This window comes from Musa acuminata, chromosome BXJ2-9 (assembly GCF_036884655.1).
Source record: "Musa acuminata AAA Group cultivar baxijiao chromosome BXJ2-9, Cavendish_Baxijiao_AAA, whole genome shotgun sequence".
In the NCBI taxonomy this organism is placed as follows: domain Eukaryota; kingdom Viridiplantae; phylum Streptophyta; class Magnoliopsida; order Zingiberales; family Musaceae; genus Musa; species Musa acuminata.
The window spans coordinates 22,164,247-22,236,335 of NC_088346.1; positions in this window are offsets into that span (position 1 = coordinate 22,164,247).

Sequence of the window (72,089 nt, forward strand, 5' to 3'; positions counted from 1 at the left end):
ACCCTTAGATTTCTTCCGATGGACTCCTAGTAGGCTCCCAGTCTTGTGGCGTGTTCAGCGAGTCTTTGGCATGTAGCCGAACCTTCTCAGTGATCTCCACGAACCCCCGACGATCTCTCCGACGGACTTCCGAAAACTTCGGTAAGTCCCCGATTTCTTCTAGGTTGGTTCCGACAGCACTTCCGATGAATCTTCGGACTCTCGGTGGACTCTTGACCACCCATCAAACTTGACTCCGGTAGACTTGCTTTATGTCTTCAAGCTATCGTAGTTAATCCTGCACACTTAACTCAATAATATAGATTAGATCAATTAACCCATCAATTGATTTCATCATCAAAATCCGAGATTCAACACAGCCTTCTAGGGTTTGTCCATAGATTGGAATAACATTTCATTAATTGATTGATTGATTTAAAAGAAAGGGTTACATTACTATTTATAGAGTTCCACTAGGACTTGGACTCTTAATAATAATTAAATATTAAATAAATCTCTACGTGACTTTAACTGAACTAAATAGAATCAATAAACAACTAAACTAAACAGACTCAATAAACATTATTCAAAAGCTCAGAAAAAGGGTCCTAACAAAGCACCTCTAGACTATTGTAATTGATCTATATGGACTTGTTCGGACCAATTACTACATCAAGCCTAGGAGGTAACAAATACACCTTTTTTATCGTGAATGATTATAGTATATATACATGGACTTACTTTTTGGCACACAAAAGTGATTGCTTTAGGTATTTCTCTAAGTTTTGTAAACTTGTTCAAAACGAAAAGACTTTTATAATTTCATCAATTCAAAGTGATCACGGTGGTAAATTACAAAACTATGATATCCATGACTTTTGTGAATCTAATGGATACAACCATAATTTCTCTACTTTGAGGAATCTTCAACAAAATGGGGTAGTAGAAAGAAAAAACAAAAACTTACAAGAAATAACAAGAACCATGTTAAACGAATATAGCCTACCCAAATATTTCTGGGCCGAAGCCGTAAATACGACATGCTATGTTATAAATAGGGTTCTAGTAAGACTATTACTTTTCAAAACTCCTTATGAGTTGTGGAACATCAAAAAACCCAATGTTTCATACTTTAAATTTTTCGGGTGTAAATGTTTTATTTTGAATGAAAAAGATACCTTAGAAAAGTTTGATGCAAAATCTAATGAAGGAATTTTTCTTAGTTATTCTTCTATTTCTAAGGCTTTTTGTATCTTTAACTAAAGAACTTTGGTTATAGAAGAATCTATTCATGTAGTTTTTAATGAAGTTTTCGAAGTTAAGAAAAATGACTTTGATGATGATATTAATTTTGATGCTTTAAATTTAAATGAATCCCTTTCTCCATCTAGCAACTTGGATGCATTTCTTTCGAAACATCCTTACCTAAGGAATGGAAGTATCTAGATGCTCATCCCAAGGAGCTAATCATAGGAGACACATTTAAAGGGGTTCAAACTCACTCTTCTCTTAAGAGTTTTTGTGCCAATGCCACTTTTCTCTCCCAAATTGAACCTAAATGCATTGACGAGGCCTTGAAAGATGATTCATAGGTTATCGCAATGCAAGGAGAGTTAAATCAACTTAAGATAAATGAGGTGTGGAACCTTGTTCCAAGGCCAAATGACCATTTAGTTATTGGTACTAAATGAGTCTTTAGAAAAAAGTAAGATAAATTTGGTATCATCATTAGAAAAAAGGCTAGATTAGTAGCCAATGGTTTCAACTAAGAAGAATGTATCGATTATGAAGAAATCTTCACTCCCGTGGCACGATTAGATGCCATAAGGATGCTCCTTACCTGTGCTAGTAGTAATAATTTTAAGTTATTTCAAATGGATGTTAAAAGTACTTTTCTTACTGGCTTTATTTCTAAAGAAGTTTATATTGAACAACCTCTTAGATTTGAGAATGATAATCTCCCTAATCATGTGTTTAAATTGACTAAAACTATATATGGATTAAAATAAGCCCCAAGGGCTTAGTATAAGAGACTTAGCTCCTTTCTTATTCAAAGTAATATCTCTAAAGGCAAGGTCGATACTACATTGTTTATTAAAAATTTTAAAAATAATTTTCTTATTATTCAAATTTACGTCGATGATATTATTTTTGGTTCTATAAATGAATTTCTATGTGAATCATTTGCTAAATGTATGAGCCTAGAATTTGAAATGAGTCTAATGGGGGAACTAACATTCTTTTTAGACTTGCAAATCAAACAACTTAATGATGATATTTTTATTAGCCAAATAAAATATGCATTAGACTTGCTAAAATGATTTAATATGAATAGTTCAAAAGCTTTCAACACTCCTATAAGTATCTCCACTAAATTAGACATTGACAAAAGTGGAGAAAGCTTTGATAAAAAAGTTTATAGGAGTATGATAGGTAATTTCTTATACCTCACCACAACTAGATCGGACATCATATTTAGTGTAGGACTTTATGCTAGGTTTCAATCTAATCCTAAGATATCTCATCTTAAAGTAGTTAAAAGAATTCTTAGATATCTTAAAGGAACCACTAATCTAGGATTATGGTATCCAAAATATGAGAACTTTGAACTAATTGCTTATGCTAGTGCAGATTTTACTAGATGTAGAATAGATAGAAAAAGCACATTTAGAACTTGTCAATTCTTAGGTCATGCACTTGTTTCTTGGTCTTTCAAGAAGCAAAACTCGGTTGCACTATCTACAACTGAAACTGAATGCATATCTGCGAGTGCATATTGTGCATAAGTTATATGGATGAAAAATACATTAGAAGATTATAAGATACACCTTAAGAACATTCCCATTAAATGTGATAACACAAGTGCAATATGTTTAATAAAAAATCCTATTCAACACTCTATTACTAAATATATTGACATTAACCATCACTTTATATGAGATCATGTCAATAATCATGATGTAATCCTATAGTTTATTGATACAAAACATCAATTAGCTGACATCTTTATAAAACCTTTAAGTGAAGAACAATTTGATTTTATTAGAAGGGAGTTACGAATATTAAATTATCTAAATGTATTAATTTGTTGTATTTCTTTTCTGGACTATCCTTCTCTTAATGTATTTCATGAATGGGGCTTTCATGACTCTATTTCGTTTTTATCTTCCTTGGTATCAAGTTTACTCCATACCCTTTCTCCATCACTTAATGATTTTTGATACACTTAATCACTTCATGGATTTCATTGATAAATACATCTCTCATGGGTTTATCTCTTGTGAATTTTTAATGAGAAATGGATTTGACTTGTGAATTTCTTTTTCATATGATGCTCCTCCTTATTCTTCTCATGAAAGATGAATTTTATAAATTCCAATGGATATCTTGATCCTTGAAAGATAAATTTTAGTATGTAATAATCACTTGCAAGAATGGGGATATGATTTCATATGATCCTTTTCATGAATCCCTTCCCTTTGATTAAAGCATGTTTTAACGAAAACTTATTTAGTATTTTTTACTTTACAAATTTGGTTCTTAATGGATTTCTTCCTTACTTTCCTTCTTCATGCAAAGTTTTGATGACAAAGGGGGAGAAGTTGATGGAATCTCTCTCTTTAATGTTAATAATTTTTTATGTTGAGAACTTTTGAATGTTACCAAACAATGAAGCAATATCGATTAGATAAACTAGTATAAAACTTGCTTGAATTTTTACCACACTTGCATTGTTGAATTGTTCTCCTTTTTGTTGATGACAAAGGGGGAGAAATGATACCAAAATATGGTAAATTGATGACATATTAGCATTGTAAATATATGTAATATATCTTTTTGTAAATGGTTATATGCTAACCATTTGAAACATATCAAAATGAAAATTGTAACACATCACAAATGCTTGAAATGTTTCATGAATACTTGATAAATGTCTTTAATTATGATAAGATATCGTGAGCTTAACTTGCTATTTTACAATCGATAACTTGCCATCTTATCATGGAATGATGACTTGCTATCTTACTAAATTTCATATTTGAAATTCGTATCCATGATGATTATCATTGGATTTGAAAATTGATGTCATGCCTTGACATCATTTTGACAAATACATGGTATCATATTTAGAATTGGTAAATCATGATAAGTATCATGATGTGCATATTTGATAAGTTTAACATAACCTATCAATTTGATACATGAATTCAAGAATGTCTTTTCTTAAGTATGTTATATAGATAGGGGGAGTTAAGGTTAACTCCATCATCAATTGATTGTCATCATAAAAAAAGGAGAGATTGTTGAATCTCAGATTTCAATAATGAAATCAATTGTAAATTGTTTGATCTAATCTATATGTTGAGAAAAGTGTGCAGGATTAACTATGACAGCAGTAAGACATAAAGCATGTGTTGTGTCCGAGTCAAGATCAAGATATCGTTGGGAGTTCAAGAGTTCGCTAGAAGTCTAAACGTTCGTCAGAAGTTCTGCCGGAAACAACCGAGAAGACCAAGAGCTTGCCCAAGAAGCTCATCGGAACTCGCCAAGAAGATTATCGTAAAGTCTAGGAGCTTGCCGGGAGTCCGTCGGAACATTGCTGAGAGTTGGTCGGAAGTTCGTTGGAAGCTTACCTGAAGAGCAATTGGCGTACTAGAATAAGAATGCTTTGATATTGTCTTAGTTATTATAGTTAGATAAAAAATTAAGTTAGGATTGTGAGGTAGTCCTAGTAACTTAGTTTGGGGCCAACTGGGCCCTTAATAGGGCTGGTTTGGGCCGAATTGAACAACACATTCAGCACCTGAAATCATGGTCGGTGGTGGCACCACCTAGAAGACCCAGTCTCCCAAGTGGTCTAGGCAGTGGTACCGTCGGTAGTTAATGCTGCTAGTGGTGGTATCACCCTTGTTAAGCGATGGTACTGCTAGAACTCAGTCTCCAAGCTCTGTTAGGCGATAGTACTACCAAGATTTAGTGGTTGTACTGCCCAGTGTTAGATTAGATGTGATAGTACTGCCTAGTAATGGCGGTGGTACCGCTAGTATCTCGAAAATCAGAGATGAGATACTTTTTGGCTCCATTTTTGAAGCCATTGGGGCCTATAAACACCCCACCCTTTTCTACATGAAAGGGTAACAAAGTGTTATTTTATGTGTGAAAAATTCTAAGTATTTGGGGTGTGAAAAGTGTTGTAAAAGTGAGAAGGGTTCTCCTCCTCCCTCTCTTAGCCTTGTAACTATCCAAGAAAGAGTAGTGAGACTTGTAAGGGTTGTCTCCTAAACCCGTCAAAAGGAGAAAGAGCTATAAAAGGTGGTTGGTCTTCGCCTATTGAAGGAAGGCCTTTAGTGGACGCTGATGACCTTAACGGAGGAAGAATCCAAAGTGGATGTAAGTCTTATTGACCGAATAACTCTTAATCCTGGTTTACTTTTCCTTTTGTGTAATTTACTTTCCTGCAAACCTCCTTAAGCTTCTCCTTACATTCTTAAGAAAGTTTTAAGTTTAACATCTTTCCGAAATGATTTGAATTGAGATAAACTTTATACGAAATCAAAGAATTTATCGCTACACTAATTCACCCCCCCCCTCTTAGTGCTACTCTTGATCCAAACAGTGGTTGGGCTTGAATATCTCCATCATCAATGGTGTTGGGCAGTTGGATCTACTAGTCATAGGTGCCCAACAAGCCAATCACGTGAGTGATGACACGTGTGATTGATATGGAATCTTTTTGCTTATTATATTTTAGCATTTATCACTTTATATTGACTATTGTATATATGCATGTATATATTATGATGTCCTTGGATCTCTACAATGGGAATCGGATCGTGATGAGACCACGATAATGAGACCGATTCACCTTTAAACACAGATCCTAAATAATCTCGATTATAGGTTACTAGAGAGGAACATTGAGATAACCGGACAAACTGGTATACTATATACCCGTCCATATGATAGATGCAGTTAGTCTCATAGCTACTCGTGTGGGGACACTAGGGATACAATATAAGTGCTCATTGAAGAATGAGTTTACTAATTGATCCGCTTATGGAATGCTAGATGGTTGATGATGCCTTATTGTCAAACAGCGATTCTATAGTCCTAGTGGTGTATCTGGTCCTTAAACTTGAGACACTAAGGATGTCCTGTATGAGTGCTCCACTCTTTGATACCAGACTTATAGGTTTGGATGTCCCAGATTTAGTACAGTTGGTCATTGGGAGTGACAGTCGACCTTACGAGGGCTATTGAGTATCGATAGAGAATTATCCACTCTCGGTGTCATGAGAGGAATATCCCATGTGTTCTTGCTCAAACAAATCCCTAGCTAGGGTCATTTGGATTGAGAGAGAAAGAGTTCTCCAAGAGAATCCGATTAGAGTAAGACTCGAGCAGAAACCATATGGGTCTGACAACACCATGCCCGATATACGCTCTCTAGGATATTAGATGGATAAGGAACTATAGGTAAACGGTAACTGAGGTCAAGGACAGATAGGTCCGATGGATTGGATTCCCCATGTATCGTCTAGGGACTTTGGCATAGTAGCCTAGTACGTTCATAGTTGATGAGTCAAGTGAATTATTATTGAGATAATAATTCACTGAGCTAGAAAGAGTTCTGACAGGTATGACTCACGGCCAGCTCAATATTGGGCATAGAGGGTCACACACATATGGTAGGCATTGCGATGAGTAGAGGTTCAGATATGAGATATCCACCGGAGCCCCTATCTTATTGGATATCCAATAAGCTCCTGAATTATTGGATCCCATGAATGAGATCTAATAAGAGCCCATGAGAGATTATTAGATAGAGATCCACTAATCTAAAAGCTTGGGTAATTGGATGCAGATCCAATACCCAATAGGGGAGGATCTATTAGGGTTTGACAGGGGACCTCTATAAATAAGAGGGATTTTGTTGGTGGGTTCGCCCATTGTATTAGCACTTCAGTAATGGGTCATCGTCATCGAGTCATGATTCGTCGATCAATAATGGCATTCGATTGGGTCTAGAGTTCTCCTTGGGTAGTTATATTTGGTAGATGGCTTTGGGTTATCTCGTTTTGTCTCAACTTGAGCTTTAAATACGACATATAGAAGACTGGATGTATTCAGGAGCTGGCGAGTAAGTCCAATATGTATGCTACTACTCCAATGTGCTCCAAAATTTGATAGGGTCTATAGAACTGAGGTGAAAGCTTCATAGATGCTCTAGTCTGGATTGATGTTTACATGTATGGCTGAAGTCATACGAAGACACAACCTCTTACTGAAAATTCTCTTTCACCTCTGTGTTGATCATATTATTGTTTCATTCTTGCTTAAGCTGTAGTGAGATTATCTTTTAGCAACTTTAGCATTTTGTCTCTATCCTATAGTTCTCCTTCTACTTGTTCTACTTTAGAGGTGCCCAACATATATTTTGGGATCACAAGGGGAGGTCGGCTATACATAGCCTCAAAGGGAGTACATTTTGTGGATGAATGATAAGTTATATTATACCACCACTAGGCCTAGGGAAGCCACTTTGTCCACTCTTTTGGCTAGTCATTAGTGAAGCATCTGAGGTATGTCTCCAAGCACCTGTTCACCACTTTAGTCTAGCCGTCGATTTGTGGGTGATACGTCATACTCATTTTCAATTTAGTGCCTTGTATATGGAATAACTCTGTCCAAAATCTGCTCATGAAGACCATATCATGATTAGTTACAATACATCTCGGTATCCCATGCAATTTTATAATATTCTCCATAAAGATTCGAGCAATATTAGAAGTAGTGTCGGGATTACGAATAGCGCAAAAGTGAGCATACTTTGTAAGGTGATCCACCACGACAAAAATTATTCCTTTTCCTTGTGATGAGGGAAGACCTTTGATGAAGTCCATTCATATATCAGTCCATATTGAGTTCGGGATGGGTAAAGGTTGCAGCTTTCTGGGATTTGCCATTGTCTCGCCTTTATGTCGCTGACATACATCACATTGTGCTACAAATTTATCAATAATATTTTTCATCCCTACCCAATAAAAAATTTGCTTAATTCTCTTATAGGTTCTAAGGAACCCAGAGTGCCTGGTTGCAGGTGTGGAATGCATCTTTTGAAGGATTGTCTTTATGCAAGTAGAATTAGGCACAAGCACAATGCATCCTTTATAGTGCAATTCTTTTGAGTCCCAATTGTAATGAGCCAAGGAGCTTGTGTTTCCTTCAGTGTTTTTATAACCTTACTAGTCTCCGGAACTTCTTGCCATTCCATGTCACGCCCCTCAAAAAAATATCCATGATATTAAAATTTTTATCACAAACTAATCCAGGATCCAAACTAACATTTGAGGACACTAAAAACCATTCTATCAAATTCACATCTATAAAACCTGTGCAGTTTATAATCATATATCACATCACTAGATAATTCATATTTATGGCAACCCATGCCAACTTAACAAACATGAACAATATTTATAAATCCACAAGCTATGTAATTTATACAATCATAACTCCAACCATTTACCACAAGTTCATATCATCGTAAACTAGATTTCACATTCCAAAATTCCAAATAAGAGAGATCTTCCAACACTTTTACATAGTATATCCATTTCGATTCATCAACAACATTTCATTATATACAAAATATACTTATACAATAATAACATAATAACCAACAAGACTTGCCCATAATTCTGAATAGCTCTCCACTGCCTCAACCCAATTCAAAACATCTCAAAGAGTGACAACTTGACCTGAAAGATTTATATAACAATGGAGTGAGCTAAAAATAGCTCAGCAAGTGACAAAGCATATTCAGAACAAAAGAAATAGATTCAAACAAGATATCATAATGCAAGGCAGAATACAAGAATTCTTGAGGATACCACCTCATTAGATACAATATCATAAGTGTCATGTCATTCGAAACATATTTGGTTCATAACAGATGGAGCATAGAGTAATTGGAGCATATCAATAGAGTATGAGATGTTCAAGAGCATATCAATAGCAAATAGGATATTTCCGAACATATCAGTTCTTAGCAAATGGAGCACAAAGTAATTGGAGCATATCAATAGCGTACGAGATATTTCGGAGCATATCAATGGTATGCGAAGCATTTTGATATATATCAATGGCATAGAAACATTTTGGAGCATATCAATACAAAATATGAAACAGAAGCTCAGACGTCGTACCCTAGCATAGTGCATGTGATGTTTAACTCAGTGGTGGCTCCACGCCATGATGAGTTCTCGACTCCATCCACGGGTAGCCCTTTCCTACTCGAGCCCTCTCATCCTACCCAAGTGCTAGGTCGGCTCTGAATTTTATATCAAACAGATAGAAGGCGAAGTAGGATTCCATATATAATATGGTCTATCCATTTCTGAATGACCACCAAACATAATCTAGAGCATCGCGGGCTCTAAGCACATACTCTTTACCATTTCTAGCAAAGGTCTAAATAATCTCACAAACACCAGAGTACAAAAGGGTATTTTGAACAATAAATTGTGACATATCGGAAGCACATGCGGAACAATGAAATTTACATGTGCCTTTATGAAACATTATGATACAAACATGAAGTTTACATAACAGATTTAGGTATCCAAATACATGTAGGACAAGAGCATACAAGAATTCAAAGCAGTAATATAAAGCTCAATTGAATAAAAAAGCTAAAGGATATTAATTTTCAAAGGAATGAAACCACAATATAAGAAATCGACGAAAGCTCGATTTCTAGCAAAATACAAGAGGCACATTGAACAAATGATATCAAACTATCAATCGTGCTCCAATTTTACTCATAAAATATATCATTGGAAAGATATTTCAATCTAGTTTCTGATGAAATAAATTTTGTACGAATTAAGGTTTCCAACAAGGAGTTACCATAGATTTAGTAACCCAAGATCAAAGAACAAATCTTAATTTTTACAGAATTCACAGGGTCGGTTTCAACAGAAAACTGGGCAGGCAAACTTACTCTGAATTCCTAAAATAAGCTATATAAAAAAAAGTTTCTGAGTCTATATTTTGATCAAATAAGTTTTGTCTAAATTAGAGATCAATACATGAAGTTATAACTATAAAAAGGTAGAAAGGTCAGAATCTCAGAAGTTACACAGATTCGAATCGTTACGTCTAAATAGGAGATATATCAAATGCAAGGCTAGAACAATTCAAAGTTCCTCATATTCAAAGCAAATGTAGAGATAAAATTACAGTAAGGAAAGATCAGGACACTTGCAATAGGAAAGAATTGAAAGCTTGCAATAGGAAGGATCGGAACACTTGCAATAGGAAGGATCGGAACATTTGCAAGAGAAAAGATTTAGGACACTTGAAAGAGAAAAGATCGGGACACTTGCAATAAAAAGGATCGAAACATTTGCAATAGAAAGGATTGAAACACTTGTATTAGAAAGGATCAAAACACTTGCAATAAGAAAAAATAGAACAATTACAGGAGAAACGATCGGGAAACTTGCCTTTCAAAGATTTTGATCTAAAGATCTAAAGAAGGTGTCAGCCCAAATCTTTCTACTTTTCCTTCGTGTCCTCTCCTTGTTTCATTTTCTACATGTCTTCTTTGTTTCCTCCACAATACAGCTCATGCAGAATATAGAGACATAGTCACCTGCTCTCTCTTACTCTCATTCCTTCGTTTTCTTTTTCGAACGCAGTTATCATAGCCATTGCCACTGCCACAACCACAGTCGTAGCCACGACCGCAGTTGTTGTCACAACCGCAGCCCTTTCCCCTACACTACTTCCTTCCTCTCTTCTCTCATTCCTACTTTTTCTTTCCCAAACATAGCTGCCGCAGACGCAGCCGCCACCACCGCAGTCGCAATCACGGCCACAGCCCCCTTTTTTTTGCCTTTCCTTTCTTTCTCTTCCCAAAAGTAGCTACTGCAGCCAACACCGCTGCCGCAGCTACCGTAGCGAACGTCGCAGCCGCAGCCACGACCGCAACCACCACACCCGCAGCCTCTTCTTCCTCCCCTGCTTATCTTCCTCTCCTTCTTCTCTTCCAACTGCAGCTGCCATCGCCGTAGCCGCAGCTCCTTCTTCCCCTTCTCTTCTTCCTCTCCTTCCCTTCTTCCTTCCTCTTCCTCTTTCCCTGCCACAGCTGTAGCTGCCACAGCCGTAGCCGCAGCCGCAACTGCTTCTTTTCCTTCTCCTCTTCCTTCTCCCTCCTTTCTTCTTCTTCCCTCTTTTTTTTCTATTCTTCTTTCTTTTTTTCTCTGTTCTTCCATGCAGCTGCCTTCTATGGTTCCTTAAGAACGAAGGCAGAGAGGCTCAAACGGTAGAATTTTTAATTTTATGTATTTTATAGTTTAGTCCTTGTATTATTATATTTACGATTAGGTCCTCAGGGTTTACAAATAGGTCCTCAGATTTTTTTTTTTTTAACAAATCCCCCAAATCTTATAAATAAGTTCTCAAATTCATAGACTCCTTTATCAAATTTTAAATAGATACTTACATTACAAGTAGAAACTTATACGAAAATTTAGAAATGAGGGATGTTACATTCCATCTTAATATCCTCAAGGAAGTTGCTAGTCGAAAATGAAACGGTCGAAAATTCAGCTTGCTCGGGTAGCCACGAAAGCGCATCTGTAATAATAATATCTTTCCCCTTTTTGTAAGTTATTTCATAATCATATCCAAGAAGCTTTGTTACCCATTTTTGTTATTCAAGGGAAGATATCTTCTGCACCAAGAAATATTTTAGGCTTTTATGGTCGATCTTGATTTGAAAGCGTCGCTCGATCAAGTATGGTTTCCATTTAGCCATCGCATACATAATCGCGAACATTTCCTTGTCGTAAATAGTCATCCTGAGATGAGAAGGAGATAATATCTTATACCAATAAGGTATAAGCGAGGGGGTGGCCATCTTGCTTTAGTATAGCACCAATTCTGACTCCGGAGGCATCGACTTCAATAACAAAAGTCTTGTTGAAGTCGGGTAGCGCTAGTATAACCGTTGTCATCATTGCGGCTTTAAGTTCGTCGAAGGCAATGGTGGCTTTGTCCGACTATTGGAACATATCTTTTTTCAACAAGGTAGTAAGGGGTGCACTGATCTTTCCATAGTTTTTCACGAACTTGCAGTAGTAGCCTATTAAACCGGAAAAATCACGTAGCGATTTTATGTTCCTCGGGGTCCGCTAGTTTTGCGTTGCTTCAATTTTGGAGGGGTCCACCGCCCACCTTCCTCTGATATGATATGCCCAAGATATTCTACCTTCTATTAAAGAAAGCTGCACTTTGATTTTTTGACAAAATAACATGTTCTCATAAAATCGTCAAAACAAGTCGTAAGCATTCAAAATGACTTTCAATAGAAGGGTTGTAAATAAGGATATCGTCGAAGAAACCTAGCACAAACTTATAAAGACAATTCTAGAAAATATAATTCATAAGGCTCTGGATGGTGAAGGGAGCATTGGTGAGACCAAAGGGCATTACCAAAAACTCGTAGTGGTCGTTGTGTGTTCGAAAGATAGTTTTCAATATGTCTTCTTCGCACACTCGTATTTGATGATACTCAGATCGAAGGTCCAGCTTTATGAAGACTTGTGTACCTTTAATTCATCCATCAATTCATCTGCTATTGGAATAGGGTATTTTTTCTTGATAGTTATGCCGTTGAGAGCTCGATAATCAATGCACATTCACCATGTTCCGTCCTTCTTTTGTACGAGAAGCACTAGTGAAGAGTAGGGGCAACTTGGCTGAATAACTCTTGTTTTGAGCATCTCTTTTACAATTCTTTCTATTTCATTCTTCTAGATATGTGGATACCGATATGACCGAGTATTTGCTGGAGGTTTGCCCAAAAGAATTGGTATACAATGATCATGTTGACGGGTAGGCGATAGGTTGCGCGGCTCATCAAATATATCTAAAAATTCAACAAGCAAAGGAATTAGGTTTAGATCTTCAAATTCAATTGGCTCTCCCTTAGTTTGCTGCTCAAGTTGTACCAAAAGGCTGCTGCATGCTTTGTGTAAAACCTTCTCCATTCGTTGTATGCAAATCGTTGTTACGTCACCCTCACATTTCCCATGTAGTATCACATATTTCCCCTTACTATAAATTTTCATAATTACTTTCACAAAGTTCTAGGAAATATCACCTAATGTCATCAGCTATTCGATGCTGATCACAGCCTCATAATCATCAAGAGGGAGGAGGAAGAAATCTATAATTATCTCTTGGTCCTACAGTAACAGTTTCACCCACGGGTACCTGTGGTCACACTTCAAAATTCATCCATCGGCGACCTTAACGTCAAACCTGCTGCAATTCTCGATAGGTAAGGCTATCTAGGCAGATACCTTGCTATTCATAAAATTATTAGTGCTCCCAGTGTCAATAAGAATGGTGATAGGTTGTTACTTCAGAATTCCTCCCACTTTTTATCATTTGCAAGTTCGTGTAACCGGCAAGGGCGTGCATCGTAATATCAACCGGTTGCTGTTATTCATCCATGACCTCTTCCTCATGCTCTTGGACCTCTTACTCCATGTCTTCAAGAGGTTCAATCACTAAGAGGCGACCCCTTTTGCGGTGATGATCGCGGTTCCACGGCTCGTCGCAATGCCAACAAAGACCCTTTACTGATTGGTCATCCTCCGAGCATCTTTTTTAAGCTATTCTTCTTGTATTCGGGCGAAAGAAATCAGAACTGTCATGGTACGGGGCTGCCGCGCCTTAACCTCCCCTTTTATCTTTGGCTTGAGTCCTTTGATGAATGTTCTTAACAATTGATGGTCAGTCTAATCGTAAGCAAGGTAGAAAAGATTCTCAAACTTGGTTTGGTACTCTTGAATCGTAGAGGTTTGTCGAATCTTTGCGAGTTGGCCATTGATATTTTTATACTCCGTAGGTCCGAAATGATTCAGCAGTGCATTCTAAAATTGATTCCACATATGAGCCCCATGATTGTATTCTTTCCAATTATATCATTGAATAGCATCTCCTTCAACGTGGATGATAACAATTTCCACCATAGCATTATCGAATTCTTTCAAGTAAAATTTGGCACAAGCACAATGCGTCCCTTATAGCACAATTCATTTGAGTCCCAACTATAATGAGCTATGGAGCTTGGTGCTTCCCCCAATTATTTTATAATCTTATTGGTCTCTGGATCTTCTACTAATCTCTCTTGATATCCTCAAGGAAGTCGCTGGTTAGAAGTGAAATAACCGAAAATTCAGCTTGCTCATGTAGTTGCAAAAGCGCATCTACAACAACATTCTCTTTCCCCTTTTGTAAGTTATTTCATAATCATATCCAAGAAGCTTTGTTACCCATTTTTGCTACTTGAGGGAAGATATCTTCTGCTTTAAGAAATATTTTAGGCTTTTATGGTCGGCCTTGATTTGAAAACGTTGCCCGATCAAGTACGGTATCTATTTGGCCATCGCATACACAATCGCGAGCATCTCCTTGTCATAAATAGTCATCTTGAGATGGGAAGGAGATAATGCCTTACTGGTATAAGTGAGAGGGTGCCATCTTATATTAGTATAGCACCAATTTCGACTCAGGAAGCATCGGCTTCAATAACAAAAGTCTTGCCGAAGTCGAGTAGCGCTAGTACGAGCGTTGTCATCATTATGGCTTTAAGTTCGTCGAAGGTGGTGGTAGCTTTGTTTGACCATTGGAAAGCATCTTTTTTCAGCAAGGAAGTAAAGGGTGCATTGATCTTTCCATAGGTTTTCATAAACTTGCGGTAGTAGCCTGTTAAACCGAGAAAGCTACGTAGTGATTTTATTATCCTCGGGGTCGGACAGTTCGATATTGCTTCAATTTTGGAAGGGTCCACCACTACAACTTCCTCTGATATGATATGCCCCAGATATTTCACCTTTTATTGAAGAAAGCTGCACTTCGATTTTTTGACAAAAAGAACATGTTCTCACAAGATCATCAAAACAAGTTGTTAGTACTGAAAATGACTTTTAAGAGAAGGGCAGTAAATAAGGATATCGTTGAAGAAAATTAGCACAAACTTATGAAGATAATTCCAAAAAATATCATTCATAAGGCTCTAGAAGGTGTAGGGAGCATTAGTGAGACAAAGGGCATTACCAAAAATTCGTAATGGCCGTTGTATGTTCGAAAGGTGATTTTCAGTATGTCTTCTTCGCACACTCGTATTTGATGATACTCAGATCGAATATCTAGCTTTGTGAAGACTCATGCTCCCTTTAATTCATCAATCAATTCATCTACTACTAGAATAGTTTATTTGTCCTTGACATTTATGTTGCTGAGATCTCAGTAATTAACACATATTCGCCATGTTCCATCCTTCTTTCGTACGAGTACCAGTGAAGAGCAAGGGCTGCAACTTGGCTGAATAACTCATATTTTAAGCATTTCTTTTATAATTTTTTCAATTTCATCTTTTTAGAGATGTGGATACCAGTATGGCCAAGTATTTACTGGAGGTTTGTCTGGAAGAATCCGTATACAATAATCATACCGACGGGTAGTAGGTAGGTTGCACGGTTCGTCAAATATATCTGAAAATTCAGCAAGCAAAGGAAGTAGGTTTGAATCTTCAAATTATATTGGCTCTCCCTTAGTTTACTACTCAAGTTGTACTAAAAAGCCACTACATACTTTGTGTAAAACCTTCTTCATTCATTGTTTGCAAATTATCGTTACATTGTCCCCACGTTTCCCGTTCAGTATCACCTGTTTACCCCTATTGTAAAATTTAATAATTAGTTTCACAAACTTTCAAGAAACATCACATAAGGTCTTTAGCCATTCGATGCTGAGCATGGCATCATAATCATCAAGAGGGAGGAAGAAATATGCAATTATCTATTGGTCCTATAGCAATAGTTTCACCTGCGGGCACCTATGATCACACTTCAAAATTCGTTCGTCGGTGACCTTAATGTCAAACCTACTCTAATTCTCGATAGGTAAGGACATCCAAATAGCAACCTTGCTATTCATAAAATTATTAGTGCTCTCGGTATCAATAAGAACGATGATAGGTTGTTGCTTTAGAAGTCCTCCCAGTTTCATCATTTGTGAGTTCGCATAATCGACAAGGGCATGCATTGTAATATCAACCGGATGCTGTTCTTCATCCGTGACCACTTCTCCCTACTCCTGGATCTCCTCCTCCATGTCTTCAAGATGTTTAATCAAAAGGAGATGGCCCCTTTTGCAGCGATAATTATGGTTCCACAGCTCGTCGCAATGCCAACAAAGACCCTTTACTGATCGGTCACGTAGTTCTTCTCTTGTCAATTTTTTTAGCAGTGAAGGACGGTTGGGAGCAAAAGGAGGTTTATATGCCATAGGCCTAAGAGAGGTTCTCATCCTCTGAGCATCTTGGTTGAGCCGTTCTTCTTATTCGGGTGAAAGAAATTGTAGCAATCATAGTACGGGGCTGCCGTGCCTTAACCTTGTTAGGAACGAGTTGGCACTAAGAGGGGGGGGAGGGGGTGAATTAGTACAACGGTAAAAATATCAATTTTGAAAAATATTTATTCATTGAAAATCGATCAGAAAGATGTTAACTTGAAAGCATATGAGAACATAGTGAGAGTAAGAAATCAGTTTAGAATGTAAAGTAGATTGCAGTAAAGGAAAATTACAAAACAGAAATGCAAACCAATTTATAGTGGTTCAGTCGTTGTGACCTACATCCACTTCACCGATTCCTCTTCTATCGAGGCCACCGGCATCCACTAATGATATTCCTTCAATGGGCGAAGATCAACAACCCTTACAATTCGATTCTCCTTTTAATAGGTTTAAGAGAGAACCTTTATGTAACATCCCCCATTTTTTTAAAAAAATTTAGTAAAAGGTTTGTTTGTAAAAATAAGGATTATTTAATAATTATTTTATATTCAATGATATTATATTAAAAGTTTATGGCTAGGGACCTAAGAGTAAATATTAGAAGTTTCATATAATTTATAAAAGATTCAGATTTAAGTTTAAAAAAAAAATATATATATATAGTGGACATGTCTCACTAGCTAACCTAAGGTTGGTGCCACTTATCTTTGCTCTAAAGATGACACCTAGCCCCTTTCATGCATGCATGACACCTTGCAACTTTTGCATTAGCCAAAACCCAAATAATTATATGAAAGGTTAAAGAAAACAAACCTGAAGAGTTGCAGCCAATGTGAGTTTGAGAAAAGAAGAAGAAGAAGAAGAAGAAGAAGAAGAGCTTGAGGTTTTTCATCAATTTTCTCACATTTGGGATTTAAATAGTTTTAAGGCAAGTGTTCTAACCCCATCCCACAGTAACCTTAATCTCTGTTTCCATTTTTATTCTGCAAAATTTGAATGATTTCAACTGAGAACCAGACCTTCTTTCGTTTTGATATAAAGCTATAAATCTATAATTTCTCGATAATCTGACCTCTATTCAATATTTCAGTCATAACATTTTGTAATAAATTCTGATTTAGAAAAGACTTATACCATTTGAAATTAGACAAAAAAATCTTTATTTTGATACAAAGATCGAATGATTTGGAGTTTAAATGCCTACTAAGACTTCTGTTTAAATTAACCCTATAGATTCTACAAAATAGCGATTGAAATTTCTGACCTATTGTTGCTTAACTACTTATAACTTTCTGCTGTGAACTCAGATTCATACAAATTATGATTTATTCGAAGCTAGACTCAAAATGCTTTCTGTATATACCTGATTTGAAATTTTTGGAGTACAATTGCTAACTGAAAAATCTGCTTTCATCGACCCTATGGATTCACTAAAATAGAGCTAATATTTTTATACCTTTCGCTACAAAATTATCTGTAACTCCCTGTTGTAAATTCCAATTCTTGTTAAACTTGATTTTGCCTAAAACTAGATTGACAAAGCTTTCTAATGACACCTATTTTGTATAAATTTGAGTATAATTGGTTATCCAAATAGTTCATATAATGTTCCTATCAAATTCTGCCAGAATCGAGCTTTGGTCGATTTCGGCTTTCCTTGTTTCTTCTCTTTGGAAATCGATTTCGGCATATGTACATTTTGTTGTTCCGCATGTGCTTCCAATATATGCTAATTTTATTATTGATACTTTCCCTTTGTACTCCGGTGTTTGTGGGATAAATGTGAACCTTTGCCAGAAATGGTAAAGGGAGTTATGCTTAGTGCCCGTGATGCTCTGCCGGCCTCCTATTACTTCACTCATACATGGGTGGATGGAGCTCCCAAACATGGGAGACTTATGTTTATTGGTCTTTCAGAAATGAATGGACCATATTATGTTATTATCCCACTTCATCTTCTATGTGTTTGATATGATATCCAAAGCTTTGGCTATGTTTCTATGCATGCGTTGGATAAGAATGAAATGAATACATCGACATATGATATTTGAGCTTCTATTTATGTTTTATTCTTTGATATATTCCTGAAATGTTATAAGTCTTTGTTATACCTTGAAAACTACCATATGTTATCTATATGCACCTTATGCCAATGATATGCTCCAATTACCTTTTATCGATTGTATGAATAAAACGTGCTTCGAACGATATGATATCGTAATTCTGCATTCAAACAAAACATGCTACTATTTCATCCTGTATCTCTATTTTGTATTTTGATACCTCATTTGTTTGAAAACTATCCTCTTTGCTATAGATATGTTAGTGATTTGTTGAGCTTTATATGCTCACCCCATTGCTATATAAATTTTTTAGGATAGCTTATCGCTCACTAAAATGTGTAAATTGGATTGAGGCAATGGAAGACTAAAAACATTTGGGTCAAATATTTTGTACTTGATAGGTTGATGTTGTATAAGTTCTTTTTGGGTGTAATAAAATATCAATGACCAATCTAGATTGATGTATCTTGTAAATATTTGAAAAGTACCTCTTACATCAGGATTTTTGAAATGTTAAGTCTAAACTGTATACTGATATAAACATGTAGTACATGTTGGTTTTGTCATTCCATTAATTATTGTGCTTATGGATTTATGATATAGTTATGGTTTAGTTAAGTTGCTTTTGGATTTTAAGAATCATCTAGTGACATGATGTATGATTATAGACTGCACAGGTTTTGTGAATTGTGGATTGTAGGGGTGAATGACCTGAATGTTTTTTTTAGTGACCTCAAAGGTGTGATTTGATCTTGGATTGTTTGTTGAATTGAATATTATAAATCTTGAATTAGGTTCACACCTCCTAAATGAGAATTAAATTCGGGGGGCGTGACATAGTGGTATCAGAGCATGATTTGAGGATCACTAAGATTATTATTATTATTATTATTATTATTATTATTATTTTGATATGCTAGATAGATAAAAAGAATTTGGTGGTTTAGTGAATTTTATTAAGATATTGATAAAAAAAAATTCTCTTTTGTTGTTTTTAGGAAGCGAGGATGACGAGGACATCTGGTTCTCCTATTGCATCTACTGTTGATCAATTAAGTGGAATTATGAGAACTTTGGAGACTATGACACAAGTGATGCAACAACAAGTCCAACAAGAAGGAAATAATAGAACGGCAGCATCAAACCTTACTGGGTTGAGAATTGAACAGTTTAAGAAGCTTAATCCTCCTAGTTTTAGTGGTGAGCCTAATCCAATGACAGTAGAACGATGGATGATGCAAATAGAAAAATTATTTGATGTCTTAAATTGCCCTGAAGAACAAAAGGTTTCTCTTGCAGCATTTATGTTGGAAGGAAATTCATGACATCAGGGACAAGAAAGATAAGAAGTTTATCAGCAAAAGTAAGAGAGGGAATGAATCTGAAACAAGTTATAAGAGGGTCAAGATGTCCAGATTTAAGAAAGAAAAACCACCATAGAGGACTCATTCATGTGCTAAATGTGTATTAAATCTTGAAACAAGTCAATGTTTTCGGACGACTAGAGCTTATTTTGCTTGCGGGAAATTAGATCATAAAGTAAGAGATTGCCCACTGAACAAGAAGAAAGAGCCACTGCCTCCTAAGTCAACAGCCCATGCTAGAGTATATGCTATTACTGAACAAGATTCCAGAGCCTTTAGATTAGTGGTTGAAGGTATTCTTCATATTTCTAAAAGAAATGCAAAAGTTTTGTTTGATCCTGGTTCCAACTTATCTTTTGTTTCACAACACTTTACTTGTTTCTTGGGCATTGAACCTAGACCCTTGGATTATATGTTATATGTAACTACTGCTGTTGGGGATTCTTTGACAACAAACTTGGTTTATCCATCTTGTTTGATTTCTATCGGAGAATGTGAACTTCTTGCTGATTTAATTCTCCTATAGATCCAGGGTTTTGATATTATACTTGGCATAGATTGGCTATCTTCCTATCATGCTAGTGTTGATTGCTATACAAAAATAATTACTTTCTGCACACCAAATCAGCCTATATTTTACTTTGAGGGTATTAGGCATGATTTGCCTCCTTGCTTGATATCAGCACTTCAAGCTTATCGTTTTATGCAGAAGGGTTGTTTTTGTTATATGGTGTGTGTAAATGAGCATTTAAATCAAGAAACTCACCTAAATGAAATTATAGTGGTTAAAGAGTTCCCTGATGTATTTCCATATGACTTGCCTGGTTTATCTCCAGATAAAGAGGGTGAATTTACTATTGATTTGGTCCCTAGGACAACCCCAATATCTAAGCCTCCTTATAGAATGGCACCACTTGAGCTAGAGGAATTGAAAAAGCAATTACAATAACTATTAGATAAGGGTTTCATTCGACCCAGTGTTTCACCATGGGGTGCTCCTGTGCTATTAGTTAAGAAGAAGGATAAAACGTTAAGGCTTTGTATTGATTATAGACAATTGAATCGGGTGACCATAAAAAACAAGTATCCCCTACCCAGAATTAATGGTTTGTTTGATCAATTACAGGGTGCACAAGTATTCTCCAAGATTGATTTAAGGTCAGGTTACTATTAGTTGAAAATCATGAAGGAGGATATTCCAAAAACAGCTTTTAGAACTCGATATGGTCACTATGAATTCTTAGTGATGCCTTTTGGTTTAACTAATGCCCCTGCAGCTTTTATGGAACTGGTGAATATGATATTTCAGCCATTCTTGGATGATTATGTGATTGTATTCATGGATGACATATTAGTATATTCAAGGAGTAATCAGGAGCATGAGAAACACTTGAGAAATGTATTATCCATACTAAGAGAAAAGAAGTTTTATGAAAAGTTCAGCAAATGTGATTTTTGGTTGAATGAAATTGCTTTCTTAGGACATGTGATTTTAGGGAAGGGTATATCTGTTGATCAAAAGAAAGTGGAAGCTGTTGTTAAGTGGGAAGTACCAACAAACTTGACAGAAGTTAGAAGCTTCCTAGGCATAGCAGGTTATTATAGGAGATTTATGGAGGGATTTTCTCGAATCGCTCAACCTCTCACCAAACTCACTCAAAAGAATGTGAAATTTGTATGGGGTGATGATTGTGAGCAAAGTTTTCAAGAGTTAAAAAGTAGATTGACTAGTGCCCCTATTCTCACTATTCCAAGTGGTGATGAAGGATTTATGGTTTACACTGATGCCTCAAGAAAGGGCCTTGGATGTGTTTTGATGCAAGAAGGGAAAGTGATTGCTTATGCTTCTATACAACTAAAGAGTTATGAACTGAATTATCCAACTTATAATTTGGAATTTGTAGCAATTGCTTTTGCTCTAAAGATTTGGAGGAATTACTTGTATGGACAAACAGTTGAAATCTTTACTGATCATAAGAGTTTAAAGTATATTTTTCCTCAAAAAGAGTTAAACATGAGACAACGGAGATGGATAGAACTTCTAAAGGATTATGATTGTACCATTCGTTATCACCCGGGTAAAGCTAATGTTGTAGCAGATGCCCTTAGTAGAAAATCTACAAGTTTTCTAGCGACTTTGGTTGTGAAGCAATTGAAGTTATTAGAAGAGAATTATGATTCGAATGTTATGAGAAAAGGGCAAGACTCAATGATATTAATGGCCTCCATCCAAGTGCAATCTGATCTCATTCAACAAATTAAAGGAGGACAACTACGAGATCGACGCTTGATCTGCTTAAGGAATGAAGTTAAAAATGGATTGAAAGTGAATTTTCGAGTTTCAGAGGATGGCCTATTGAGATTTAGGGATAGAATATGTGTTCTAAATGACTTAGATATCAAAAACCAAATCCTGAGGGATAGTCATAATTCAAAGTACACCATGCATCCTGGTAGCACTAAGATGTATAGAGATCTCCAAAGTCATTATTGGTGGGAATGTATAAAGAAGGAGATTGCAATATATGTTTCAAAGTGTTTGATATGTCAGCAAATTAAAGCAGAACACCAAAGACCTGGAGGTTTGTTGCAACCTTTAGATATTCCTGAATGGAAATGGAAATGTATTACCATGGACTTTATTTCAGGACTACCCCAAACTTCTAGAAAGCATGATGCTATTTGGGTTATCATTGATAGGTTAACGAAACCGGCACATTTTCTACCGATCAATATGACTTATTCTCTTGATAGGCTTGCAGATTTATATATAAATAAAATGGTAAGACTTCATGATGTTCCAAAGGAGATAATCTTTGATAGAGACTCCATATTTCTATCTAGATTTTGGAGAAGGTTATAGGAATCTATTGGCACTAAAGTCAAGTTTAGCACTACTTATCGCCCTCAAACCGATGGTCAATCAGAAAGAACCATTCAAACACTTGAGGATTTGCTTCGAGCCTATGTTATGGATTGGATAGGTGAATGGGATAAAGATATCTCTCTTATTGAGTTCACTTACAATAATAGTTATCATTCAAGTATTCAGATGGCTCCTTATGAAGCGTTATATGGGCGAAAGTGCAGGACGCCTATATGTTGGGAAGAAATTGGCGATAAAAAGTTACTAGCACCAGAAAAAGTTCAAGAGACTACTGGGAAAATTCAACTTATAAGAAAAAGGTTAAAGACTGCTCAGAGTCGTCAAAAGAGTTATGCTGATAACAGAAGACAAGATATTGAGTTTCAAATCGGGGATTTTGTATTCCTGAAGGTCTCCCCTTCTAAAGGCATCGTAAGATTTGGGATGAAAGGAAAGTTAAGCCCAAGATTTATTGGACCTTTTGAGATTCTTGAGAGGGTTGGTTATGTCACTTATAGGATTGCCTTGCCACCATCATTGTGTCATATCCATGATATATTTCATATTTCAATGATCAGAAAGTATATACCTGATCCCTCTCATATCATTAAGTATGAGCCAATGGTGATTGATAAAGACTTGTCTTATATGGAAGAGCCCACACAGATTGTTGATAAAAAAGAAAATATCTTAAGAAATCGGGTTATCCCTCTAATTAAAGTGATCTAGAGATATCATTTTGGAGAGGAACCAACTTGGGAGCTTGAGGAAGAAATGATGAAAGCTTATCCTCATCATTTCATCGAATGAGGTAGATAAATTTAGGGGACTAAATTTTTCTTTACGGAGGGGAGAGTGTAACATCCCCCATTTTTTTAAAAAAAATTTGTAAAAGGTTTGTTTGTAAAAATAAGTATTATTTAATAATTATTTTATATTCAATGATATTATATTAAAAGTTTATGGCTAGGGACCTAAGAGTAAATATTTGAAGTTTGATATAATTTATGAAAGATTCAGATTTAAGTTAAAAATAAAAAATATATATATATAGTGGACATGTGTCACTAGCTAACCTAAGGTTGGTGCCACTTATCTTAGCCCTAAAGATACCACCTAGCCCCTTTCATGCATGCATGACACCTTGCAACTTTTGCATTAGCCAAAACCCAAATAATTAGATGAAAGGTTAAAGAAAACAAACCTGAAGAGTTGCAGCCAACGTGAGTTTGAGAAAAGAAGAAGAAGAAGAGCATGAGGTTTGTCATCAATTTTCTCACATTTGGGATTCAAATAGTTTTAAGGCAAGTGTTCTAACCCCTTCCCACAGTAACCTTAATCTCTGTTTCCATTTTTATTCTGTAAAATTTGAAATATTTCAACTTAGAACCAGACCTTCTTTCGTTTTGATATAAAGCTATGAATTTATAATTTTTCGGTAATCTGACCTCTATGCAATATTTCGATCATAACATTTTATAATAAATTCTGATTTAGAAAAGACCTATTCCATTTGAAATTAGACAAAAAAATCTTTATTTTGATAATATGAACGAATGATTTGGAGTTTAAATGACTACTACGATTTCTATTTAAATTAACCCTACAGATTCTACAAAATAGGGACTAAAATTTCTGACCTCTTGTTGCTTAACTACTTATAACTTTCTGCTGTGAACTTAGATTCATTCAAATTATGATTTATTCGAAGCTAGACTCAAAATGCTTTCTGCGCATACCTGATTTGAAATTTTTGGAGTACAATTGCTGACTGAAAAATCTGCTTTTATCGACCCTATAGATTCACTAAAACAGAGCTAATATTTTCAGACCTTTCACTACGAAATTATCTGTAACTCCCTATTGTAAATTCCAATTCTTGTTAAACTTGATTTTGCCTAAAACTAGATTGACAAAGCTTTCTAATGACGCCTATTTTGTATAAATTTGAGCATAATTGGTTATCCAAATAATTCATACAATGTTCCTATCAAATTCTGTCAGAATCGAGATTTTGTCGATTTCGGCTTTCCTTGTTTCTTCTCTTTGGAAATCGATTTCGGCAAAAACTCTTACTTCATTTAAGCTTTACATTATTACCTTAAATTCTCGTATACTTTTGTCCTCTATTTATTTGTACATCTGCAGCCATCATCTAATGATCATGTTTGCATCGTAATGATTCGGTACATGCATCCCATTGTTTCGCATTTGCTTTCGATATGTGCCTCTTCCAGTTTCATTTCTTTGGACATTGAACCTATCTAACTTTCTTATTTCAATTGAGCTATATATGGTTTCTTGGAATCCTTGTATGCTTTTGCTTATGTTTCCTTTCAAATCTGAATACATTGTGAAAGATTATGTTTGTATCGTATTGACTCGAAAGGCATATGGACATTTCGTTGTTCCGCATGTGCTTCCAATATATGCTAATTTCATTATTCATACTGTCCCTGTGTACTCCGGTGTTTGTGGGATAAATGTGAACCTTTGCTAGAAATGGTAAAGGGAGTTATGCTTAGCGCCCGCGATGCTCTGCCGGCCTCCTATTACTTCACTCATACGTGGGTGATTGGAGCTCCCAAACGTGGGAGACTTATGTTTGTTGGTCATTCAGAAATGAATGGACCATATTATGTTATGATCCCACTTCACCTTCTATGTGTTTGATATGATATCAAAAGCTTTGGCTATGTTTCTATGCATGCTTTGGATAAGAATGAAATGAATACATCGTCATGTGACATTTGAGCTTCTATTCATGTTTTGTTCTTTGATATATTCTTGAAATGTTATAAATCTTTGTTATAACTTGAAAACTACCATATGTTATCTATATGTTCTAGATGCCAATGATATGCTCAAATTATCTTTCCTCGATTGTTTGAATAAAACGTGCTTCAAACGATATGATATTGTAATTCTGCATCCAATCAAAACATGCTACTGTTTCATCCTGTATCTCTGCTTTGTATTTTGATACCTCATTTGTTTGAAAAATGTCCTCTTTGCTATAGATATGTTAGTCATTTGCCGAGCTTTATATGCTCACCCCGTTGCTATATTAATTTTTTAGAATAGCTTATCTCTCACTAAAATGTGTAAATTGGGTTGAGGTAGTGGAAGACTAAAAGATTTGGGGCAAATATTTTGTACTTGATAGGTTGATGTGTATAAGTTCTTTTTGGGTGTAATGAAATATCAATGACAAATCTAGATTGATGTATCTTGTAAATATTTGAAAAGTACCTCTTACGTCAGGATTTTGGAAATGTTAAGTCTAAACCGTGTACTGATATAAACATGTAGTACATGTTGATTTTGTGATTGCATTAATTACCGTGCTTATGGATTTATGATATAGTTATGATTTAATTAAGTTTCTTTTGGATTTTAAGAATCATCTAGTGACATGATGTATGATTATAGATTGCACAGGTTTTGTGAATTGTGGATTGTAGGGGTGAATGACTTGAATGATTTTTTTAGTGACCTCAAAGGTGTGATTAGATCCTGGATTGTTTGTTGAATTAAATATTATCAATCTTGAATTAGGTTCACACCTCCTAAATGAGAATTAAATTCGGGGGGCGTGACATAGTGGTATCATAGCATGATTTGAGGATCACTAAAATTATTATTATTATTATTATTATTATTATTATTATTATTTTGATTTGCTAGATACACAAAAAGAATTTGGTGATTTAGTGAATTTTATTCAGATATTGATTTAAAAAAAAAATTCTCTTTTGTTGTTTTTAGGAAGCGAGGATGACGAGGACATCTGGTTCTCCTATTGCATCTACTGTTGATCAATTAAGTGGAATTATGAGAACTCTGGAGACTATGATAGAAGTGATGCAACAACAAGTCCAACAAGGAGGAAATAATAGAACGGGAGCATCAAACCATACTGGGTTGGGAATTGAACAGTTTAAGAAGCTTGGTCCTCCTAGTTTTAGTGGTGAGCTTGATCCAATGACAGCAGAATGATGGATGATGCAAATAGAAAAAATATTTGATGTCTTTAATTGCCCTGAAGACCAAAAGGTTTCTCTTGCAGCCTTTATGTTGGAAGGAGAGGCCGAGCACTAGTGGAGAATGATTAAAAGGATTTCTGAAATCAAACATGAGCCAATCACATAGAAGGCATTCATAGAAAAGTTCAAAGATAAATATTTTCTAGATTGTATTAGAGAGCAGAAAGAATTGGAGTTCTTGGATCTCATCTTGGGAAATTTGATAGTTATAAAGTATGAATCTAAATTCATTGAGCTCTACAGATTTGCCACTCATATAACTGATATTGAAATTAGAAAAGCAAAGAAATTTGAAAGGGGTCTAAGGCCAGCTATAAGAAGTCGAATATCAGCATTAAAACTCTAAGCTTATGCCGATGTGGTCGAAAGAGCTTTGATAATTGAAATAGACTTGGAGGAAATTCAAGAAATCAGGGACAAGAAAGATAAGAAGTTTATCAGCAAAAGTAAGCGCGGGAATGAATATGAAACAAGTTATAAGAGGGTCAAGATGTCCAGATTTGAGAAAGAAAAACCACCACAGAGGACTCATTCATTTGCTAAATGTGGATTAAATCATGAAACAAGTCAATGTTTTCGGACGATTGGAGCTTATTTTGCTTGCGGGAAATTAGATCATAAAGTAATAGATTGCCCACTGAACAAGAAGAAAGAGCCACTGCCTCCTAAGTCAACAGCCCATGCTAGAGTATATGCTATTACTGAACAAGATTCCAGAGCCTCTAGATCAGTGGTTGAAGGTATTCATCATGTTTCTAAAAGAAATGCAAAAGTTTTGTTTGATCCTGGTTCCAACTTATCTTTTGTTTCACAACACTTTGCTTATTTCTTGGGCATTGAACCTAGACCCTTGGATTATATGTTATATGTAACTTCTGCTGTTGGGGATTCTTTGACAACAAACTTGGTTTATCCATCTTATTTGATTTCTATCGGTAAATGTGAACTTCTTGCTGATTTGATTCTCCTATAGACCCAGGGTTTTGATATTATACTTGGCATAGATTGGCTATCCTCCTATCATGCTAGTGTTGATTGCTATACAAAAATAATTATTTTCTGCATATCAGATCAGCCTATATTTTACTTTGAGGGTATTAGGCATGATTTACCTCTTTGCTTGATATCAGCACTTCAAGCTTATCGTTTTATGCAGAAGGTTTGTATTTGTTATATGGTGTGTGTAAAGGAGCATTTAAATTAAGAAACTCACCTAAATGAAATTAAAGTAGTTAAAGAGTTCCCTGATGTATTTCCAGATGACTTGCCTGGTTTATCTCCAGATAGAGAGGGTGAATTTACTATTGATTTGGTCCCTCGGACAACCCCAATATCTAAGCCTCCTTACAGAATGGCACCACTTGAGCTAGAGGAATTGAAAAAGCAACTACAAGAACTATTAGATAAGAGTTTCATTCGACCTAGTGTTTCACCATGGGGTGCTCCGGTGCTATTAGTTAAGAAGAAGAATGGAACGTTAAGGCTTTGTATTGATTATAGACAATTGAATCAGGTGACCATCAAAAACACTTATCCCCTAACTAGAATTGATGATTTGTTTGATCAATTGCAGGGTGCACAAGTATTCTCCAAGATTGATTTAAGGTCATGTTACTATCAGTTAAAGATCATGAAGGAGGATATTCCAAAAACAACTTTTAGAACTCGATATGGTCACTATGAATTCTTAGTGATGCCTTTTGGTTTAACTAATGCCCCTGCAGCTTTTATGGAACTGATGAATAGGATATTTCATAAATTCTTGGATGATTGTGTGATTGTATTCATTGATGACATATTAGTATATTCAAGGAGTAATCAGGAGCATGAGAAACACTTGAGAAATGTATTATCCATACTAAGAGAAAAGAAATTGTATGCAAAGTTCAGCAAATGTGAATTTTGGTTGAATGAAATTACTTTCTTAGGCCATGTGATATCAGGGAAGGGTATATCTGTTGATCAAAAGAAAGTGGAAGCTGTTGTTAAGTGGGAAGTACCAACAAACGTGACAGAAGTTAGAAGTTTCTTGGGCATGACAGGTTATTATAGGAGATTTGTGGAGGGATTTTCTCGAATCGCTCAACATCTCACCATTCCAAGTGGTGATGAGGGATTTATGGTTTACACTGATGCCTCAAGAAAGGACCTTGGATGTGTTTTGATGCAAGAAGGGAAAGTGATTGCTTATGCTTGAAGACAACTAAAGAGTTATGAACTGAATTTTCCAACTCATAATTTGGAATTGGCAGCAATTGTTTTTGCTCTAAAGATTTGGAGGCATTACTTGTATGGACAAACATTTGCAATCTTTATTGATCAGAAGAGTTTAAAGTATATTTTTACTCAAAAAGAGTTAAACATGAGACAACGGGGATGGATAGAACTTCTAAAGGATTATGATTGTACCATTCGTTATCACCTGGGTAAAGCTAATGTTGTAGCAGAAGCCCTTAGTAGAAAATCTACAAGCTTTATGACGACTTTGGTTGTGAAGCAATTGAAGTTATTAGAAGAGAATTATGATTCAAATATTATGAGAAAAGGGCAAGACTCAATGATATTAATGGCCTCCATCCAAGAGCAATCTGATCTCATTCAACAAATTAAAGGAGGACAACTACGAGATCGACGCTTGATCTACTTAAGGAATGAAGTAGAAAAGGGATTGAAAGTGAATTTTCGAGTTTCAAAGGATGGCCTATTGAGATTTAGGGATAGAATATGTGTTCCAAATGACTCAGATATTAAAAATCAAATCCTGAGGGATGGTCATAATTCAAAGTACACCATGCATCCTGGTAACACTAAGATGTATAGAGATCTCCAAAGTCATTATTGGTGGAAGGCATGAAGAAGGAGATTGCAATATTTGTTTCAAAGTGTTTGACTTGTCAGCAAATCAGCAACCTTTAGATATTCCTGAATGGAAATGGGAATGTATTACCATGGACTTTATTTCAGGACTACCCCAAACTTCTAGAAAGCATGATGCTATTTGGGTTATCATTGATAGGTTAACGAAACCTACACATTTTCTACCGATCAATATGACTTATTCTCTTGATAGGCTTGCAGATTTATATATAAATAAAATAGTAAGACTTCATGGTGTTCCAAAGGAGATAATCTCTGATAGAGACTCCATATTTCTATCTCGATTTTGGAGAAGGTTACAGGAATCTATTGGCACTAAAGTCAAGTTTATCACTACTTATCACCCTCAAACTGATGGTCAATCAGAAAGAACCATTCAAACACTTGAGGATTTGCTTCGAGCCTATGTTATGGATTGGAAAGGTAAATGGGATAAAGATATCTCTCTTATTGAGTTCACTTACAATAATAGTTATCATTCAAGTATTCAGATGGCTCCTTATGAAGCTTTATAAGGGCGAAAGTGCAGGACGCCTATATGTTGGGAAGAAATTGGCGACAGAAAGTTATTAGCACCAGAAAAAGTACAAGAGACTACTGAGAAAATTCAACTTATAAGAAAAAGGTTAAAGATGGCCCAGAGTCGTCAATAGAGTTATGCTGATAATAGAAGACGAAATATTGATTTTCAAATCGGGGATTTTGTATTCCTGAAGGTCTCCCCTTCTAAAGGCATCGTAAGATTTGGGAAGAAAGGAAAGTTAAGACCAAGATTTATTGGACCTTTTGAGATTCTTGAGAGGGTTGGTTATGTCGCTTATAAGATTGCCTTGCCACCATCATTATGCTATATCCATGATATATTTCATGTTTCAATGATCAGAAAGTATATACCTGATCCCACTCATATCATTAAGTATGAGCCAATGGTGATTGATAAAGACTTGTCTTATATGGAAGAGCCCACTCAGATTGTTGATAAAAAAGAAAAGATTTTGAGGAATCAGGTTATCCCTCTAGTTAAAGTGATCTGGAGATATCATTCTGGAGAGGAAATAATTTGCGAGCTTGAGGAAGAAATGATGAAAGCATATACTCATCTTTTCGTCGAATGAGGTATGATAAATTTAGAGGACTAAATTTTTCTTTATGGAGGGGAGAGTTTAACATCCCCCATTTAAAAAAAAAAATATAGTAAAAGGTTTGTTTGTAAAAATAAGGATTATTTAATAATTATTTTATATTCAATGATATTATATTAAAAGTTTATGGCTAGGGACCTAAGAGTAAATATTAGAAGTTTGATATAATTTATGAAAGATTCAGATTTAAGTTAAAAATAAAAATAAAAAATACATATAGTGGACATGTGTCACTAGCTAACCTAAGGTTGGTGCCACTTATCTTTGCTCTAAAGATAACACCTAGTCATTTCATGCATGCATGACACCTTGCAACTTTTGCATTAGCCAAAACCCAAATAATTAGATGAAATGTTAAAGAAAAGAAACCTGAAGAGTTGCAGCCAACGTGAGTTTGAGAAAAGAAGAAGAAGAAGAAGAAGAGCGTGAGGTTTTTCATCAATTTTCTCACATTTGGGATTCAAATAGTTTTAAGGCAAGTATTCTAACCCCTTCCAACAGTAACCTTAATCTCTGTTTCCATTTTTATTCTGTAAAATTTGAAAGATTTCAACTAAGAACCAGACCTTCTTTCGTTTTGATATAAAGCTATGAATTTGTAATTTTTCGGTAATCTGACCTCTATGCAATATTTCAGTCATAACATTTTATAATAAATTCTGATTTATAAACGACCTATTCCATTTGAAATTAGACAAAAAAATCTTTATTTTGATACTAAGATCGAATGATTTGGAGTTTAAATGCCTACTAAGACTTCTATTTAAATTAAACATACATATTCTACAAAATAGGGACTGAAATTTCTGACCTCTTGTTGCTTAACTACTTATAACTTTCTACTGTGAACTCAGATTTATACAAATTATGATTTATTCGAAGCTAGACTCAAAATTCTTTCTGTCTATACCTGATTTGAAATTTTTGGATTACAATTTCTAACTGAAAAATCTGCTTTCATCGACCCTATGGATTCACTAGAACAGAGCTAATATTTTCAGACCTTTCGCTACGAAATTATCTCTAACTCCTAGTTGGAAATTCCAATTCTTGTTAAACTTGATTTTGCCGAAAACTAGATTGATAAAGCTTTCTAATGACACCTATTTTGTATAAATTTGAGCATAATTGGTTGTCCAAATAGTTCATACAATGTTCTTATCAAATTCTGCCAGAATCGAGCTTTGGTCGATTTCGGCTTTCCTTGTTTCTTCTCTTTGGAAATCGATTTCGGCAAAAAATCTTACTTAATTTAAGCTTTACATTATTTATTTGCTTTTGATATGTGCCTCTTCCAGTTTCATTTCTTTGGACAATGAACTTATCTAACTTTCTTATTTCAATTGAGCTATATATGGTTTCTTGAAATCCTTGTATGCTCTTGCTTTTGTTTCCTTTCAAATCTGAACACATTGTGAAAGATTATGTTTGTATCTTATTGACTCGAAAGGCATATATACATTTTGTTGTTCCACATGTGCTTCCAATATATGCTAATTTCATTATTCATACTGTCCCTTTGTACTCTGGTGTTTGTGGAGTAAATGTAAAACTTTGCCAGAAATGGTAAAGGGAGTTATGCTTAGAGCCCTCGATGCTCTGCCGGCCCCCTATTACTTCACTCAGACGTGAGTGGATGGAGCTCCCAGACGTGGGAGACTTATGTTTGTTGGTCATTCAGAAATGAATGGACCATATTATGTTATGATCCCACTTCACCTTCTATGTGTTTGATATGATATCCAAAGCTTTGGCTATGTTTCTATGCATTCTTTGGATAAGAATGAAATGAATACATCGTCATGTGACATTTAAGCTTCTACTCATGTTTTGTTCTTTGATATATTCCCGAAATGTTACAAGTCTTTGTTATACCTTGAAAACTACCATATATCATCTATATGCTTCTTATGCGAATGATATGCTCCAATTACCTTTCCTCGATTGTATGAATAAAACATACTTCGAACGATATGATATTGTAATTCTGCATTCAAACAAAACATGCTACTGTTTCATCCTGTATCTATGCATTGTATTTTGATACCTCATTTGTTTGAAAAATATCATCTTTTCTATAGATATGTTAGTCATTTGTTGCGCTTTATATGCTCACCCCATTGCTATATACATTTTTTAGGATAGCTTATCGCTCACTAAAATGTGTAAATTGGGTTGAGGCAGTGGAAGACTAAAAGATTTGGGGCAAATATTTTGTACTTAATAGGTTGATGTTGTATAAGTTCTTCTTGGGTGTAATGAAATATCAATGACAAATCGAGATTGATGTATCTTGTAAATATTTGAAAAGTACCTCTTACATCTGGATTTTGGAAATGGTAAGTCTAAACTGTGTACTGATATAAACATGTAGTACATGCTGGTTTTGTGATTGCATTAATTATCGTGCTTATGGATTTATGATATAGTTATGGTTTAGTTAAGTTTCTTTTGGATTTTAAGACTTATCTAGTGACATGATGTATGATTATAAACTGCATAAGTTTTGTGAATTATGGATTGTAGGGGTGAATGACTTGAATGTTTTTTTTAGTGACCTCAAAGGTGTGATTGGATCCTGGATTGTTTGTTGAATTAAATATTATCAATCTTGAATTTGGTTCACACCTCCTAAATGAGAATTAAATTCGGGGGGCGTGACATAGTGGTATCAGAGCATGATTTGAGGATCACTAAGATTATTATTATTATTATTATTATTATTATTATTATTATTATTATTATTATTTTGATATGCTAGATACACAAAAAGAATTTGGTGGTTTAGTGAATTTTATTCAGATATTGATCAAAAAAAAATTCTCTTTTGTTGTTTTTAGGAAGTGAGGATGACGAGGACATCTGGTTCTCCTATTGCATCTAGTGCTGATCAATTAAGTGGAATTATGAGAACTCTGGAGACTATGACACAAGTGATGCAACAACAAGTCCAACAAAGAGGAAATAATAGAACGGGAGCATCAAACCATACTGGGTTGGGAATTGAACAGTTTAAGAAGCTTAGTCCTCCTAGTTTTAGTGGTGAGCCTGATCCAATGATAGCAGAATGATGGATGATGCAGATAGAAAAAATATTTGATGTCTTAAATTGCCCTGAAGACCAAAAGGTTTCTCTTGCAGCCTCTATGTTGGAAGGAGAGACCGAGAATTGGTGGAGAATGATTAAAAGGATTTAGGAAATCAAACATGAGCCAATCACATGGAAGGCATTCATAGAAAAGTTCAACGATAAATATTTTCCAGATTGTATTAGAGAGCAAAGAGAATTGGAGTTCTTGGATCTCATCTAGGGAAATTTGACAGTTGTAAAGTATGAATCCAAATTCACTGAGCTCTCCAGATTTGCCACTCATATAACTGATGATGAAATTAAAAAAGCAAAGAAATTTGAAAGGGGTCTAAGGCCAGCTATAAGAAGTCAAATATCAGCATTAAAACTCCAAACTTATGCCGATGTGATCGAAAGGGCTTTGATAATTGAATGAGACTTGGAGGAAATTCAAGAAATCAGTGACAAGAAAGATAAGAAGTTTATCAGAAAAAGTAAGAGAGGGAATGAATCTGAAACAAGTTATAAGAGGGTCAAGATGTCCAGATTTAAGAAAGAAAAACCACCATAGAGGACTCATTCATGTGCTAAATGTGGATTATATCATGAAACAAGTCAATGTTTTCGGACGATTGGAGCTTATTTTGCTTGCGGGAAATTAGATCATAAAGTAAGAGATTGCTCACTGAACAAGAAGAAAGAGCTAATGCCTCCTAAGTCAATAGCCCATGCTAGAGTATATGCTATTACTGAACAAGATTCCAGAGCCTTTAAATCAGTGGTTGAAGGTATTCTTCATGTTTCTAAAAGAAATGCAAAAGTTTTGTTTGATCCTAGTTCCAACTTATCTTTTGTTTCACAACACTTTGCTTGTTTCTTGGGCATTGAACCTATACCCTTGGATTATATGTTATATGTAACTACTGTTATTGGGGATTCTTTGACAACAAACTTGGTTTATCCATCTTGTTTGATTTCTATCAGAGAATGAGAACTTCTTGCTGATTTGATTCTCCTAGAGATCCAGGGTTTTGATATTATATATGGCATGGATTGGCTATCTTCCTATCATGCTAGTGTTGATTGCTATACAAAAATAATTACTTTCTGCATAACATATCAGCCTATATTTTACTTTGAGGGTATTAGGCATGATTTGCCTCCTTGCTTGATATCAGCACTTCAAGCTTATCGTTTTATGCAGAAGGGTTGTTTTTGTTATATGGTATGTGTAAAGGAGAATTCAAATCAAGAAACTCACCTAAATGAAATTATAGTGGTCAAAGAGTTCCCTAATGTATTTCCAAATGACTTGCTTGGTTTATCTCCAGATAGAGAGGATGAATTTACTATTGATTTGGTCCCTAGGACAACCCTAATATCTAAGCGTCTTTACAGAATGGTACCACTTGAGCTAGAGGAATTGCAAAAAGCAACTATAAGAACTATTAGTTAAGGGTTTCATTCGACTGAGTGTTTCACCATGGGGTGCTCCGTTGCTATTAGTTAAGAAGAATGATGGAACGTTAAGGCTTTGTATTGATTATAAACAATTGAATCAGGTGACCATAAAAAACAAGTATCCCCTACCCAGAATTGATGATTTGTTTGATCAATTGCAGGGTGCACAAGTATTCTCCAAGATTGATTTAAGGTCAGGTTACTATCAGTTGAAGATCATGAAGGAATATATTCCAAAAACAACTTTTAGAACTCGATATGGTCACTATGAATTCTTAGTGATGCCTTTTGGTTTAACTAATGCCCCTGCAGCTTTTATGGAACTGATGAATAGGATATTTCAGCCATTCTTAGATGATTGTGTGATTGTATTCATTGATGACATATTAGTATATTCAAGGAGTAATCAGGAGCATGAGAAACACTTGAGAAATGTATTATCCATACTAAGAGAAAAGAAATTGTATGCAAAATTCAGCAAATGTGAATTTTGGTTGAATGAAATTGCTTTCTTAGGCCATGTGATTTCAGGGAAGGGTATATCTGTTGATCAAAAGAAAGTGGAAGCTGTTGTTAAGTAGGAAGTACCAACAAACGTGACAGAAGTTAGAAGCTTCTTGGGCATTGTAGGTTATTATAGGAGATTTGTGGAGAGATTTTCTCGAATCGCTCAACCTCTCCCCAAACTCACTCAAAAGAATGTTAAATTTGTATGGGGTGATGATTGTGAGCAAAGTTTTCAAGAGTTAAAAAGGAGATTGACTAGTGCCCCTATTCTCACTATTCCAAGTGGTGATGAGGGATTTATGGTTTACACTAATGCCTCAAGAAAGGGCCTTGGATTTGTTTTGATGCAAGAATGGAAAGTGATTGCTTATGATTGTAGACAACTAAAGAGTTATGAACTGAATTATCCAACTCATGATTTGGAATTGGCAGCAATTGTTTTTGCTCTAAATATTTGGAGGCATTACTTGTATGGACAAACATTTGAAATCTTTACTGATCATAAGAGTTTAAAGTATATTTTTACTCAAAAAGAGTTAAACATGAGACAACGGAGATAGATAGAACTTCTAATGGATTATGATTGTACCATTCGTTATTACCCGGGAAAAACTAATGTTGTAGCAGATGCCCTTAGTAGAAAATCTACAAGTTTTATGACGACTTTGGTTGTGAAGCAATTGAAGTTATTAGAAGAGAATTATGATTCGAATGTTATGAGAAAAGGGCAAGACTCAATGATATTAATGGCCTCTATCCAAGTGCAATCTGATCTCATTCAACAAATTAAAGGAGGACAACTACAAGTTCGACACTTGATCTACTTAAGGAATGATGTAGAAAAGGGATTGAAAGTGAATTTTCGAGTTTCAGAGGATGGCCTATTGAGATTTAGGGATAGAATATGTCTTCCAAATGACTCAGATATCAAAAATCAAATCCTGAGGGATAGTCAAAATTCAAAGTACACCATACATCCTAGTAGCACTAAGATGTATAGAGATCTCCAAAGTCATTATTGGTGGGAAGGCATGAAGAAGGAGATTGCAATATATGTTTCGAAGTGTTTGACTTGTCAGCAAATCAAAGCAAAACTCCAAAGACCTGGAGGTTTGTTGCAACCTTTAGATATTCCTGAATGGAAATGAGAATGTATTACCATGGACTTTATTTCAGGACTACCCCGAACTTCTAGAAAGCATGATGCTATTTGGGTTATCATTGATAGGTTCACGAAACCTGCACATTTTCTACCAATCAATTTGGCTTATTTTCTTGATAGGCTTGCAGATTTATATATAAATAAAATAGTAAGACTTCATGGTGTTCCAAAGGAGATAATCTCTAATAGAGACTCCATATTTCTATCTAGATTTTGGAGAAGGTTACAGGAATCTATTGGCACTACAGTCAAGTTTAGCACTACTTATGACCCTTAAACTGATGGTCAATCAGAAAGAATAATTCAAACACGTAAGGATTTGCTTCAAGCCTATGTTATGGATTGGAAAGGTGAATGGAATAAAGATATCTCACTTATTGAATTCACTTACAATAATAGTTATCATTCAAGTATTCAGATGACTCCTTATGAAGCTTTATATGGGCGAAAGTGCAGGACGCCTATATGTTGGGAAGAAATTAGCGATAGAAAGTTATTAGCACCAGAAAAAGTACAAGAGACTACTGAGAAAATTCAACTTATAAGAAAAAGGTTAAAGACTGCTCAGAGTCGTCAAAAGAGTTATGCTGATAACAGAAGACGAAATATTGAGTTTCAAATCGGGGATTTTGTATTCCTGAAGGTCTCCCCTTCTAAAGGTATCGTAAGATTTGGGAAGAAAGAAAAGTTAAGCCCAAGATTTATTAGACCTTTTGAGATTCTTGAGAGGGTTGGTTATGTCGCTTATAGGATTGCCTTGCCACCACCATTGTGCCATATCCATGATATATTTCATGATTCAATGACCAGAAAGTATATACCTGATCCATCTCATATCATTAAGTATGAGCCGATGGTGATTGATAAAAACTTGTCTTATATGGAAGAGCCCACTCAGATTGTTGATAAAAAAGAAAAGATCTTGAGGAATCGGGTTATCCCTCTAGTTAAAGTGATATGGAGATATCATTCTGGAGAGGAAACAACTTGGGAGCTTGAGGAATAAATGATTAAAGCTTATCCTCATCTTTTCGTCGAATGAGGTATGATAAATTTGGAGGACTAAATTTTTCTTTAAGGAGGGGAGAGTGTAACATCCCCCATTTTTTAAAAAAAATTTAGTAAAAGGTTTATTTGTTAAAATAAGGATTATTTAATAATTATTTTATATTCAATGATATTATATTAAAAGTTTATGGCTAGGGACCTAAGAGTAAATATTAGAAGTTCGATATAATTTATGAAAGATTCAGATTTCAGTTAAAAATATATATATATATATACATAGTGGACATGTGTCATTAGCTAACCTAAGGTTGGTGCCACTTATCTTTGCTCTAAAGATGACACCTAGCCCCTTTCATGCATGCATGACACCTTGCAACTTTTACATTAGCCAAAACCCAAATAATTAGATGAAAGGTTAAAGAAAACAAACCTGAAGAGTTGCAGCCAACGTGAGTTTGAGAAAAGAAGAAGAAGAAGAAGAAGAAGAAGAAGAGCGTGAGGTTTTTCATCAATTTTCTCACATTTGGGATTCAAATAGTTTTCAGGCAAGTTGTCTAACCCCATCCCATAGTAACCTTAATCTCTGTTTCCATTTTTATTCTATAAAATTTGAAAGATTTCAACTGAGAATCAGACCTTCTTTCGTTTTGATATAAAGCTATGAATCTATAATTTTTCGGTAATCTGACCTCTATGCAATGTTTCGGTCATAACATTTTGTAATCAATTCTGATTTAGAAAAGACCTATTCCATTTAAAAGTAGACAAAAAAATATTTATTTTGATACTAAAATTGAATGATTCGGAGTTTCATTGCCTACTAAGACTTCTTTTTAAATTAACCCTACAGATTCTACAAAACAGGGACTGAAATTTTTGACCTCTTGTTGCTTAACTACTTATAACTTTCTACTGTGAACTCAGATTCATACAAAGTATATTTATTCGAAGCTAGACTCAAAATTATTTCTGTATATACCTGATTTAAAATTTTTAGAGTCCAATTGCTAACTGAAACATCTGCTTTCATTGACCCTATGGATTCACTAAATCAGAGCTAATATTTTCAGTCATTTTGCTATGAAATTATCTGTAACTCCCTGTTGTAAATTCTAATTCTTGTTAAACTTGATTTGCCTAAAACTAGATTGACAAAGCCACTAATGACACCTATTTTGTATAAATTTGAGCATAATTGGTTATCCAAATTGTTCATACAATGTTCCTATCAAATTCTGCCAGAATCGAGCTTTGGTCGATTTTGGCTTTCCTTGTTTCTTCTCTTTGTAAATCGATTTCGGCAAAAAATCTTACTTAATTTAAGCTTTACATTATTACCTTAAATTCCTGTATACTTTTGTCCTTTATTTATTTGTACATCTGCAGCTATCATCTAAAGATCATGTTTGCATCGTAATGATTTGGTACATGTATCCCATTGTTCCTCATTTGCTTTCGATATATGCCTCTTCCAGTTTCATTTCTTTGGACATTGAACTTATCTAACTTTCTTATTTCAATTGAGCTATATATGGTTTCTTGAAATCCTTGTATGCTCTTGCTTTTGTTTCCTTTCAAATCTGAATATATTGTGAAAGATTATATTTGTATCGTATTGACTCGAAAGACATATGTACATTTCAGTGTTCCGTATGTGCTTCCAATATATGCTAATTTCATTATTCATACTGTCCCTTTATACTCCGGTGTTTGTGGGATAAATGTGAACCTTTGCTAGAAATGATAAAGGGAGTTATGCTTAGAGCCAGCGATGCTCTGTCGACTCCCGATGACTTCACTCAGATGTGGGTGGATGGAGCTCCCAGACGTGGGAAACTTATGTTTGTTGGTCATTCAGAAATGAATGGACCATATTATGTTATGATCACACTTCACCTTCTATGTGTTAGATATGATATCCAAAGCTTTGGCTATGTTTCTATGCATGCTTTGGATAAGAATGAATTGAATACATCGTCATGTGACATTTGAGCTTCTATTCATGTTTTGTTCTTTGATATATTCCCGAAATGTTATAAGTATTTGTTATACCTTGAAAACTACCATATGTTATCTATATGCTCCTTATGCCAATGATATGCTCCAATTACTTTTCCTCGATTGTATGAATAAAACGTGCTTCGAACGATATGATATTGTAATTCTGCATCCAAACAAAACATGCTACTGTTTCATCCTGTATCTCTGCTTTGTATTTTGATATCTCATTTGTTTAAAAACTGTCCTCTTTGCTATAGATATGTTAGTCATTTGCTGAGCTTTATATGCTCACCCCTTTGCTATATAAAGTTTTTAGGATAGCTTATCGCTCACTAAAATGTGTAAATTGGGTTGAGGTAGTGAAAGCTAGAAGATTTAGGGCAAATATTTTGTACTCGATAGGTTGATGTTGTATAAGTTCTTTTTGGTTGTAATGAAATATCAATGACAAATCTAGATTGATGTATCTTGTAAATATTTGAAAAGTACCTCTTATGTCAGGATTTTGGAAATGTTAAGTCTAAACTGTGTACTGATATAAACATGTAGTACATGTTAGTTTTGTGATTGCATTAATTACCGCGCTTATGGATTTTTGATATAGTTATTGTTTATTTAAGTTGCTTTTGGATTTTAAGAATCATCTAGTGACATGTTGTATGATTATAGATTGCATAGGTTTTGTGAATTGTGGATTGTAGAGGTGAATGACTTGAATGTTTTTCTTAGTGACCTCAAAGGTGTGATTGGATCCTGGATTATTTGTTGAATTAAATATTATCAATCTTGAATTAGGTTCACACCTCCTAAATGAGAATTAAATTCGGGGGGCGTGACACTTTACTCCCCCCTTACACCCTCCTTACTCCTCTCTCATAAGATTACAACAGCCTTTTTCTTCTTTTTTGCTCTCAATTCTTGTGAATGTTAACCAGGGATGATAGGGGTATTTATAGTCCTTAAATGGATTCAAACTTGGAGCATAAAAATATCTCATCCCCCATTTTCGTGATCCTAGTGGTACCACCGCTTGTGCTGGGTTGTACCACCGCCAGGACTAGTGGTACCACTATCTGACACTATCACTAGGTGGTACCATTGTGATAGAACCCTTGCAGATTCTAAACATGGGGTTGATCTCTTTAGGTGATCGGCCTCCTTGGAACTCTATAGGGGTTCCTCCCTCCAAGTTGCTGCTCAAAGGCTGCAGAAAAGATTCATCTATTGCTTATGAAAAGAGGAGGAATACATGGCTATTTATAGGGCTTCTAAACCCTAACTCCTAATAGGACTCCTACTTAAGACTCTTACTTCTAACCAACTCCTAATAGGACTCTTACTCAAGACTCCTATTCCCTTACAACTCCTAATTTTTCTCTAAGAAAAAACCTCCTACATGAATGTCCCTCTCAATTAGGACTCTCCTAGCAGAATGTCCCTCTCAATTAGGACTCTCCTAGCTAGAGTCCTAATAAAATGTCCCTCTCAATTAGGACTCTCCTAGCTAAAGTCCTAACAGTTTTACATGAATGTCCCTCTCAATTAGGACTCTCCTAGCTAGAGTCCTAACAAACCCGCCCTCTTCAAATCAGCCTTGTCCTCGAGGCTGACGATTCATGAATTTTGGTAATTTGATCTTCAAGTCATCATAGTTCTCCAAAGTGGCATCTTCTGTTAGTAGGTTTGCCCACTGTATTAGCAATTCAGTAGTGGATCGTCGTCGTCGAGTCATAATCCGTCGATCAATAATGGCACTTGGCTGAGTCTGAAGTCCTCCTTGGGTAGTCATATTTGGTGGGTGGCTTTGGGCTATCTCCAAGCACCTATTTACAACTTATGTCTGGCCGTCGGTTTGTGAGTGATATGCCATACTCCTTTTCAATTTAGTACTCTTATAGTGTAATTCTTTTGAGTCACAATTGTAATGAGCTACGGAGCTTGGTGCTTCCTCCAATTTTTTTATAATCTTACTAGTCTCTGAATCTTCCTGCCATTCCATCTTAATATCCTCAAGGAAGTCGCTGGTCGGAAGTGAAATGGCCAAAACTTCAGCTTGCTCGGGTAGCTGCGAAAGCGCATCTACAAGAACATTCTCTTTCCCCTTTTTGTAAGTTATTTCATAATCAAATCCAAGAAGTTTTGTTACCCAGTTTTGCTGCTCAGGGGATGATATCTTTCGCTCCAAAAAGTACTTGAGGCTTTTATGGTCGGTTTTAATTTGAAATCGTCGACCAATCAAGTAGGGTCTCCACCTCATTGCTGCGTGCACAATGGCGAGCATCTCCTTATCATATGTTGACTTATTTTAATGGGAGGGAGATAATGCCTTGCTAGTGTATGCGAGTGGTCGACCATCTTGCATGAGAATTTCTCCAATTCCGACTCCAGATGCGTCGGCCTCAATAATGAAGGGTCGGTTGAAATATGGTAGTGTTAGCACCGGCGTTGTCGTCATGGCTGCCTTAAGTTTGTCGAAGGAAACGGAGGCTCTGTCTGACCATTGGAAGATATCTTTTTTCAGAAAGGAAGTAAGTGGTGCACTGATCTCTCCATAGTTTTTCACGAACTTGCAGTAGTAGCCTGTTAAACCCAGAAAGTCATGTAGCAATTTTATGTTCCTCGGGGTCAGCTAGTTTTGCATTGCTCCAATTTTGAAGGGGTCTACTGCCACACCTTCCTCTGATTTGATATGCCCAAGATATTCCACCTTCTTTTGAAAAAAACAAAAATTCATAGTGGTTGTTGTGTGTTCAAAAGGTTGTTTTCGGTATGTCTTCTTCGTATACTCGTATTTGATGATACCCGGATCGAAGGTCCAGCTTTGTGAAGATTTGTGCTCCCTTAGCAACTCATCTACTACTGGAATAGGGTATTTATCCTTGATGGTTATGCCATTGAGAGCTCGGTAATCAACACATAATCGCCATATTCCATCCTTCTTTCGTATGAGGAGCACCGGTGAAGAGTAGGGGCTGCAACATAGTCAAATAACTCCTATTTTGAGCATCTCTTTTACAATCCTTTCTATTTAATCTTTTTGGAGATGTGGATACTGATATGGCTGAGCATTTGCTGGAGATTTGTCTGGAAGAATCATTATACAATGACCATGCCGACGGGTAAGAGGTAGGTTGCGCGGTTCGTCAAATATATCTGAAAATTCAGCAAGCTTAGGAAGTAGATTTGGATCTTTAAATTTTGTTGGCTCTCCCTTAGTTTGCTGCTCAAGTTGTACCAAACGGCCGCTGCATGCTTTATGCAAAACCTTCTTCATTTGTTGTGTGCAAATCGTCGTTACGTCGCCCTCACGTTTCCCATGCAGTATCACCTGTTTCTCCTTACTGTAAAATTTTATAAATAGTTGCATAAAATTCCAAGAAATATCACCTAATGTCATCAACCATTTAATTCTAAGTATGGCCTCATGATCATCAAGAGGGAGGAGGAAGAAATCTGCAATTATCTCCTGGTCCTGCAGCAACAGTTTCACCTGCGGGCACCTATGATCACACTTCAAAATCTGTCCGTTGGCGACCTTAACGACAAACCTGCTGCAATTCTCAATAGGTAAGTTCATATGGACAGCAACCTTACTGTTTAGGAAGTTATTAGAGCTGCCCGTGTCGATAAGAATAGTGATCGGTTGTTGTTTGAGAAGGCCTCCAACTTTCATCGTTTGCGGGTTTGAGTAGCCAGCTAGTGTATATACCGTAACTTCGGTCGGTTGTGGCTCTTCTTCTACATCTTCTTCTTCATGTTCAAGGATCTCTTTTGGATGTTCAATGACCTCTTCTTCTATCGGTTCTATCATAAGAAGTCCCCCTTTACTACAGCGATGCTCACGGCTCCATGGCTCGTCACAATGCCAACATAATCCCTTCACATATCGCTCCCGAAGCTCTTCTCTTGTTAACCTCTTTGGTGTAAGGACTTGGTCAATAATGGGGGGGCTGAGGGCTTCAATATTACTGGTTGAGGAGCGACCCTAGTCCTCCGAGCTTCATGGTTCAATTGCTCCTCTTGATGTTGTGCGAAAGAGATGGCTGCCATAAGCGTATACGGTTGTCGCGCTTTAACTTCTCGTCGGATTTCCAACTTCAAGCTATTTTTGAGACCAATCAAGAGTTTGATTAGATAACCTTTCAAACCTGGTTTGGTACTCCTGAATGGTGGAGGTTTGTCGGATCTTTGCTAGTTGTCCGTCAATATTCTCATAATCGGTTGGTCTGAAGCGGATCAGCAGTCCTTCTTTGAATTGTTGCCATGAAAGGACTCCATAAGTATGTTCAAACCAGTCAAACCACTATATAGCATCCCCTTCAAGATGTATAGCTGCAATTTTCACCATAGATGCATCCGCGGTTTTGTGGTACCAAAAATATCGCTCCGCATGCAAGATCCAACCAATCGGGTCTCCTTCTTCCCATCTAGGGAAGTCCACCCTTATGCGTGGATAGTTGGGATCGATCATAGAGCCTCCCCTCCTTTGGAACTCATCTCTTTGGGCCTGGTGCGATTGGGCAAAGATCTCTCCATGATATGATTTTTTCGGGCTTAGTAGTCGGCCCAATCTGAGTTCGATAAAGAGCGTCCGAATCTTATCCTCCATTCGCGCCTCCAAGGCTTCGAATTTAGCATCGATTGCCTCCTTAGATGCCATAGTATATGCCTCCAAATCTATGATGTTAAGATCTCTCTTTTGTTGTCAAGTTAAAGGCATGTATAGGTTGAGAGAAGTGATGGTCGAAAGGGTTGGTGGATCGGTGGATGTAGGCTACGATTTAGGCTTGTTTTGTGGCTGTTTTGGGTGCAGTTTGAGGGTGTGGTTTGATGGAGTTTTAGGGCTATGGATGAAAGTTTTGGATCTGTGGTAGATGGCAGCAAAGGTTTGAGGGAAATCAGTGGAAGTTGCAGCAAGTATATGCTGTCTTGTAAGAGCAGAATTATCGTCGAAGAAACAGTGGTTTCTCGACGTAATTTCCACCAAAAACTTGAGAGAATTGAGGAGGAAATTGATAGCAAAATCACAGTTTATATGACAGCAAGGATGACTAATTTAATCAAGAAAATTTCGGCAGTATAACAGCAAGGAAATTGGTGCAAGTTGCGATAGAAGAATTCTCGTCGAAATATTTCAACAGTTTACGATGAAAATTTATAGCAACACAAAAATCGGTTTTAGAGATGAATTCCTCAATAGATCAATCTTAGATGGAAGCCAAGATGATCTATAAAGTGTATAAGAAATTTCATTCAAAAAAGATTGCAAATAGATGGGTTAAGGCAACAATATGCGGCTGAAATTTTCTGCAGCATAGATTTTTAAGTATAGCAGATTAGCCGTAAAAGATCAGAAGTTTATATTGAGAATTTTTTGATGAAACCAAAGCGAAATCCACTATTAGGAAGTGTCAAAGCTATAATAAAAATTTCATAGGGATTTGGATAGAAACAACGTAGTATCAAGATCAAACAATCAGTGCTATGTGGCTGAAATTTTACGGTGCAGATTTTCAAGTATAGCAGATTAGATGTAAAATATCAATGGTTTATATTGAGAATTTTTTGACAAAACTAAAGGGAAATCTGCTGTTAGGAAGTGTCAAAGATGTCATAAAATTTTGTGGAGATTTGGATAGAAAAAACATAGTAGCAAGATCAAACAGACAGTGCTATACGGTTGGAATTCTGCAATGTATCTTTCATCGTAGAGATGAAAACTTTATGATGAAAAGTTTATGCAGCAATATAGGAATAATTTTTTTGGAATTTTCAAATAAAGATAACTAAATTGCAGCAGCAGTAAGGTAGAAAACCAGAACCTGTTGCAATTCACGGGGAGATCAAAAGATGATCCGTGGTGGTGGAGATGATGGCGGAATTCGGCGATGATCTTTTAAGCAATTGTGGGAATTGCTTTGGACAGTTGTGGAGGGTTGATGGATGGCTGTGGAAGGGCAGCGAGATGCCATGAACGCTACTCTGATACCAGGTGATAGAACCCTTGCAGATTCTAAACTTGGGGTTGATCTCTTTAGGGGATCGGCCTCCTTTGAACTCTATAGGGGTTCCTCCCTCCAAGTTGCTGCTCAAAGGCTGTAGAAAAGATTCATCTATTGCTTATGAAAAGAGGAGGAATACATGGCTATTTATAGGGCTTCTAAACCCTAACTCCTAATAGGACTCCTACTTAAGACTCTTACTTCTAACCAACTCCTAATAGGACTCCTATTCCCTTACAACTCCTAATTCTTCTCTAAGAAAAAACCTCCTACATGAATGTCCCTCTCAATTAGGACTCTCTTAACTAGAGTCCTAACAGAATGTCCCTCTCAATTAGGACTCTCCTAGCTAGAGTCCTAACAGAATGTCCCTCTCAATTAGGACTCTCCTAGCTAAAGTCCTAATAGTTTTACATGAATATCTCTCTCAATTAGGACTCTCCTAGCTAGAGTCCTAACACATTGTCCAGTCTGGTGATACCACCGCTTGACATAGTCTCGGAGACTATACCACCGACATTGCAACCTATTGAGTTACTGTTTGGGCCTTGCACATAGCCCAACATAGCCTAAACTTGGGCCTAATTGACTCCTAATTGAGTTGGCCCAATTATGTGCTAATTATAAATTTTAAGACATATATTAAGCTAAATAAGTCCAGTAAGTCTAGGTTTCTTCTAGCGAGCTTCCGACGATATTCTAGCGAACTTCTAACGATCTCTCGGCAATGTTCCAGCGGACTCCTTGTAAGCTCCTGGACTTCATGATGATCTTCTTGGTGAGTTCCGACGAGCTTCTTTTAGAACTTCTAGACTTCTCGATCAATTCCAGTAGAACTTCTGACGAACGTCTAGACTTCCGACGAATTCTCGAACTCACAATGAAATCTCATTCTTGACTTTGGGACTTCATTTTGCTTTATGCATTGATCGCTATCATAGTTAATCCTGCACACGTAAAACCCACTTCGAACTAGATAATTATTACAAAGTGTGAATCAAGTATTGTCCAGCATGTCATTGGTTTATCAATGCTTCATCCAATTCTTTGGCGCATCATCCTCTCTTGCGGCCTATTGCCCAATCGATCAGTTAACCTTCGTAATGTTGAATCTCGGATTTTGATGATGAAGTCAATTGTAATTTGTTTGATCTAATCTATATGTTGAGAAAAGTATACAGGATTAACTATGATGGCAACAAGACATAAATCAGGTATTGTGCCGGAGTCAAGATAGAGATCACGTTGGGAGTTTGAGAGTTCGTCGAAAGTCCAGACGTTCGTCGGAAGTTCTACGGGAACCAACCAAGAAGTCCAAGAGCTTGCCATAGAAGCTTGTTGGAACTTGCCAAGAAGATCGTCGCAAAGTCTAGGAGCTTGTTGGGAGTCCACCAGAGTATTGCCAAGAGTTCATCAGATGTTCGCTGGAAGTACACCGGAAGCTCGCCGAAAGAGCGATTGACGCACCGGAACAAGAAGTATAGTAAACATGTCTTAATTGTCATAGTTAGAGCATAAATTAAGTTAGGCTTGGGAGGTAATCCTACTAACTTAATTAGGGGCCAACTGGGCCCTAAGATGGGCTATTTTGGGCTAGATTCAAGGCCTAACCAGGACCCTAAATTCCTGGCCGACGGTGGCACTGCCTAGGAGACTCAGTCTCCCAGGAATTCTGGGCGGTGGTACCATCCTTGTTAGGCAGTGGTTCCACTAGTAGTTATTGCTGCCAACGATGGTAACACCCTTGTCAGGCGGTGGTACCGCTAGAGCTCGATCTCCGAGCTCTGTCAAGCGATTGTATCGCTTAGACTGAGCAGTAGTACTGCCCAGTGTCAGGTGTCAGGTGGTAGTACCACCCAGTAATGATGGTGGTATTGCCAAGACCTTGGAAACCCGGGATTAGACAGTTTTTGGCTCCATTTTTGAAGCCATTGGGGCCTATAAAAACCCCACCCTTTCCTGCATAAAAGGGAACGAAACCTATTAGCATAATCTTGAGTTCTTGAGCCTTAAAGTATTGTAAAAGTTAGGGTTTTCCTCCTTCATCTCTTAGCCTTGTAATCATCCAAGAAAGAGGAGTGAAACTTGTAAGGGTTATCTCCTAAACTCGGCAAAAGGAGAAAAGCTGTAATAGGTGGTTAGCCTTTGCCTATTGAAGGAAGGCCTCTAGTAGATGCCGGTGACCTCGTCAGATGAGAAAGTTGAAAGTGGATGTAGATCACGTTGATCGAACCACTCTAAAACTCGATTTGCATTTACTTGGAGCTACTTTCTTTTATAGCAAACTGACTCTCCTCCTTACTGTGTCTTAACTACGTCTACATACACTTTCACATAAACATCTTCCGAGATCGGCTTTAATCGTACGAAGACTTTACAAAACTGACACTTTTCATTTGTGCAATTTAAATTGCTGTAAATTACCTTAGTCTTCTCTTGCACTTTCACGAAAGGTTTCAAGTTCAAATTCCTTCCGAAATAGGTTGAATTGAAACCATTCTCGTTGGAATCAGTTTTAATCGAAAGAAGTTTTTTAAAATAGCGAAAGTTTTCCACTGCACTAATTTAGCCCCTCTTAGTGTCGCTCTTGATCCTAACAATTGGTATCAGAGCAAGGTTCACTCTCAGTTGGTTTTAAACCCAAGAGAGATAGCATTTGCTAGCAACCTAGAGGGTCATTCAATTACACGTCCACCTATGTTCAATGGGACAAATTACACATATTGGAAGACTAGAATAAGGATCTTCCTAATTTTAATAGACTTTGAGCTTTGGAACATTGTCGAAAACAGTTTTCAAAAGTCTTCTCTTCTAATAAATGATTGGAATGAGTTGGAAAAGAATACTTTCACCTTAAATGCTAAGGCTATGAATGCCTTGTTTTGTGCATTAGATAAAAACGAGTTTAATCGAGTGTCGATTTGTGAAACAACTTTTGATATTTGGCACACACTCAAAGTAACTCATGAAGGCACTAGTAGAGTGAAGGAGTCAAAAATTAATCTTTTAGTGTATTCTTATGAATTATTTCGAATGAAACCGAGTGAGACCATTGGAGACATGTATACCCTATTTACGGATGTCATCAATGGTGTAAAAGGACTTGGTAAAGGTTTTACGGGTTTTGAACTTGTTAATAAAGTTTTAAGATCCCTTCCAAAGAGTTGGGACCCTAAAGTCACAACGAGGCCAAAGATTTAAATAATTTTCCTCTTGAAGAACTAATTGGGTCACTAATGACTTATGAAATGACATGCAATGCTCTTGAAGAGCTTGAGGACACCCTTCCAAAGGACAAAAAGGATATAGCACTGAGAACATAAGAAGACCACTTGAAAGAAAATTCAAGTGATGAGGACTTTGATGATGACTTGGCACTTTTAACAAGAAAATTCAAAAAAATTATTAAAATAAATAAATTTAAAAATGATACTAAAAATAAATTTGAACCCAAGAAAGATCAAGTAATATGCTATGAGTGCAAGAAGCTGGGATGCTACAAGAGTGAATGTCCCCAAGCCAAGAAGAGGATACCAAAGAAGAAGGCTCTCAAAGCAACATGGGATGACTCAAGTGCATCCGAAGAAGAGGAGCCAACCAACACCGAGCAAGTTGCTCACTATGTGCTAATGGCCATTGGAGATGAGGTAACAAGTTCATTAGATGCAAATTTATCATTTGATGAACTATTAGATGCTTTTCATAATTTATTTGATGAGTGCAATTCAATTAGTAAAAAATATAAATTGTTAAAAAAAAGCATGATTCTCTTGTTAGTGATTTTAATAAATTAAAAATTAAGCATAATGATAGTTTATCTCCATGTACGAAATATCATGAAGAAGAAACACTTAGAAAGGAAAACTTGCTACTCAAAGATACCTTAAAAAAATTTGAGGTTGGTAGCAAGTCCTTGAACATAATCCTTGACAATAAGGGTCACATTCATAAAAGAAGTGGAATCGGATTTATGAGTAGCTCTCACCAAAATCCAACCACCTTTATAAAATACCTTATCTTGCATATTTTACCTCAAAATAAATTTAACTTTTGTTGTAAACTTAGACATATAACTTATCATTGTCTATTTAAAAGGTGTAGTCCACATAAATTGATTTGGGGTCCTAAAAGAACATCAAATAACTCAATGTAACATAATAAGTAATTTAGATCGATTTTTTAGGCACACAAGGTCAAATTTGTACCTAAAAATCATCCTTTTTTGTTGAAATGTTTACCATCACAAGCTAGGAGCAAGAGATGGTACCTTGATAATGGATGCTCAAGGCACATGACCAAATATCCATCTCAATTCTCTAAGCTCACTAGCATAGACGAAGGATATGTCATATTCGGAGACAACAACAAGGGTAAAATCATTGCCAAAGAAACCATAGGTAACAAATCTAACTTCTTTATTGAAGATATATTGTTAGTTGATGGCTTAAAATATAACCTCTCGAGCATTAGTCAATTATGTGATAAAGGATATATTATTAAATTTGAATCTAATGCTTGCATTATTGAAAAACCACATAAAAATACATCTATGATTATATTAAAATAAAATAACATCTACACCATTGACATTAATGATCTTTGTAATGAAATATATTTTTCGGTTTTGAATCTCGATCCTTAGCTTTGGCATTGGAGATTAGGTCATGCTAGCATGAAACTAATCACCCAAATTTTATCTAAAGAACTTGTAGGAGGAATTCCTCATATCAAGTTCATCAAAGATAATGTGTGTGATGCTTGTCAATTAGGAAAACAAATAAAATGTAGCTTCAAACCTAAGAACTAAATAAGCACCTCTAGACCTTTGCAATTGATCTAAATGGACTTGTTTGGACCAATTGCTACATCAAGCCTAGGAGGTAGCAAATATGCATTTGTCATCGTGGATGATTATAGCAGATACACATTGATATATTTTTTGGCACACAAAAGTGAATGCTTTAGGTATTTCTCTAAGTTTTGTAAACTTGTTAAAAATGAAAAGGGTTTTATGATTTCGTCAATTGGAAGTGATCACGGTGGTGAATTTCAAAACCGTGATTTTCAAGAATTTTGTGAATCTAATATATACAACCACAACTTCTCTACTCCGAGAAATCCTCAACAAAATGGAGTAGTAGAAAGAAAAAATAAAAATTTACAAGAAATGACAAGAACCATATTGAATGAACATAGCCTACCCAAATATTTTTGCGCTAAAGCCATAAACATGGCATGCTATGTCATGAATAGAGTTCTAGTAAGACCCTTACTCACCAAAACTTCTTATGAGTTGTGGAACAACAAAAAACCCAATGTTTCATATTTTAAAGTTTTTGGGTGTAAGTATTTTATCTTAAATGAAAAAGATGCCTTTGGAAAATTTGATGCTAAATCCGATAAAAGAATTTTTCTTGGCTATTCTTCTATTTCTAAAGCATTTCGTATCTTTAATAAAAGAACTTTGATTATAGAAGAATCAATTCATGTTGTTTTTAATGAGGTTTTCGAAATTAAAAAAAATGATTTTGATGATGATGTTAATTTTGATGCTTTGAATTTAAATGAAACCCCTTTTCCATCAAGCAACTTGGATGCATCTACTTCTGAAACATCCTTACCTAAGGATTGGAAGTATGTAGATGCTCATCCTAAGGAGTTAATCATATAAGGCATATCTAAAGGGGTTCAAACACGTTCTTCTCGTAAAATTTTTTGTACCAACGCCGCTTTTCTCTCCTAAATTGAACCTAAATGCATTGACAAGGCCATGAAAGATGATTTATGGATCATCGCAATGCAAGATGAGTTAAATCAATTTGAGAGAAATGATGTGTGGAAGCTTGTTCTTAGGCCAAATGACCATTTAGTTATTGGTACTAAATGGGTCTTTAGAAACAAGCAAGATGAATCTGGTATCATGGTAGAGACAAGGCTAGATTGGTGGCTAAAGGTTTCAACCAAGAAGAAGGTATCGAAGATACCTTCACTCTTGTGGCTCGATTAGAAGCCATAAAGATTCTCCTTGCTTATGCTAGTAGTAATAAGTTTAAGTTGTTTCAAATAGATGTTAAAAGTGCTTTTCTTAATGGCTTTATTTCTGAAGAAGTTTATGTTAAACAACCTCCTAGATTTAAGAATGATAGTCTCCCTAATCATGTGTTTAAATTGACTAAAGTTTTCTATGGTTTAAAACAAGCCCCAAGGGCTTGGTATGAGAGACTTAGTTCATTTCTTATTGAAAAGAATTTCTCCAAAGGCAAGGTCGATACTATATTGTTTATCAAAAATTTTAAAAATAATTTTCTTATTATTCAAATTTATGTTAATGATATTATTTTTGGTTCCACAAATGAATCTCTTTGTGAATCATTTGCGAAAAGTATGAGTCTTGAATTTGAAATGAGTTTGATAGGAGAATTAATTTTCATTTTAGGCTTACAAATCAAACAACTAAGTAATAGCATCTTTCTTAATCAAACAAAATACACTTTAGATTTGCTAAAAAGTTTTAATATAGATAGCTCAAAAGCTATCAATACTCCTATGAGCACCTCCACTAAGTTAGAAATTGATGAAAGTAGAAAAAGCTTTGATCAAAAAGCTTATAGGGGTATGATAGGAAGTTTACTTTACCTCACTACAACTAGACCGGATATCATGTTTAGTGTAGGACTTTGTGCTAGGTTTCAATCTAATCCTAAGATATCTCATCTCAAAGCAGTTAAAAGAATACTTAGATATCTTAAAGGAACCACAAATCTAGGATTATGGTATCCAAAATCTGAAAACTTTGAACTAATTACTTATGCTAATGCAAATTTTGCTAGATGTAGATTAGATAGACAAAGCACATCTGGAACATGTCAATTTTTAGAACATGCACTTGTTTTTTGGTCATCTAAGAAACAAAACTTAGTTGCACTATCTACAACTGAAGCTGAGTACATTGCAGCTAGTGCATGCTATGCACAAGTTGTTTGGATGAAAAACACTTTAGAGGATTATAAGATTCATCTTAAAAATATCACCATAAAATGTGATAACACAAGTGCAATATGTTTAACAAAGAATCTCATTCAACACTCTAGAATAAAACATATTGATATTAGGCATCACTTTATATGAGATCATATCAATAATCCTGATCTAATCCTAGAGTTTATTGATATAAAACATCAATTAGCCGATATTTTTACAGTCTTTAAGTGAAAAATAATTTGATTTTATTAGAAAAAAATTAGGAATATTAATTTGTCCAAATGTATGAATTGAATGTATATCTTTTCCGGATTATCTTTCACTTAATGGATTTCTGATACATACACTTAATTGAATGTCAAGTTTATTTCATATCCTTGCTCCATCACTTAATGATTTTTTATACATACACTTAATTGAATGTCAAGTTTATCTCTTATGTATTTTTAATGAGAAATGGATTTGATGTGATCATTCATGAAATTTCTTTTATTGGAATTTCTTTTATCCTTCATATAATGATTTTTTTTACATGAATGAAGGAAGAATTTTTTTTTTGAGATGAACACTTACAAGAATGAGGATTTAATTTCACTTGAATATCTTGATCCTTGTGAAAATTGAAGCATGATTTAATGAAACTCTTTTATCATTTTTTATTTGATTCAAATCATCACAAAGTGGGTTCTTAATGGATTGTCTTCTTTCTTTCCTTCTTTATGCAAAGTTTTGATGAAAAATAAAAGAGAAGAAGTTGATGAAAACTATCTCCTTAATGTTTATAACTTTTAATGTTGAGAACTTGTGAATGATACCATGTCATGAATGCTTGAAATATGATTTGTATAAATTATTTTTTACAATTTGAAATGTGACATGAATTCTTATCATACTTGCATTGTTGAATTGTTCTCCTTTTTGTTGATGACAAAGGGGGAGAAATAATACCAAAATATGATAAATTGATGACAAATGTATGCAATGTATTTCATTATATATACTTGAAAATGTTTGCTTGATAAATATTCTTCATTATGATAAGATTTCTAGAGCTTAACTTACAATTTTACAAATTGATATCTTGCCATAGAATGATGAATTGCTATCTTTGTCATCTTTCATATTTGAAATATCAAAACTTGAAAATGGATGTCAAGCCTTGACATTATTTTGAGGATATTAGATCATGATATGAATCATAATGTGTGTATTGATAAGTTTAAATGAATTTCACTTATCAATATGTCTCTTGAATTCAAAGGCCTTGAATTTAAGAATGTCTTTTCTTAATTATGGCATATAGATAGGAGAAGTTAAGGTTAACTCAGTCATCAATTGATTGTCATCATCAAAAAGGGGGAGATTGTTGAATCTCGGATTTTGATGATGAAGTCAATTGTAATTTGTTTGATCTAATCTATATGTTGAGAAAAGTGTGTAGGATTAACTACGATGATAATAAGACATAAAGCAGGTGTTGTGCCAGAGTAAAGATGGAGATCACGTTGGGAGTTCGAGAGTTCATCAGAAGTCCAGACGTTCGACGGAAGTTCTGCGAGAACCAACCGAGAAGTCCTGGAGCTTGCCATAGAAGCTCGTCGGAACTCACCAAGAAGATCGTCACAAAGTCCAGGAGCTTGTCGGGAGTTTGTCGGAGCATTGTCGAGAGCTCGTCGAATGTTAGCCGGAAGTACGCCGGAAGCTCACCGGAAGAGCAATTGATGCACCGGAATAAGAAGTGTAGTAAACATATCTTAATTGTCATAGTTTGAGTATAAATTAAGTTAGGATTGGGAGGTAATCCCACTAACTTAATTATGGGCCAACTAGGCCCTAAGATGGGCTGGTTTGGGCTAGATTCAAGGCCCAACCAAAACCTTGAATTCTTGGCCGACGGTGGTACCACCAAGGGCGATGTTGGCATTGCCTAGGAGACTCGGTCTCCTAAGAATTCTGGGCGGTGGTACCACCCCAGACAGGCGGTGGTACCGTCGGTAGTTATTGTTGCCAACGGTGGTACCGCCCCTGTCAGGCGGTGGTACCACCAAAGCTTGGTCTCCAAGCTCTATCAGGCGGTCGTACCGCCTAGACTGAGCAATAGTACCACCCTGTGTCAGGTGTTAGGTGGTAGTACTGCCCAATAATGACGGTGGTACCGCCAGGACCCCGAAAACCCGATTTAGACACTTTTTGGCTCTATTTTTGAAACCATTGGGGCCTATAAAAACTCACCCTTTCCTTCATGAAAAGGAACGAAACCTATTGGCATAATCTTGAGTTCTTGAGCCTTAAAGTATTGTAAAAGTTAGAGTTCACCTCCTTCATCTCTTAGCCTTGTAATCATCCAAGAAAGAGGAGTGAAACTTGTAAGGGTTGTCTCCTAAACCCGACAAAAAGAGAAAAACTATAAAAGATGGTTGACCTTCGCTTATTGAAGGAAGGCCTCTAGTGGACACTAGTGACCTCGTTGGAGGAGGAAGCCGAAAGTGGATATAGGTCATATTGACCAAACCACTCTAAAACTCAGTTTGCATTTACTTTGAGCAACTTTCTTTTATAGCAAACTGCCTCTCCTCCTTACTATGTTTTAACTACATCTACATACGCTTTCACGTAAACATCTTCCGGGATTAACTTTAATCGTACGAAGACTTTACAAAACTGACACTTTTCATTTGTGCAATTTATATTGCTGTAAATCACCTTAGTCTTTTCTTGCACTTTCACGAAAGGTTTTAAGTTTAAATTCCTTCCAAAACGGATTGAATTGAAACTATTCTCGTTAGAATCGATTTTAATCGAAATATGTTTTTTGAAATAGCGAAAGTTTTTTGCTGCACTAATTCACCCCTCCTCTTAGTACCGCTCTTGATCCTAACATGCAACTCTGATTTTCTTAATGTAATATCTACTCTTCTTGGCCCGATGCCCGAACGTATGGCCTGAAGCCTTCTGTCGATACGCCAACCGATCCTTCGGCTCGACGTCTAATATTCTAACATGTTTTTCTCTTGCAAGGCTTTCTCCTTGCAATTTGTAAGCTAGCAAATTTAGTAAGTGTTACATCATATTAGAATATACAAGCTAGCAAATTTTACACATATGAAAGTTAGCAAAATTTTACATGTTTTGAAATTTGCAAGATAACACTTTTGCTTCTCTTGAGATTGCAGGCTAACAAGTTTTAGCTTCTTCTTACATATATCATCATGCAAGCTAGTAGATTTTATCTCCCCCTTTGTCATTGTAAAAAAAAAGAGAATAATATAACTTTATAATTTTTTTCCCTTTACAATAATTTTCAAAGCATGACAAAGATAAATAACAAATTTACATCAATATTCCAATCATTATTTCAATCATAAAAAATAAAAGATCAAGTCATGATTTTTGACATATCTCTTCTTTTGTATATTTAAGGAATGATAAGGAATCAATCTTGATTCAAAAAGAAGATTCAAATCTAAAATTCAAGAAATCAAGATCATGATCCGAAAATTGTATAAGAAGAATTTATACATTTGGGAGCTCTAACATGTCTAAGTTTATCATTCAAGCTAGCAAATTTGGTTCTCTTGAGATGCTAGCTTTTCTTCTTCTTTTTTTGTTATTTTAAACAAGAAAGAAGAAGGGTAGAACATAATGGTGTAAATGTTCAAGTCATCATAAAAATACAAAGGTATCATATGAAAATCATGACATGAAAGATATTAATATCAAATCATGAATGCCACAAGATAAGATATATTTCAACAAATCTCCCTTTTTTTTGTAAACGACACAAAGAAAAATAGGAGATCAAATGATATAATATCTTGATTCATGCATGATAAATCTCAAGTTATAAATCTCAAAAATTCAAGATAAAGCTCATTCAAATTCAAATCGTCAAATCAAAATCACTTTCAAGAGATTCATAAAAAAAAAACATAGATAGATTCATTAATCTATCCTTTTTGAAAAAATTGATAAAGTAGAGAAACTTTTCAAGGAGAAAGCTTTCCTCTTTTTAGTGATTCAATTCATATGATTGATTTCTTATAAACATGCCCAAATTTTTATGCCAAATAAAAACAAGCATCAACATTTAAAATGAAAAAGAAATTTTATTACAGCAAAGATCGATAATCCATAAATCACAAAAATCATCATGTATAATTTTGAAAGATAAACTCATTAAGCATGATATCAAACCTCTTAGCATTTTCATTAAAACATCAAGCATGGTTTCATTGAACATAAGGCATCTTCAATCAAAATTGAAACGCAATACGGAAATCAACATTATTGCTTCTTAAACATAAGATTAATCTTACTAGGTGTACAAGCATCACTTTGTTGTATTTTCATAAAACATGCAATTGTCATGATCATTTTTTTTTAAATAGCTAGAAAAAAAGCATGATATAATTTTTATAAATTTTATTTTTTTATTTTACTAACTAATTTAAAATAACACATGAAAAGTATCATGTAATTTCAAAATAAGCTAAGGGGATTTTGATTACCTTGTCATTGAAAGCCGTTAAGGCATAGTTTGCCACCTCGCCTTTGTTGGTTTGATTCTCATCTTCGGATGAGCTCGAGTCATCCTAGAGTGCTTCCTTCTTATTCTTTGATAACTTTTTCACTTTGATTCTTAGTTTCATATTTTAAAAACTTTTTAAGCTTTATTGTGAGAAGTTCAAGTTCACCATCACTTGAGCTTTCGCTCGAGTAGTCTTCTTTTGTTCCAAGTGTTGGATCTCGAATTTTGATGATAAAATCAATTGATGGATTAATTGATCTAATCCATATTATTGTGTTAAGTATGCAGGATTAATTACGATAACCATAAAATATAAAGCAAAAATACCGGAGTCAAGTTCGATGGACGTTTAAGAGTCCGAAGAATCGTCGGAGATGCTATCGGAACAAACCGAGAAGAAATCAGGAACTTGTCGAAATTTTCGAAAGTTTGCCGAAGAGATCGTCGGAGGTTCGCAGTGATCACCAAGAAGGCTCGGCTATTCGTTGAAGTCGTCACAAGATCGGGAGCTTATTGGGAGTCTGTCGGAAGAAATCCGAGGGCATATCGGAAGTCCGCCGGAAGTTCGTTAGAAAGCTCACCGGAACAAGACACGACATTCGCGGTTGAAAACTTGCTTGGGATGTTTTTAGTTATGTAGTTCACATGTAATTAGGATTAGGATTAAAAGATAATCCTATATCCTGGTTAGGGGCCAATTGAGCCCAAAATTAGAGTTGGTTTGGGCTGAACTTAAAGCCCAACCAGTGAATCGAAGGGTCTGGCGGCGGCACCGCTTGGCTGGGCGGTGGCACCGCCCAGCACCCGAGAGTCAGGCGGTGGCACCGCTTGGCTGGGCGATGGCACTACCAGTACACTGTCAATGTCAGACACTAACAGGCGGTGGCACCGCCAGCATCGGGAACCAAAGAGAATTCAAATTTTGGAGCCCAAATTTGAATCCTCTTGATGCCTATAAATACCCCTCAATTCTCAGTTGAGATTATAACTTTTTGAGAAGCAATAGATTGAGAAAAAGATCTTAGAAAAGTCTTAGCAAGTCTTGTTTTCAATTTGCTAGAGTGTTCACCTCCTTCTTTCTTGCTGAAAATTTGTAAGAGTGTGAACCGCTTGTAAAAGGTTGTAAGAGGGGTATTTGTCCTTCCCCTTCAAGAGATTTGCTAGTGGAAGGTGGGAGCCTCATCGAAGAGTGCCTCGCAAGTGGATGTAAGTCATTTGACCGAACCACTTTAAAATTGGTGTGTTCTCTGGTTTGCATTTACTTATTGTCATTTATATTACTGCAAACCATATTCACTTTGATGCTCTACTTCTTTGTCTCCTTCTTACGTATCCCTTCAAGTTAAAACGCAATCGAAATGGTTTCAAACGAAATGTTGCTTTTATCGTATGAAGTTTCTAAAAGTGTTTAAATCATCGAAAGTTTATCGTACTTTACCACTGTATTAATTCACCCGCCCCTCTTAGTGTTGCTCCAATCCTAACAATTGGTATCAGAGCGAGGCTCACTCTCATATTTGGTTTGATACCCAAGAGAGATGGCTTCCTCTAGCATACATGAGGGTCATTCTCTCACACGTCTACCCATGTTTAATGGGTCAGATTATACTTATTGGAAGACTCGTATGAGGATCTTCCTCATTTCCATGGATTTCGATCTTTGGACTATTGTCAAAAACGGATTTCAAAAATCTTCTCTTCCGATGAGCGAATGGAATGAATCGGAGAAGAAGGTTTTTGCTTTAAACGCAAAGGCTATGAATGCCTTGTTTTGTGCACTAGACAAAAATGAATTTAATCGTATTTCAATTTGTGATTCGGCTTTTGATATTTGGAGAAATCTTGAGGTCACTCATGAAGGCACTAGCCGAGTGAAAGAGTCCAATATCAACATCCTTGTGCACTCTTACGAACTTTTCCGAATGAAACCAAGTGAGTCCATCGGAGACATGTACACCTGTTTCATGGATGTCATCAATGGACTCAAAGCTCTTGGTAAAGACTTTACTAACTTTGAACTAGTAACTAAAATCTTAAGATCCCTCCCTAAAAGTTGAGATCCAAAAGTTACGGCCATTTAAGAGGCCAAAGACCTTAAAACATTCCCTCTTGAAAAACTTATTGGGTCTCTAATGACCTACGAAATGACATGTCAAGCTCATGACGAGCTCGAGAACCCCCTTCCAAAGAACAGGAAAGATATGGCACTCACATCACAAGAAGATTACTTGAAAGGAACATTAAGTGATGAGGACAATGACACTAACATTGCACTTTTGACTCAAAAATTTTAAAATTTTTTAAGAAAGAATAAATTTAAAAATAATATAAAAAATAAATTTGAACACAAGAAGGACCAAGTCATTTGCTATGAGTGCAAAAAACTGGGACACTACAAGAACGATTGTCCCCAAGCCAAAAAGAAAACATCAAAGAAGAAGGCACTCAAGACAACGTGGGATGATTCAAGCGCATCCGAAGAAGAGGAGTCCAACACCGAGCAAGTTGCTCATTATGCCCTAATGGCCATCGGAGAAGAGGTAACGGATTTAATTGATGCAGATTTACCATATCATGAATTATTAAATGTCTTCCATGAGTTATTTGATGAATGTAAGATAATTAGTAGAAAATACAAATTGCTAAAAAAGGAGCATGATAGTCTCACGTGTAATTTCGATAAATTAAAGACTGAATATCATGATAGTTTAGCTCCATGTATAAAATGTCATGATCTAAAAACTCTCCAAAAGGAGAACTTGCTACTCAAGGACACCTTAAAGAAATTCGAGGTTGGTAGCAAGTCTTTGAACATGATCATTATGAATAAGGGTCACGTTCCTAAAAGAAGTGGAATCGGATTTGTGAGAAATCCTCACCAAAATCCAACCACCTTCATTAAAGGCCATATCTTATATGTTCGGCACCAAAGCAATTGCAACTTTTGTTGCAAATATGGACATAAAACTTATAAATGTCCATTCAAGAAAATTAGTCCGAACAAACTAATTTGGATTCCTAAAGGAACTATGATCAATTCTATGCAATATGATGAACAAGTCAGATTAGTTTTTAAGGCACCCAAAAGAAAATCGGTACTTAAAAATAATCCCTTCTTGTAGAAACATACAACATCACAAGCTAGGAGCAAGAGATGGTATCTCGATAGTGGATGCTCAAGACATATGACTATAGATCCATCTCATTTCTCTATACTCACTAGCAAAGAAGAAGGGTATGTCACCTTCAGAGACAACAACCAAGGTAAAATCATTGGCAAAGGAACCATAGGTAACAAATTAAAATTTTCTATTGATGATGTCTTACTAGTTGATGGATTGAAACATAATCTCTTGAGTGTTAGTCAATTATGCGATAAAGATTATATTGTTAGATTTGAATCAAATGTGTGTATTATTGAAAAACCAAACCATAACATAACTATGATTACATTAAAACAAAATAATGTCTACACCATCAACCTTGATGAACTAAGTAATGAAATGTGCTTCTCCGCTTTAAACAATGATGCTTGGCTTTGGCATAGGAGACTAGGCCATGCAAGCATGAAACTAATATCTAAGATCTCATCTAGAGAATTAGTATGAGGAATTCCAAATATGAAGTTTATTAAGGACAAAGTATGTGATGCATGTCAACTAGGTAAACAAATAAAAACTAGTTTCAAACCAAAAACTCAAATTAGCACCACTAGACCATTACAATTGATTCATTTGGACTTATTTGGACCAATTGACATGACAAGTCTAGGGGGAAGCAAATATGTGTTTGTAATTGTGGATGACTATACTAGATACACTTGGACCTATTTCTTAGCTCACAAAAGTGATTGCTTCAAGTGTTTCTCTAAATTTTGTAAACTCACTCAAAACGAAAAAGGCTTCATGATTTCATCAATTCGGAGTGATCACGGTGGTGAATTTCAAAACCATGACTTTTAAAATTTTTTGTGAAGTTAATGAATACAATCACAACTTCTCCACTTCGAGAAATCCTCAACAAAATTGAGTAGTTGAAAGAAAAAATAGAAACCTACAAGAAATGGCAAGAACGATGTTAAATGAACATAGTCTACCCAAGTATTTTTGGGCCGAAGCCGTGAATACGGCTTGCTACATCATGAATAGGGTTCTAATAAGACCGTCCCTATCAAAAACTCCCTATGAATTATGGAATAACAAAAAACTAAATGTTTCCTATTTTAAAGTTTTCGGTTGTAAATGCTTTATTTTGAATGAAAGGGATGCCTTAGGAAAATTTGATGCTAAATCCGATGAATGCATCTTTCTTGGTTACTCTTCCGTTTCTAAGGCTTTTCGGGTTTTTAACAAAAGAACCTTAGTAATAGAAGAGTCTATTCATGTAGTTTTTAATGAAATTTCTGATTTAAAGAAAAATGATTTTGATGATGATCTTGGTTTTGATAATTTGAATTTAAATGAACCCCTTTCTCAAAATAGCAACTTGGATGCACCTTCTTCCGAAATTTCCTTACCCAGGGAATGGAAGTATATAGATGCTCATCCAAAGGAGCTAATTATAGGAGATATATCAAAAGGGGTTCAAACTCGTTCCTCTTTCAAGAATTTTTGTGCTAACACCGTCTTCCTTTCTCAAATCGAATATAAATGCATTGACGAGGCCTTAAAAGATGATTTTTGGGTTATTGCAACGCAAGAGGAATTAAATCAATTTGAGAGGAATAAGGTATGGAAGCTTGTTCCTAGACCTAGTGACCATTTAGTCATTGGTACTAAATGGGTCTTTAGAAACAAGCAAGACGAAAATGGTATCATGGTTAGAAACAAGGCTAGATTAGTGGCCAAAGGTTTCAACCAAGAAGAAGGTATTGACTACGAAGAAACCTTCGCTCCAGTGGCAAGATTAGAAGCCATTAGGATGCTCCTTGCCTATGCTAGTAGTAATAATTTTTAACTGTTTCAAATGGATGTCAAAAGTGCCTTCTTGAATGGTTTTATTTCCGAAGAAGTATATGTCGAACAACCTCCCGGATTTGAAAATTCTCTTCTTCCTAATCATGTATTCAAATTGACTAAGGCTCTCTATAGCTTGAAACAAGCTCCTTGAGCTTGGTATGAAAGGCTTACTTCCTTTCTTATTTTAAATAATTTTACCAAAGGCAAGGTTGATACTACATTGTTTATCAAACATTTTGAAAATAATTTTCTTATTGTGCAAATTTATGTTAACGATATTATTTTTGGCTCTTCGGATGAATCATTATTTGAATCATTTGCCAAATGTATGAGTCATGAATTTGAAATTAGTTTAATGGGTGAATTAAATTTCTTTTTAGGATTACAAATCAAACAACTTAGTAATGATATATTTCTTAACCAATCTAAATATATATTAGAATTATTAAAACGATTTAACATGGATAATTCAAAAGCAATAAACACCCCTATGAGTACTTCGACTAAGTTAGATATGGATGAAAATAGTAAAAATTTTGATCAAAAAACATATAGGGGAATGATAGGTAATCTACTCTACCTCACCGCGACTAGACCGGATATTATATTTAATGTAGGACTTTGCACTATGTTTCAATCTAATCCTAAATTATCTCATCTTAAGAGTGTTAAAAGAATATTTAGGTATCTTAAAGGAACTCCAAATTTAGGATTGTGGTATCCAAAATCTGAAAAATTCGATTTAATAGCTTATGCAGATGCTGATTTTGGCGGATGTAGGATAGATAGAAAAAGTATATCCGGAATATGCCAATTTTTAGGACATGCACTTGTTTCTTCGACTTCCAAGAAATAAAATTCAGTTGCACTATCTACGGCGGAAGCCGAATACATTGCTGCAAGTGCATGCTGTGCACAAGTTGTTTGGATGAAAAATACATTAGAAGACTATGGAATTCACTTAAAAAACGTTCCCATAAAATGTGATAATACTAGTGCCATATGTCTTACCAAAAATCCAATTCAGCACTCTAGAACTAAGCATATCGATATTAGGCGTCATTTCATACGTGATCATGTCCTTAACAATAATGTTGTTTTAGAATTTATTGATACAAAGCATCAATTGGTGGATATTTTTACAAAAGCCTTAAATGAAGACCAATTTAAATTCATTAGAAGGGAACTAGGCATGTTAAATTGTCCCTGAAAATAAGCTTGTTTGAATGTATTTTCCGAAAAATGTCTCATCCTTTTCCGTTCTTCTATGAATGTGACTTCATTATTCTCCTTCGATTCAAAATGACATATTAAAGTATAACTCATTATCTTAACCTATCTTGAGTCAAACACCTCTGAAAAACAAAAGGGGGAAGAGAGGATTTTTTTCTAAATGAATGCTGATATATATATTTTATTTTGATGAATTCTGGATAAATATTTTTAGCAAATTTGAATGATGAATTTTATATGATTAATCTTAATGCTGAATTCTTTCTCTAATGATTTTATGATCACAAATTGTATGCTTCAAGTCTCATCTCCTTTTTGTTGATGACAAAGGGGGAGAAAAGTGATGAATTGTATCATTTTGATAGCATGACTTATATGAATTGCAAAAGCTTGTGTAATACGAATGTCTTATATGCCTTGCAAAATCCTTGAGAATATCGCAAGATTGGTTGATCATATTAAAATCATGCCTTACATCTATATCATGAAATTCATGTTGAAAATCTTTATCTCCTGTCATAGTAAAAATCATCCCTTATCATTCGACTTGAAAATGATTTTCATCGAAGTTTCGTATTTACTTATGCTTAATGAGAATAACAATAAGTTCAATGGTTAGAACTTATCGGTTTATGCTTGAATTCAATGGGAAGGAATTCAAGTGTTTTTATCTTCTCATAATATGGCATATAGATAGGGGGAGTTATGTTTAACTCCGTCATCAATTGATTGTCATCATAAAAAAGGGGGAGATTGTTGAATCTCAGATTTTGATGATAAAATAAATTGATGGGTTAATTGATCTAATCCATATTATTGAGTTAAGTGTGCAGGATTAACTACGATAAGCAGAAAACATAAAGCAAGAATACTAGAGTCAAGTTCGATGGACATTTAAGAGTCCGAAGAATCGTCGGAGATGCTGTCGGAACTAACCGAGAAGAAATCAGGAACTTGTCAGAATTTTCCGAAGTTCGCCGAAGAGATCGTTGGAGGTTCACGGAGATCACCGAGAAGGCTAGGCTACTCGTTTAAGTCGTCACAAGATCGGGTACCTGCTGGGAGTCCGTCGAAAGAAATCCGAGGGCATATCGGAAGTCCGCCGGGAGTTCGTCGGAAAGCTCGCCGGAACAAGACTCGACGTTCACGGTTGAAAACTTCCTTGGGATATTTTTAGTTACATAGTTCACATATAATTAGGATTAGGATTAAAAGATAATCCTATATCCTGGTTAAGGGCCAATTGGGTCCAAAATTAGACTTGGTTTGGGCTGAACTTAAAGCTCAACCAGTGAATCGAAGGGTTTGGCGGTAGCACCGCCAGACTGGATGGTGGCACCGCCCAGCACCCGAGAGCCAAGCGGTGGCACCGCTTGGCTGGGCGGTGGCATTGCCAGTACATTGTCAGTGTCAGACATTGACAAGCGGTGGCACCGCCACTGACAGGCGGTGGCACCGCCAGCATCGAGAACTAAAGAGAATTCAAATTTTGTAGCCCAAATTTGAATCCTCTTGAGGCCTATAAATACCCCTCAATTCTCAACTGAGATTATAACTTTTTGAGAAGCAATAGATTGAGAAAAAGATCTTAGAAAAGTCTTAGCAAGTCTTGTTTTCAATTTGCTAGAGTGTTCACCTCCTTCTTTCTTGCTGAAAATTTGTAAGAGTGTGAAGCACTTGTAAAAGGTTGTAAGAGGGGTATTTGTCCTTCTCCTTCAAGAGATTTGCTAGTGGAAGGTGGGAGCCTCATCAAAGAGGGCCTCGCAAGTGGATGTTGGTCATTTGACCGAACCACTTTAAAATTGGTATGTTCTCTGGTTTGCATTTACTTATTGTCATTTATATTATTGCAAACCATCTTCAATTTGATGCTCTACTTCTTTGTCTCCTGCTTACGTATACCTTCAAGTTAAAACGCAATCAAAATGATTTCAAACGAAACATTGCTTTTATCGTACGAAGTTTCCGAAAGTGTTTAAATCGTCAAAAGTTTATCGTACTTTACCGCTACACTAATTCACCCCCCCCCTCTTAGTGCCGCTCCGATCCTAATACTAAGTGTAAAATCCTTCATGTTCTTTGGAAGGTTGTTCTCAAATTCATTTTGTGTCATACAACTCATTTCATAGGTCATTAAAAACCCAATAAAGTTCTTCAATCGGAAAATAATTCAAATCCTTGGCCTCTTAAATGGTCGTTACTTTAGGATCCTAATTTTTAGAAAGAGATCGTAATATCTTATTAACAAGTTTATGATTTGAAAAATATTTGCCAAAAGCTTTTAAGCCATTGACAACATCCATAAAATGGGTGTATATGTCAACAATGGTTTCGCTTGGCTTCATTCAAAATAGTTCAAAATCATACATTAAAAGATCGACTTTAGAATCTTTTACTCTACTCATGCCTTCGTGTGTAGTTTCAAGAGTGTACCAAATATCGAAAGCGATTTCACAAATAGAAACACATTTAAATTTATTTTTGTCTAAGGCACAAAACAAGGCATTCATAGCCTTGGCATTTAAAGAGAAAGTCTTCTTTTCCAAATCATTACATTCGTTCATTGGTTTGGAAGACTTCTCAAAACCAAATTCGACTATATTCCATAAATCAAGATTCAATAAAAGTAAAAAAACTCTCATTCGAGTTTTCCAATATGTATAGTCCATCCCATTGAAAATGGGAGGATGAACGATAGAAAAGCCCTCTTGAAAGTCGAAAAGAGTTATTTTTCTTAGGTGTTAAACTAAATGAGAAAAACTATGGCTCTGATACCAACTGTTATGAATGAGTCGGCTCTAGGGGGGGGGGGATGAATTAGTGCAGCGGTAAAAACATTGGTTTCGAAAAATATTCGATCATTGAAAACCAATCAGAAAGATGTTAACTTGAAAGCATATTATAGTGTAATGAGAGTAAGAAATCAGTTTTCAATGTAAAGTAGATTATAGTAAAGGTAAATAGCAAAATAGAAATGCAAACCGATTTATAGTGGTTCGGTCGTCGTGACCTACATCCACTACACCGATTTCTCTTCCATCGAGGCTATCAGCATCCACTAATGATCTTCCTTTAATGGGCAAAGATCAACTACCCTTAAAACTCATTCTCCTTTTGAGAGATTCAGGAGAGAACCTTTACACCCCCCTTATTCCTCTCTCAAACTACACTAACTCTTAGAGCTTTGAGAGGAGTTCTCATAAGATTATAATAGTGTTTTTCTTCTTTTTTTGCTCTCAATTCTTGTGTATGTTAACCATGGATGATAGGGGTATTTATAGGCCTCAAGTGGATTCAAACTTAGAGCCTAAAAATGTCTTATCCCCTATTTTTGGGGTTCTGGCGGTACCATCGCTTGCAGCACTGACATTGGGCAATACCACCACTTGGAAGACTGTGTTTGGATGGTATCACCTGCTAGTCATAGGTGCCCAGCAAGCCAATTACGTGAGTGATGGCACGTGTGACTTGATACAGAATCTTTTTGCTTATTATATTTTGGCGTATATCACTTTATAACTATTGCATATGTGCATATATATATTGTGATGTCCTTGGATTTGTGCAATGGGAATCGGATCGTGATGAGATCACGATACTGAGATCGATTCACCTTTAAACACATATCCTAAATAATCCCGGTCATAGGTTACTCGAGAGGGACATCGTGATAACCGGATAGACTAGTGTGCTGTATACCCGTCCATATGATGGATGCAGCTGGTCTCATAGTTGCTCGTGTAGGGACACTAGGGATACAGTACAGGTGCTCATTGGAGAATGAGTTCATTGATTGATTGATCCGCTAACGGAATGCTGGATGGTTGATGATGCCTTATTGTCAAACGGCAATTCCGTAGTCCTAGTGGTGTATCTGGTCCTTAGACTTGAGACACCAAAGATGTCCTGTATGAGTGCTCCACTCTTTGATACCAGACTTATAGGTTTGGTTGTCCCAGATCTAGTACAACTGGTCATTGGGAGTGGTAGTCGACCTTACGAGGGCTATTGAGTGTCGATAGAGGATCATCCACTCTCGGCGTCATGAGAGGAATATCCCATGTGTTCTTGCTCAGACAAATCCCTAGCCAGGGTCATTCGGGTTGAGAGAGAAAGAGTTCTCCGGGAGAATCCGATTATAGCGAGACTCGAGTAGAAACCGTATGGGTCTGACAACACCATGCTCGATATACGGTCTTTGGGATATTAGATGGATGAGGGATTATAGGTACATGGTAACTGAGGACAGACAGGTCCAATGAATTGGATTCCCCTGTATCGTTTGGGGACTACGGCGTAGTGGCATAGTACTTCCGTAGTCGATGAGTTAAGTGAATTATTACAGAGATAATAATTCACTGAGTTAGAAGGAGTTCTGACAGGTATGACTCATGGCCAGCTCGATATTGGGCCTAGAGGGTCACACACATATGGTAGGCATTGCGATCAGTAGAGGTTCGGATATGAGATATCCGACGAAGCCCTTGTCTTATTGGATGCAGATACAATACCCACTAGGGGAGGACCTATTAGGGTTTGACAGGGGACTTCTATAAATAGGAGGGATTCAGAGCCTCAAAGGCTAGAGTCTTTGCTTGCCTTTACTATTCTCCTCTCCCTCTCCATCTCAGAGCAGGCCTGGAGTTTTGAGGAGCGTTGTCGCAACCCTGCTGTGTGGATCACCGCTAGAGAGGATGACGCTTGACCTCCTTCACCCTCTCCTAAGGATCTGCAAGGAAACAGGGATATACGATCTCCCTAGGTAATAAAATCTACTTTATACGCAATTTCATGTTTCGCGGATTTTTGCGTACCAATCTTCGCACGACGACGAACATCTTTTTGGGAATCAGGGATTTTGTTTTCTTGTTCTTCTGCTGCGCATGTGATGTCGCCCCCATGATTTCCCAACATCAACACCTGACACCACCATTGGGTAGTACCACTACCCAATCTGGTGGTACCACCGCCTAACACAGTCTCGGAGACTGTACCACCAATGGTGCCACTTTTTGGGTCACTATCTAGGCCTTGCACTTGGCCTAACATAGCCCAAACTTGGGCCTAATTGAGTTGACCCAATTCCAACCTAATTATATGCTAATAATGAATTTTAATACATACATTAAGCTAAATCATTCTGGTAAGTCTAGGTTTCTTCCGGTGAGCTTCCGACGATCTTCCGGCAAACTTCTGATGATCTCTTGGCAATGTTCCAATGGACTTCCAGCAAGCTCCTAGACTTCATGAAGATCTTCTTGGTGAGTTTCGATGAGCATCTTCGGCAAGCTCCTAGACTTCTCAATCAATTCCGATAGAACCTTCGATGAACTCTTGAACTCCAAACGAAATCTCGTTCTTGACTCCAGGACTTTATTTTGCTTTATGCCTTGATTATTATCATAGTTAATCTTGCACACTTAAAATCCACTTCGAACTAGATAATATTACAAAGCTTGAATCAAGTGTTGTCCGACATGTCATTGGTTTATCGACGCTTCATCCAAATCTTCGGTGCATCAACCTCTCTTATGGCCTATTGCTCAATCGGTCAGTTGATCTTCGTAACTTCGATATACTTAGCACAATTTATGCTCTTCTTGGCTCAATTCTTGAACCCATGACCCGAAGCCTTCTGTCGATACGTCGACCGATCCTTCGGCTTAACGTTCAATCTTATAACATTTTTTTCTATGGCCCAACATAATTCTTCTTGCTTTAATTGTCTCGCCCTGATCAAAGCTTCCTGCATCACTCAAAACATAGATTAAATCATAAACTCTATCAATTGGTTTCATTATCAAAATTCAAGATTCAACAAACCTTCCCTTTTATCTGTGGCTTGAGTCATTCGATGAATGTTCCTAATAATTGACGATCAGTCCAATCATGAGTAAGGTAGGATAGCTTCTCAAACCTGGTTTGGTACTCTTGAATTGTAGAGGTTTGTTGAATCTTTGCAAGTTGGCCATCGATATTTTCATATTTTGTAGGTCCGTAACGATTAAGTAGTGTGTTCTTAAATTGATTCCATGTCGGAGCCCCATGATTATATTCTAGCCAATTGTACCATTGAATAGCATCTCCTTCAAGGTGGATGATAGTAGTTTCCACCATAGCATCATTTGATGTTCGGTAGTAGCGAAAGTGTCGTTCGACATGTGAAATCCACCCCGCCGGGTCTCCTTCTTCCCATCACAGGAAGTCCACCCTCATGAGTGGCGAAAGCATGTCCAAGGGCTGCCTCTCCTTCTCTAAAGGTCTCTCTAAACTCTCTCCTTGCTGAGATTTGGTTGGACTCAATGGTTGTCCAATTCTGAATTCTACAAACAAAGTGCACAATTTATCCTCCAAGCGTGATTCAAGCCATGATTCAATCCGAGATTCCCATGCTTCAAATTTGGCATCAATTGGATCTTGAGAACCTAAAGAATATGCATGAAGATCAGAGATGTCCCCTATCTTTTTTTTGTTGATGGGTTAATGGCATGGGTGGTGGAAGGCTTGGAAGAATTGGGGATCACAGAAAGGTACTATAGTAGATTTTTACGTCTAAAGTGTAGCAGTTTGGACATAAAAGATTAGTAGTTTATATAATGAATTTTTTAATAAAACCAAAGGAAAATCTACTATTAGGAAGTGTTAAGGCTATTGTAAAAATTTCATAGAGATTTGGACAGAAAAAACATATTAGCCAGATCAAACAAACTATGCTATGTGGACATAAAAGATGAGTGGTTTATATTAAGAATTTTTTTACAAAACTAAAGGAACATCTACTGTTAGGAAGTGTCAAAGCTATCATAAAAAATTTGTAGAGATTTAGACAAAAAAAATACAGTAGAAAGATCAAATAGTCTGTGGTATGCAGTTGTAATTCTATAGTATATCTTTCGTCGTAGAGATGAAAGCTTTATGATGAAAAGTTTATGCAGCAATATGGGAACAATTTTATTTTAGATTTTCAAATAAGGATAACTAAATTGCAGCAATAGTAAGGTAGGAAACAAGAACCTGTTGTAATTCATGGGGAGATCAAAAGATGATCCATAGTGGTGGAGATGACAGTGGAATTCAACGATAATCTTTTAGGAAATAGTGGGAATTGCTTTGGGTAGTTGTGGAGGACTGAAGGATGGCTGAATTTTTCAATAAGGATAACTAAATTATAGTAGCAGTAAGGTAGGAAACTAGAACCTATTGCATTTCATGGGTATATCAAAGGATGACCACGACGGTGGAGATGACAACTGAATTCGGTGATAATCTTTTAAGCAATTGTGGGAATTGCTTTGGGCGGTTGGGGAGGGCTAATGGATGGCTGTGGAAGGGAAGTGAAACACCAAGAACGTTGCTCTGATATTAAGTATTAGAACCCTTATAGATTCTAAGCTTGGGATTGATCTCTTTAGGGGATCGGCCTCCTTGGAACTCTATAGGGGTTCCTTCCTCCAAGTTGCTGCTCAAAGGCTACAGAAAAGATTCATCTATTACCTGAGAAAAGAGGATGAATACATGACTATTTATAGGGCTTGTAAACTCCAACTCCTAATAGGACTCCTACTCAAGACTCCTACTTCTAACCTATTGAATCTCGTATTTTGATGATGAAACCACTTGATATATGTTTATGTTTTAATCTACGTTTTGAGTGACGCAGGATGCTTCGATCAGGATGAGACAATTAAAGCAGGAAAAATCATGTTGTTCTGGAGGAACATGTCAGTAGATTGAACATCGAGCTGGTAGATCGAACGACGTATCGATAGAAGGCTTCGGGCCATGGACTCGGGCATCGGGCCAAGAAGAGTGGGTATTGTGCCAAGGATATTGGAGTTGCAGAGTCAACTAGCCAATTGGGCAATAGGCCGCAAGAGAGGACGATACGTCGAAGAATCAAACGAAGCGTCGAGAGTGACATGCCGGACAACTTGGTTAAATGCTTAGGATTAATTGTCTCGATTAAAGTTTTATTTTACATATGCAGGATGAACTACGATGGAAGTAAGACATGTAGCAGGAGTTGCGCCGAAGTCAAGACTATGATCACGTTGGGAGTTCGAGAGTTTGACAAAAGTATGGACGGTCGTCGGAGGTTCTGTAGGAACAAATCCGAGAAGTCCAAGAGCTTTCCAAAAGAAGCTCGTCGGAACTCGCCAAGTGGATCGTCGCAAGTCCAAGAGTTTGTTGGAAGTCCATAGGAGCATCATCGAGGGTTCATCGGATGATCGACGGAAGTTCGTCGAAAGCTCTCCGGAAGAAGCGATTGATGCAATGGAGCAAGTTACAATAAATGTCTTAAGAAATATCGTAGTTAGCATGTAGATTAAGTTAGGAATGGGAGGTGATCCCATTAACTTAATATGGGGACAATTGGGCCCTTGATAGATCCAAATTGGGCCGAATGGATCAACCCATTCGGTCCAGAATTCCTACCCGGCGGTGGCACCGCCAAGGTTGG